The following is a 69,549-nucleotide window of genomic DNA, read 5'->3' as shown; positions in this document are numbered from 1 at the left end:
TCTTTCACCCCCTCCTCTCTCTCTATCTCCCACCCTCTTTCCTCCCCTCTCCCCCCCCTCCCTCTCAGTCCCTCTCTCTTCTTCTCTCAACCCAGCCGGCCGAGGCAGACGGCCGCCCCCCATGAGTCCGGTTCCGTTTGAGTGCTTGCTCATGGTGGGAATTGTTGGGTCTCTGTAAAAAGCCCTATACGAAAACCTCTGTTAATCTTTGGCCTTGTATAATTAAAAAATCACTCTCATTCCATTTCATTTTCTTGTCTTTTTTTTTTTTGTTTAAGTTTAAAAAGGAGCCGCGTACAGTATGTATTATCAAGATGTTATTTGCAGTTGAGCACATCCTCTTCAGTTCAGTTTTGAGAGTAGATAGATATCTATGATTATGTTGTAAATTTCAGTCATAATCAGTGAATTTAATGCCAGTCGGTGAAGTATGATAGTAATCATCATGCTCAAATCATTAATTCATTCAACTTTATTTACCTACCTTCTCAGCAAAATGGGTGAATTCATTTCCACCTGACAACAAACCAGCAAACCCGAGTGATTCTTCAAGTAGCTCATGAGAGCCTCAGAACAGTTGTAAGATTAAATTTTAATAACCACGCGGAGAAACTGAGTCTTTTTCAGATTCATAGCAGAAATTGGACACAGCCACAACAAAACACAACTGAATGCTTGATATAGACATGGACGTAGAAATAAAGTATATGAGAAGCTGCATCAGCTCACCAGAGAGGTGCTGTGTGCTGTTCAATTGGAAATTTCATTTAGTCTTCATCCTCTGCCTCGCTGCTGCCCCGAGGGTGTGCAGCTGAGCCAGCTGTGTCACCAGTTCAGTCATCCCGCCTGCATCCCAAGTCTTGGGGCTGGAAAGAAAAGTGCACTGACCACGAATAATTGGTCGAGCATGTTGTGCGCTACATTGTGTTGAAACACTTGGGCCTCAAGAGGAACACACTCTCTGCCCTCTCTTCTCTTGCCCACTGCCTCTTTATTGTCAGATCAACAGTTGTTTATGAGCTTTAGCAGGTATACGGGTTATAGGACTGCACTGGTTCCACTACTACACCTTGAATGGTGTCAGGTGTTGCTAGCATCCTTTTCCTGTTGACATTAAGTGTCCAGTGGCAGGATAATACCACAGTAGTACCATGAAGTAGAGACAAAAACAGCTCCAGGCTGCACTTTGAAAATGAAAAAACAAAGTGAAGGCCGCATGAACTGTATATTTCAGCTAAAAAGGGATCAAAAGAGATTTAACCATTTTTAGCACAAATGGTTATACTGAATAATATGGCGCGAGTACTAGGTACTCTTGGGGATGCTCCCCAAATGAATCCAAGCAGCATGTAACAGACTCTGCTGGGACTCCAGTAAACTTTCTTTGGGGTATACAGAGGATGCACAATGCAAGAGATGTCACAATTATTATTAGCAACAGTGCTATGAATGATCAGCAGGGAGAAGCCGCGAGCTGTTGGATCATTTGGTCCAAGTAACAAACTAACTTGTTTGAATACAACTTGCAATCGAATGAGCTGCCAGACTGATTTTTATTAATATAGCTAGTTTAGGTAATCACAGGGGAAGACTGTGGTATGGTTTAATGCAGAAAAACGTCACTGTGACCTCAAAACCATAATGTGGTCTCGCCCCATATACTTCCACAAACATCGGGTTGTGGTCTCCTTATTCAACGTTCACTGTTGGAGAAAATTAGAAGTCTACCCTGCATGTTGTAAAATGCTGCTAAAGGGGTTACCAGTGCGTTAAAAAGAGATGACTATACCAAAAAAGAAAAAACCCTCTGCCTTTGTCTTACCCCCTTCCAACATAATCATTTTTTCACAATCCCTAACTGACTTATAGCAGACCTGTAGTACCTGAGGAGTGCAGTATTTAGCAACCTCATAATTAGAAAAGGGGCTGGATCTCTGCCTTTATGTCCAGAGATTGCATGGTGATTCAGACGATGGATGAATGTTTAGTTACGGATCTGAGAATGTGTTAATCTCTTTGTATTTGTGTTTTACTTTGGTACTTGGTACAACTTCATCACAGGAACATAAACGTATAAATAGTGAATTGAATTTGTCGGCTGAATTGGATTTTAATTCTATTTTGAGTAAGTATTATTTTATCATTTTTACTGAAAGAATCTTGTCTTGTCTATTAAAGGTGGTCAGTCTAAATTATTGGTCTGATGTGAAGCCGTTTCAGAGAAAATAAATATGTAGATCATCAAAAGCTTTAATCTCTAATACTTTAAGTATTTAAAAGCGACCGTTGTTCTGCTGTGTAGCTATTGTTAGATTAAGAAAGCATCTTGTTGAGAAAAACAAGTGAAAATTAAATACATGTAACCCTGTGTATAATTTTTACTTTGTTTTTTAGCTTTTCCTCATCATTACTATATAATGAAACACATCATAAATGATCAATTAAAAGGTTACATTTGTTCTTGTTTGGAATAATCCTCAACAACTTGACAATGGTGAAATTGCTGAGCTGCTGTTAACATACTAATACTGAACATGGATAATGATCATCCAGTCCACAAGATATAATGCTCTGGAAAAAAAAGGGCTGGTTTTCAAATAGAACAATGTATGGGAACTCTGCAATTAGACAACCTCAACCAATTAAATCTGCTCCCTGGATCAAGCCGCTATAAGCTTTAATCTGCCGCAGGGCTCTATCCAGCAGCTGTCTGACATATGAAGACCGTGAGAAGTTATATTTAATTGTTAGTATTGTTCTCAGTTATCTATCTGCTGGGTGGGAGTTGGGCTTGGTAACTGAGGCGGTGACTCTCCTCCCCTAACTGCTCGTTGAGATAAGAGCTGAAAAACCACAAATGTGACAGAAAACACCCCAGTTCATCCTCAGCTTCAAGGACTCGCACTTATTTACGATGACTGATTCAAACTCTTTGTAAGTACACTGGTCCTCTCTGTCCTCACTACAATTGACTGGATATCTGAATATCTAGATTGAACACAGGAATTATCGGTGCATGAATATGTCTTTTAGTGATAAGACGCTGACAGAGGATGGTGGTGGCAGTCTAAAAAAGAGCAAAAAGAAGCAAAAGAAGGAAGATGCCTGGAGACCAGAGGGACCCAAAGACCCATTTGCCATGGTTAGTGTCTGTGCGAGTGTGAGTGTTAATATTCAGTGATGTAGTCATTTTGATTTGTGTGTCCACACTCAGAAACTACTACTTAGTTGGATGTTCTTTATGGCAATGATGCGTGAAAAAAGTGTCCATGTCTTTTTTAACTGTCGGCATCTGTATTCAAATGTCAGTTGTCATCCTGTCCTTTCCCTGTGCTGTTCTGTCCTAGCTGGACTCTCTGCCAGAAAAGAAGCAGCAGGAGATCCAGAGAGCCCTCCACCTCTTCTCCTTGGGCCCAAGTCTGCCCAAGAACCTGCAGGAGGCCAAGAGACATACCTACCGCTTCTGGGAGACACAGCCTGTTCCCAGACTGGGTGAGCAGTAATTCCTACTCCAGAAATACTAAGAGAAGTTTGACATTTTGGATTAGTCTTACTTTGACTATGACATGGCAAGTTTAGAGGAGCTAGCAGGTCAGAGCCATGCTAGCAGTTTGCTAGCAGTCTTTATGCTAAGCTAAGCTAACCGGCTGCTGGCAGAGGCCTTATATCTAACAGACAGAGATGACAGTGGTATCAACCTTAACTCTCTGCCAGATTATGAACAGGCATATTTCCCCCAAATGTGAACTTCTCCTTGAACTATTGAATGTGCTTTTCACTTTGAAGAAATATTGAAAGTCAAAACTTTTGCAAACCTGTCTTGTGTATATTTTGAAACGTATTTTTACAACCACTTAGGGGCTACTCCTGCCATCTTATTGGCACATTCCCCCCTTCACCACCACATTACCACCAACAGCATAAATCGATATCATATCACCCTGTGTTGGTAATAATTGTCTACAAGCTTTTATGTTCAATTTCCATGTAAGTTATGCTTTTTATATAAAATGGTAAGGAAGCCCTGAAATGCTCTGTTAGCACTGTCATATGGAAAAGTGTACATTTGAAAAAGTCATTACTCAGAGTACATACATCATTCACTATGATTAAAATGTTGAGAATCAATTTATCTGTATTGCTTTTTGATATATAAAAATCTCTTTTTCTTTATACTTTCATCCTCAGATGACAATATTACAACTCATGGCCCAATAGTAGAGGATGAGATCAGTGCCCGTAAGGAGCCCTACTCTCTGCCTGAAGGTTTTTCCTGGGATAGTCTGGACCTGAGCAGCTGTACAGTGGTAAATTAATAACTCATGTTGCAAACTTTTCTCTGCATGGAGTTCAGGAAAAATCGACTCAAATTTACTGTCAGATTCAAAGCTTTTCCATCTGTCATTTCAGCTGAAAGAACTATGCACTCTACTGAATGAGAACTACATGGAAGACGATGACAACACCATCAGATTTAACTTCACTGTGGAGTATCTGCAATGGTAAGAACACAGGTGCATTTAGTCCCGTTTGATCTCTAGATTTTTGGTATTTGTATCTTTTTTTAACCTTTTATTAACCATTTTATTCATCTAGTGGAGACTGAGCCACTGTTAAAGCGATGAGTGTCTTTAAAGTAGAATATAATTTTCCCACTTTAGTTTCCAGTCTGACCCTCCAACATATTTTATCAGTACAAGCTTTCAACTCTAATCTCTTTGCTGCTGCATTTTTTCTCTGTGATCTGCATAAACTGTATCTCCACCTTTAGGGAACACTTACATAAAAACATAATAACATTTACTTTGAAACTAATAATTAACATTCCTGGAACTGGCACAAGTTCCTAGCCCCAGGGTTAACAGAACCTGCTCTATTCATTCAGCTTAGTCGACTCATGCTAAAATTCTTTTATTGGAATTGTGATTAATCAGAGTTTATTGAGCTACTCTTACGTTTACATTCTTTTCCTCTTTAGGGCTTTACAGCCTCCTAACTGGCTGGCCCAGTGGCACTGTGCTGTACGAGTAGACACCAATAAGAAGTTAGTTGGCTTCATTGCTGCTGTTCCTGCTGATGTGCGTGTGTATGAGACGTGAGTATAGCTCATAAATATATGCAATGTCTTTATGTGAACCCCGATGAGTAATCTTAGTATTCAGAGCACTCAACAAATCTGTAGCAATTTTCCTGCAAATGTCTCAAAGCAAATGCTCAAAACGTGTTCTGCAGGCAGAAGCGGATGGTACAGGTCAAATTCCTGTGTGTTCATAAGAAGCTGCGCCTCAAGCGAATGACTCCAGTTCTGATCCGGGAGCTCACCAGACGGGTCAACCAGCAGGGCCTCCGCCAGGCTGTCTACACAGCTGGCATAGTGCTGCCCACTCCTCTCAGCTCCTGCAGGTAGTCGCTGCTGCACAGGGTTGATTCACATTTGATTTAAAGGGGAACTTAAATTTATTTCTTACTTATTCATGACTATTCAAAGCTATTAAAAAAAGTATTTCGTTTAAACCAAGTTTTCAGGGGCTTTAACACAATGAGGAATTAAATGAAGACAAGCTTCAAACAAATATTTAACAATGGAGGCTACAAATTCTCTTCAGATAGATATAGCTGTATATATTTAAATTGTTGTCTTTTGAAGCAATGTCTACCTTCGCTGCTCCTGTCAAATAAACAGACTTATTATTTTAGATTCTGGCATCGCCCTCTGAATCCCCGAAAGCTGATGGAGGTCAGCTACCCGGGTCTCAGACAAAACATGAACCTGCAGAGAGCTGTCAAGTTCAACCGCCTGCCTGAGGTTAGTTTGTGCTGCCACCTAAAGGCAGAAACCTATTAGTGCCAGTACAGTCTGACTTACAGATTTTAACCATCAGGAATTCTTATCGCTTATCTTTTTTCATCTGTCCTGCTATTTCTTTCCTCCAAGGTGACAATGACCAAAGGTTTGCGCCCTATGACCAAAAAAGATGTTGTGGGGATACACTCACTACTCCAGACAAACAGCAGCAAGTTTCACCTCAGCCCCGTCTTGACTCTACAGGAAGTAGAGCACTGGCTGTTGCCACGGGAGAAAGTGATTGACACATATGTGGTTGAGGTCTGACTTTACACGTTTGCAAGTTACAGTGTTGATATCACCACCACCATTTTCTGAAGAAAAAAACACCACATATTACGCAACAGTCGCTACAATAAGAATTCACTCACCTCTGCTCTTCGCGCACAGGGTGATGACGGCACACTCACAGATGTGGTGAGCTTCTATAGCGTCTCCTGCAAGGTGCTAAATCACCCGGTGCACACTGACCTGAGAGCAGCTCATCTCCTTTACATCGCGGCCTCTGCCACAGACCTGGCTGAACTAATGGAGGACACAGTGGTCCTCGCTAAATCTGTGAGTTATCTGTTTATTTTGGATTTATCTTCGTCCATGATTTGGCCTACTGACATAACGATTTTTCTTAGATAAGAAACTTTGGTTTTGTGTGCGTGTGGTGACAAAATAAATGCTCTTTTCTCTCACTGACAGAAAGCTTCCGACATCTTCTTCGCTCTGGATGTGATGGATAACAAGGATTTCCTGGAGAAGCTAAAGTTCAGCAACAGTGACAAGAGCCTTCATTACTATCTGTACAACTGGGCGTGTCCTAATATGAGCCCAGACAAGGTACTGATTCCTGCAACGTCACTATCTGTCAAGTCACAGTCATGCTATATATTCACAGCACAATGTCCTGCCAGATGTGATGCCTTTTGCCAAATAACTATGAATTCAACCTTTAAAGTGGAATGAAATTCTTGGATTCAAAAAGGATGATAGAAGACTGTAATCCTGTTTGGAAAACTAACATGCATATTAAATCATTGGTTATTTAAACACTTTTTTGAAATATATATCTTAAAATACCTTACTTACCTAACACACCTAGAAAAAAAAAACATGCTTGAAAATGCTTCGAGATAGATTTTATTATGTGCCAAATTCAGAAAGGATGGGGATACATGAAGAAAAGCTTCTAAAATGCACCGATTTATAATGCTTTCTGTTATTTCCACACAATAAGGCTGGTGGAAGTGATCTCATTACAGCTGAAAAATCACTGACACCCGCAGCAAATTGTGACCTTTACTGAAACTGTAAACACAGACAACACAGCTGGACTACAAAGTGCAGCAGCAACATATAAACATTCGTGGAGTACAAGTTTTCAACCCTCATAAATTTTGCACTCAGTGACGATGATTATTGCGTTTGATAGCTGTCAGTCATCAGTGATTCTTCCTGACGGGTGTGTGTTTTACAGGTGGGCTTAGTGTTTCCCAACTGACCTGCTGTTGAGAGACCGAGGACAGTGGGGAAGATGAAGGAAGATGAAAGGACCACGGTGATTGGCAGGGCAGTGGACATCAAACTGCATCAACAGCATGAATTAGGGTTCAAAACCAGCAAAAAACACACTCACAAATCTATGAAAGAAATAAAGAAATAAAGATAAAATTCAATTTTTCAATACATTCATCATGTGGCTGTCAGTTACTCACTGGGTTAAGCACTTCTGCAAAAGGAAACATCATTTCTGACATGATGAAAAATTGAGTAAACAAATTCATGCAGTTCAGAAAATGCCCCATGTGTATGCGAACCCCAGTTTGTGTGTGTGTGTGAGACAGAGAGAGAGAGAGAGAGAGCGAGAGAGCACTAGTCTCTGGGTATTTCAACATGCAATTCACATAACAATGAGTGACATGACACGTAATATTAGTGGGACCAATACACAAATTTGATTCGTGGACACAATCATTAATCATTCTCACACACACAGTAATGTGAGAACACACTCACACACACATGCCCATACAATCCAATTTGAGTGTGCACGCAGCAGATACATAATGTCAGGTGCAAATGCAATCAAATTAAATCTCATCTAGACATGAAATTGATTCAAGATGTTTATGAGAGATCTGTTCCCACAGGTTTAACAAAGATAAAGCATGAACCAATGAAAATACTTTATTGTAATTTATGCAAACTCCATGTCTCACGCTGTCAGAAAACATGAAAAAGAAAGAAAAAAAGTTGTTCACAGCCATTTGTTTATCATTGACTTAACCCACTTTCTTGTGTTTTAGAGAAAGCAGGCATTTTATTCTGTTTTTTTTTCCCTTTGGTTTTGACCATGCAACAGCCACTGATTACTACTACCAGGCATACATGTACTATACTGGAAAGACAGCATTCAACGAAACCATGAGGTACATACATTGTCAAGATATGAACAGCAGGAGGCGCTGCAACATTAGCATGAACCTTTTCAAGCATCAACTACAGAGGCACGGAAGGTGCAGTCATCACCTGCTTTAGTGTGGAAACACTGGCATGCTGCACAAATTAAGTTAATTTGGGGGATTTGGGGATTATTTCGAATGGAATTCTTTTTGCTCTAAATATGAACTGACTGAAAAAGCAGCGTAATAATGAGTACTAATAATGAGTACTAAAGTGTTGCCCTTTGAATTGTGGTGCATTAGGAATAAACAGGAATGGAAAGTAACTAAATATATTTATGCAACTAATGTACTACTTTACTTAAGTATTTCCATTTCCGTGTTAGTTCATAGGCAAATATTGTACATTTTCTTTCACTATTTGTATTTGATAACTTCAGTTACTAGTTACGCAGATTCAGATTAATAATTCAGACAATAATCAATGAACAAATTATGCTTTACTTTAATAGGTGAAGGCAAGATTAAGGTTAAGACTTGATCCCAGGGGAAATTCAGTTACAAGTTACCCAGCAGTATATACTGCCAATACAAATTATTATTTTGAGTACTGATACAAGTGTCAACACAATCCAGACCACAGAAAAAAAGAAATAATAATAATAAAACAACATCCTGGACACATGAACACTCTTTTTAAATGCTGCAATATCTTCAGCTCTGCTGCTGGTGTGTGCCTGTGCACAGTGATGACCTCTTTAGTCCAGAGAATTCACAGAATGAACATTTGTAATTTACCATTCAAGACTGTCTCCTGTTTAAACATGCATGTGATTTCGTAATTAACAGAGAATAGAAATGCCTCATGTTTGGCCTATTAATAATGCATTCACCTCATAAATCATGACATTTCTCCCCCTTACATGATAGTACATTAACTGCCTTTAACATTAAAATAACATTGTTATTGGTATATTGATATTGGTATTGATATTGACAACCCTGGTCCTGGTATTACTTGGTATTGGACTGAAACCAAATTCAAATTCAAATTCAAATTCACCAAAATCACCCATCCAATTTAGATTAGCTCCATCTTTCTCAGCTGCAACATTAAAAAAAATAATCATCAATGCAAATTTTTTCTAACTTTTCTAAGACAGAAACCGTGTTGTTGTTGGTCTGGTTGTTTCTGTTTGTGTGGGGTGAGCTTGGGTAGTAATTTTTGGAAATTGGCAGTACCTTTTTTCTAATGCTCTGATGTTATTTTTCAAAATAAAAAAGATATCTGAGTGAGTAACTTGTTTCTTGAGGTAAAGTAATACGTTTTTGTACACAGTCTACAGCAACAACAAAAAAACAAGACTCCACAATCAAAGGGGGCGTTTACTAGAAGCACGTGAACGCAGCACCGCCGTGAGTTTTGGCCAATAAGAAGCGACGGAGCATTTTAAGTTTGAAGTTTCTCCAGAGCTGCAGCAACAGAAGCAGTTCGTCTCACCCCCGCTTCTGCACCCTGCCTGGGCAGGACGGAGTCCTGTCTCCCCTTAATTTCGGTGGAGGATGCGTAAAGAAAGCCTAACTGTTTTCTAAAGAGGACAAGAGTCGATTTATTTACATTTCTCTTTCATTCTCGTCGACGACTCGCTCTAACCGGCGAAACTTGAAGTGCCGAGTTACTGCGACGTGCTCAGGTTAACGTTAGCATTTTCACGGACTTTCCAAAACACAGCTAATGTGCGGTTAAAGTTTACTCCGGTTTCGTCGTATAACAGCTGTTTTACAAGGGACTCATAATAATATCTCAGTGGATTCCTCACGAGCAGACCTCCATAAACGATTGCAGGTATGTTATCTTACATTATGCTGTGTGTTTGTAGCGACTACGTTGTTACAGCTGATCTCCTGTTGATTAGCACAAACGGAAAGCTACCTGTGAACCATTTTCAGTATTTGATAGGTTTACAAGGAAGTGCTCATCTGTCACAGACTTATTGTTTGGTAACAAATTGTTACATACAAGGATGTGATACGTAGTTTTGTGTTGAAACACGCCTCACACTCACACGTTCTCACACACACTCATACATACTCACTTATTGTCGTTACATTAGTCAGCGTGGTTTCCTTCCTTAACCATTAGTCTAGGTCTCACAGTTGGCATACAGTAGACACTGGAAGTAGTTTTTATTTAACACTACTTAAGCCTTATGCTGTTTACTCTTGCACTTGAAAACCTCTACTTGATATTTGTGCCTTTTTGTTAAGGCTATGCCATGCATAACTGCACCCTGTGAAGATAACATTCAAAACTATTACATTTTTCTTTTCTTCTTTTTTTTGTTAAAGCCAGCTGTCTTTTTCCTTTCACCCACTGTGTCACTTTGGCAGACTGGTAAACAGAGAGTTGAGTGGCTTCCCTGCCTTCTTTCCACAGCCAAGATCTAACCCTGACCAGTCCCTTTGCAAACAGCTGTCAAGAGGAGTGAGCATTTAGGGCTGTGTTGTGCAAAACCACTTGTGAAAACAAAGTGATAAAATGGTTTGAAAATGCTGAAATACGCTTCAGGCTCTACTATCACTATGTACATGTACTTTTCCATCTCTGCTGTTGTGAGAAAAGATTACACAAATGTCACTGCAGACTAGATTATGAAAGTTGGCACAAAATAGTTTGGAATCAAAGTCGCGTTTATCTGTGTCAAACTAACATCGCTATGCAAATACTTGCACACTGCCTGAGTACTGTGTACACTGAGGTGGATGAGACTTGTTTGATTTCTTTTTGAAATATGGTGACTGTACTCTTTGTGAGGTGTAGCCTGTGTTTATACAGTGTGCATTTCTTTCAACAGTCATTTTCCTATGTTTTTCACTGGGCATGGCTCTCACCACCTGCCACCAGCCTGTGAATTCCAGTGTTTCTGTACAAAATACTGAGAAATGATGTAATCTTTAGTTCATTATACAGCATATTTAAAATGTGCTGTTTAAAAATGTGTTCCACACACTACTTTCTCCCAAAAAGTACTACAGTTAATTTTGATTTTATGCTATCAATCATTTTAAGAACAGTTGTTGCTTTTTTACCTCAGATGTTGAATAGAATGAGACTCATTGAAGCTTCATATTTGAGGCCTATGCTTTTTTAGGCTTGCCAAATTGTAATTTTCCTACTGTAGTGGCCTGTGTCACAAAAGGCTTGCCAAGACCTTCCTCGGCCAGCTGGTGTTGAGCAAGACAATAAAAATGTATTGTATGCCTTGTTGTATGCCTTGATGAAACATGCTTAGTGTCTATTTGTCAGGAGAGCACATGTTTGTGTTACTCTGCAGCTCATTAATAACGGAGCATGCTGCTTTGTGTCACTGTTATGGAGTTGGGGAAATAACAGAAAGTTGATGGACAAAGTGCAGTCGCCACTGAGCATGTTTCCAGCCTGTGCAGAGCAGCTGGAGCAGAAGCAGGGAGTGGCTCTTGTCATGCTTCCTTTTCTCTCCCACCTACATAATTCTGCTGCTCTTTACCTGCCTTTTCTTTGGACCGTGTAAAGACCCAAAACAAAGACACAGACACTCCATTGTTGTTGAGCAGAAGTGAGAGTTGTATGGTTGTGGTAAGTGTTATCATCCACCTGAACACCTCGTGTCAGTCAGTCTGGGGGTGGTGCTGCGTTGCCCTAAGCAGGGCTCTTGTTACTCAACGCTGGTGCGAGGGCTTTTGTTGAGTGGAGGAACGTGCTGTAGATGAGGGCTCCTGCTGCAGGGACTTGTCTTTTTCTGTACTGGAACGTCAACTTTTTTGTTTCTCTTTTTTTATTTTGCCTTCACAGCAAGTTCTCAAGAATGCAACGGTGGATCAAGTTTCAAGTCTTGGATCACTAACATAACAAGAAAACAATAGAAAGGAGTGCTAAGGTCTGAACCACAGCTTTAAACCCCTCCTGGCCTTTTTCTCTAGAATGATCCTGCATTTCAGAGCAGTTGTAGCTCAAGAAGTAGTAGCTTAATTGGGAAGGTGATCCCATAGAAAGAGTTTTATCTCAGTTGAGCAAGCATCAGTATGACTCACTGTACCCTCAAAAACTGTGGGACCAAAGCCCTCTCTTGTTGCTTGGTGCATTACAGCTCATTATTGGGAGCCGTCAAAGGACTTTCTCTCCTCTTTAAGCTTCAGAGCAGTTGATGGTCTCTCATTAGGCCTTTATTTTGTGTATTGTGCTGCTGCTTGCCAGTATGCTGCCAAAAAGGTGAAAGATGTTTGGTGCAATGAGTGAATGTACCTCCCACAGGGTGTTGCTAAGCTGAAAAGTAATTGAAGGGATGTAAAAAAAAAACAAAAAAACACTCTTGTTAAATTAGGATTGTAACTTAGATTTATATGGGTGATTAAGGTTTTTAACAAGGCTCTAAAAGAGAGAGGCCCAAAATAAGTACACTTGTGCACCTGGATTGTCTCAGTTTATTCTGAAAGTAGCAGCTAACTACTTTTATGACTGTTTTTGGGTGGCTGAAAGATACCTAGACACACCTTTGTAGTGAATTGTCTTTATTAAAGCTTCTGGTATTATGCATTTCTGCACCTGGTGAGATTAAGCAAAATATCCACGGAGGCCTGTAAGGGTTATTTTTTCATGCTTGTGTTTGTGACCACATTGTATTCATAATATGAAGAAGGCTTAAGAACCACTTGAAAGTGTATCCCACTTGCTCTTGTGTAAAGGTTCTCCACAATGAAGTGCTATGAAGATGCTTATGTACAAAGTAAGACAGCTTTTATGAAATAGAAGAAATGGTTTTACACATGGTCAGTGAGATATAAGTATTATGAGCAGTTCTCAGTCTGAAGCTGTACAGTACCTGCCTGTGTTACTTAACAGTTAAGTAACATGCTGCAGCTGAACCGCAAAACTTGGCTGCAAAAATGACAGGCGCAAGATCCACCCTCTCATCACATCTCCCTCTTTAGGTTTGACCCATCCTCTCTCCTCAGCTCTCACTTGGGTTTAATGTTGGCTGCACAGCAGAGAAGTCCTACAGTACAAATATTTATATAAAGCAGAAGGGATGTGACAATATGAGCAATCGGAAGTCCACAGGGAGGAGTGCTCGGGGTTACCCTCAGGCTAATCTCCGCTAAGACATATTTATAAACTTAGCTAGCAGTTAGCATGGACCGCTTCCAGCTTCAACACCAGGATACTAACTGTATTTGGTCAGTAACTGCACAGCCGAGGCCCACGTTAGTGATGTCTTTAACCAGTGTAATATTTGAATGGCACATAAACATATGGTTATACTTCAGACATTCATTTAATTTGTGCACGCATAATAGTTTCCATGCGTAGAGGCAGCACAAGGCCTCTCTCCATACTACATTTCACTTTGCTTTAGCTCTGTGCCAGAGCCGAATTTCTTCTGACACCATCGTCAACTCAAAACAAAGCCTCTGGATAAAATATCAGAGGGTGTTTTGAATCTGTGTTCAAATGAATGGGTTTATGGGAAACCCTTTCTGTGCATGTCAACCAGGGTTTTATTATCTTTGTGTCCATGTGAGTGACAGATGTTGCCATGAAACAACCATTAATAAAACATGCAAAACAAATGTATCTCTGGTAAACCATATGCAGGGATTGTGTTTGAAATGTTAATGGAAATTGAAGGGGGGTTTTAAGGGTTGCCTTGAATTTATATTAATGGGACAAGTTTACAGCACAAATGCAAATGATGCTTCCCTTTTTCATCTTATCCTCTGTTTTATTACCATTAGATTACAGTCTATATCCTAAACAGTAGCTCCTGTTTCAATCAGGTTTGTGCCATAAAAATGTCACATTGTCAGAATTTGAAGAACCAGTTTTATTTTAGGGTTGTGTCCATGTGAATATTAGTTCAGGAGAGAGGTTTGTTGATTTTTCACAAAGGGGAGTTCTCATAAGCCACCTGCAACATCAGCCACAAAATAGTCACCCGTCATCATTCTCCGCACACTTCACACAATGAACATTTAAACTAATCATAAGGCAATTGACATTTTGAAATGTATGCTTATTCGCTTTATTGCTGAGAGTTAGACAAAAGGATTGATGCCACTCAAATGTTTGTATGGTAAATATGAAGCTACCGCTAGCGGTCAGTTAACTTAGCTTAGCTTAAAGGCTTAAAAGCTAGCATGGCTCTGTCAAAAGGTAAGAACATTTGCCTGCCACACCTCTAAAGCTCTCACACACAAACCCTGTGCCTACGCATATTAGTAGTTCTCGTAATATTATATGAAGGGGCAGTACACACTGTTTCTGCGCACCTAAGCAAACAACAGGTTAGATTTATCGTTTAATCATCATTTTATACATTTTCATGTAGACGCTATACAAGATACAGAAAGGACAACAACCCCAGTGGCCTCAGTATTGCTATCTGTTCATGTGTTTTGTTTTGTTTTTTTTCACTTAAAACAGTTTAGTTCATCTGGCTTAGTGGTAAGTACCACTACTGTTAATACTCCATCTCTCCGCCATAACCCATCCCCCCAAGGATAGGAGACCCCCTTAACCCCTCCACCCCCTGCTCAGTAGCATTCCAGCTGGCCAGATGGTGTCTGCTCCGCGCAGTGGACACCAGAGAGCTGCGAGGGAGAAACCCTGCGAGCAGGATTCTCTGGATGAGACATTCCACCCCACTGATCCCACCCCTCCTCCTCCTCCTCATGTCGCCTTCTTTCTCTGTTCAGTCTTGTCTGTATGAAGACGGTGATGAGGACCATGTTGATAAGTTGTTGACAAGCAGAAAAATCGCATTAGAGGGTTGGAGGGTTGGAGACTGCTCTGTAGTTACTCTGTGGTAAACTGTGAGTAAGAATGACAGAACACATCACTAACCTCTGCGTTTAGCTCAGAATATTTGTAGAGAAAGTTGGGGTTGCATGCTTTTGATGTTTAACATGCATGTGTAGTTACATTGCCATGAGTGAAATAGTGTAAATATGTATTTACTTTGAAAATAGTGTGAGGCCATGTATATTTATATAATTTTATGGCAATTGAAGTGTATGTTTTTAATATACTGTATCTAAAGTCATGTCATTTGTCTGTTACTTTCATCCTTGCTGGCAACTTATAAATTTAACTTTATGGTATGCAAGTTACATGCATATGCAAATTTGATAGAAAGCGGCTTCAAGAACTTGTATAATAAATCCTGGAAGTACACATGGAAGAGGACGAATAAATTAAACAAAACATCAGTGATATTCAAAATGACTGGCCTCGTTCAACTTTAAAAATAGTTGGCACACTTTCCATGGAGTTTACTGATAAATACACATTTCTCATTCTTTTCGTCAAAAGTCTGCAAATTTAACACACTTGAAGTGTTGCTGCAGCAAGGCAATGCTTTCCGTATGTTAGTGTACAACAAAGGGTAGTGATTGGTGTGAGGGTAGGTGCTTTAACTGTAGCTACTACAGTATATCTGTCCCATAAAAATACCTGCGTGTGTTTGTTTCTGGCCCACATTAACGCTTTGGAAAGAATCCAATTCAGCACATTGTGAGAGTAGATGCATATTATACCCCACCCTTCCTACTCACCACTGCTGCTTCCATGATTGTAGCCCTGTTGGAGAGTCAGTGTGTGTATTCCTGTTGCCCTGTTTTCACAATTCTTCAGTTGTGTGTCAGTTTGCACTGCAGTGTGTGTTTTTGTGTGAGTTTGCTTGTTTGCTTTCCCATACGTCACATTTAATGGGTCCTTTGAATAGGGCGAACAGAAAGCCGGAAGCCTGGGACAAAGAGCTAGCCTGTAAACGATAAAAAAAGAGGAAAATACAGCATGCTCTTCTGTCTTTAACCTCATAGCTTTGTTGAGATTGAATGATGATCCATCCCCCTTGTCAGAGATTTCAAGGAGGGAAAGCAGCACTCTTTCTTTGCCTGGTGGCAATCGTAGCTCTGCCTCAAGCAGGTCAGTACAGTTTTTACAGTGTCAGTTACTAAGGCAAAGCAGAGTGCAGGCATGAGTACCCAGGGGGGTGTTATGTCAACTGCCTTTCGGGTGACTGGTTACAGTCAGCAGGACTTCTGGTAAAAGGGATTTGAGGGACTTTGTGTCTATGTGAGAACGAGAGGGGAGACAGAGAGGGAGGGAGAGGGAGAGATGGATTAGTCTCCAGTCCTGTTTTTGCCCCATCCTCCTCCTCCTCCTCTGCAGCAGCAGCAGATCTTGTCCTCCCTCCGCCCCCATACCACCAGACTGGGGCCCCTTGGCACCGTGGAGACACATGCCCCACAAAGCCATCACATCCACCCCCACAAAAGCCCATTCTCTCCAGACTCCTTTCCATCTCCTTTCCTCTTTCCCACTTGCTCTGACCTCTGCAGCTCTCTCAATTCTCTTGTTGTACCCACTCTTCTTTGCCTCTGGACTCTTTTCATCCACCCTTCATACTCCTTTTCCTCTTTCCTCTGCTTTTCCTTCCTCTGTCACTCCACAACCCCCGCACCCCCCATTTTCCTCCTTTCTTTGCAGCTGAAAGCCAGGGAAGATTTGAGTCATATGAAAGAAGGGCATTTGCCATGTTAGACAAACACACCCCTCCTGTCGGAATCACCCTTTGAAGTTCTCTGGAAGTGGGGGCCCGTTTCAACAGGATGAAGTGTTGTGAGCGTCTACAAATGCAATTAAAACTTAATGCTGCCGTCTTAAATGCTGAAAGATTGCTTTTTAATGAGAGACACATTGACCACTCAGTATGTGGTTGATTGTTGTGTGAGGGTGGCTTAAAAAAGTGTGACACACCCTGGACCCGCCCCCCACCCCACCCCACCCCTCTCCAGCTGTTTTCTGATGCATTTGTTTGGTTGAATAGATCGGCTGGAAGCTGATGCTTAATGTCCAGTTTGTGGAAGATAGAGTTATTGGATTAGGCACTGGTGAACCATACTTAGGCCTATCTGATTTCAATGGTTGATCACATGACCTAGTCGTTGTCACACACACTCATGCAGACAAACATGCAACACGCTGTTTTCTGTACAAATCAAAGGACACAAGCTATCCTGACAATATTTTGATTATTAGTCAACAGTAGCCTGGTATGTCACTTTTACTGGGTGCTTATTGTACAGAATAAAGGTAAGATTACATCTTCCTTTAACCATAAATAAGATTTTTATTGTGGCTGTCTGAGCACAGAGATTTGGGATAGTCATTATGTGACCGAACCTCAAAGCAAGGAAGTCACTCAGATACTCTATGCAGTGAAACCGCCACTTGCCTCTTCACTCAAGAGTACTTGATACTTCCATCTTTTGTTTTGCTCCTTTATGGTTCCTGAACGTGGCTGAAAATTTCTCAGAACACCAGCCGAAGAACCGGCAGTCGGTTTTTACACTGGCACCTGGTTTTCTCAGTGGAGCAAAGTTTCCACTCTCCACCTTCTTCCCTCAGGAAGAATGTGTGTCAGGAGTTGGCTATATCTTTAACTGCCTCCTCTGTTTTTTTGTGCAGCAAAGGAAAATGGATGTCTTAAAGACTCTCTGATCCTTGTGGTTTCTTTATGTGGATTCCTGAAGGTTTCCAGTGGCAAAATGTTGTCATAATTGTTGTAGCCGAACAGATACCTCGTGTAGTGTCCTTTTCAAGTGTGACTACAACTTTACTGAGGTGTCCATTGTAAACCTAAGAATTGTCAAAATGCTAGAAGGTTAAGGTGTGAAGCTATGTGGTGGTAACTAGAGTTTCAAGGTAAGATTAAAAAAAATGATATAGATGATGCAGAACAATGGAATTCCAGTAAAGTAAATGCAGAAAAATTGCTGACACGTTTGTACAGTAATTTGTTAGTTGCAAGCTCTATATCTTCCATTAGTGCTGTGACCCCTGTCATTAAATTGATGACTTACAGAGAGCTGTGGGTTCGGTGGTTGAACCAAATGGCAGACGGTCTGTCCTTTTTAAATGTTTGCTAAACAGTGCTTGAATGAACATTGCTTGGTCCTGGGCCAATGAAGTGACTGAGGTATCACTTTGCCTCTTCAAGCTTCAGTTTGTCTCACTTTATGAAAAAGCCCCTGATTTCATGTTTTTATACAGTCAAGATCCCTTACCTTTCCCATGCAAATCCACTGTTTATGAGTAGGGTGTAGCCTGCATTCCTGCTCTGTCCGCTTGTGTGGACACGTGATTTCTGAAAAAATACACACTGGTGGGCTACAGGTCAACCTTTGCCTCTGAGGCAGCTTTCTGGCTGGCCCTTGTCTTGGAATGAATCAGTGAGTTAATGTGTGTGTCCTCCCTATGGATCTGTGTGACAGGTATTCTTTTTCCATAAGCAGCCTGCTTCCCATTGTTTCCTGTTGTAATAACATCAGTGGGCTATGAGTAAGAATGAAATCATTAAATTTGAATGGATTTTTTTTTTCAGGTGCTTTACTTGATTCACATTTCATAATGTTAAAACGAACTTTGCGCAATTCAATTTTCCCTGTTCTAACCTTTTTTGCATATCTCCTCATAGTGTTACTTGCCTCAACAATTCCTATTGAGCAACAATACATTTTTTCTGTGCTTTGAGAGCTGCTGTGTTCCTGGTGTACACAAGGATGTTGATAGAACTTTGTGTTGGCATAACAAGACTTATCAGATAGTGTATTTTGAGAGCTTTCTTATTCTACTGAACCTCCTGTGTCTGAAGGTTAGTCAGTTTCAAGTTCTCACCTCTGTGTTAAATCAGAACACCAACACATTCAGAGTATAAGGACACCATAGATGCTGTTAAACTACAGTCTGTAATTCCCAACCAGGGGTGCTTGTCACCCAGAGGGTACTTTGTGTATGTGGAAACCAGGTAACAAGCAAGAAGAGAGGTCTGAAATGCTAAAAGTAATGCATAAGCATACATGGTAGAAATAGTTTACTAAAAGTATTGGATAAATAAGTAAATGTATTGGATAAGTGGTTGAAATAGTTTGGTTTAATGAATTAAACAGCAATTAGTTACCTAAAAGTAATAGATGAATGGTTTAAATGTCTGGTAAATGGGAGTAATACAAATGCAACCAACCTAAAACATCAACAGTTCACATTGTTTATATAATGAATAGTGTGAAATAACATCCAGTGTAAAACCAATTCAAATGAACATATTTGGAATATAAAGCGTGGTGTTGATGGTGGCGTGCTTGAGTTTATCTGACAAAGCTGTGGGGAGACAAATGACCAAAAAGGTTGGAAGCCATTGAACTGCTGGATTGGTGGACATAGATAAACTCAACAACTCCCCTCACACATTTTAAATCATCTTTGAACCGCCTCACGTGTTGAAACTTCTGCATTTGTGGTTTATTGCAGTTGTTAGTAGGCCTAAAACAGATATTATATAATCTAAAGTAACTGCTTATAATGACTGGTGCTCTTTGCAGAGAAGTAAATATTTGAAATATGACCACCACAGAGCACTTTGCCTTATAAGAGGAAATTATGATAGTAAATCTGATACTGAGTGCAAAGGGGATGTCTGGCTTTTGAACCCATTCAAAGTTTTCTCACTGCCCTTACCCATCCTGTCTCAAGAGAGAAATGGACATTTGCCAGGTTTATGAGTAACATTTCCTGATTAATGGGGTTTTATGAAGAAGGATATGGGGCACGGCCAGGAAGTGACACATTTGGCCTCTGTTTAGACAGATCTTCCTCTTGTAGCCAGTACGAACTCCCAACGGGCAACAAAAGGTCAGATAACACTCCAGTGATTGGAAACGACGGACTCAGTTTGTTTACATGCCCTAGAGGAGCAGAAATAATATTGCCCGCATGAATTGGCAAGTCGGACTGGTATAACTGCATACTGAGCAAGACAGATGCACTGTCGTCAGTGAAACAAAAGCCAGGTGTGTGCTCAGATATGTTTCCCACATTCTGCCCATCAACAAACTTCTCAGTTGTGTTAAATGTCACATTGAGTGCAGTCAGACCAAACAAGCTTGCTTCTCCACTTCAGTCTGATACTAATGGAAGCAAATATGTTTCTGCCCTCCAAAACTACCTTTATCATCATGTACTTAATCCGCACTTGCACAATTGATCTTATTCAGAGCCCTCTTGTTGTGTTTTGGTCCTGCAGGTTTCTGCCTGCCTGCACTTGTCTGTATTTCTGAAGAAATAACCATAAATAGGTAATGGCACCTCTGGCTATTGTGGCTGTGCAAATCTCCTACCAAAACAAATATTCTTGGGTGAGTTCACATTTGCTGATAGGCATGATGATTTTTAAAGTATGACTCACAACTGTGTTTTCAGTCCCCCTTGTTAAAATAACAGAGGCAGCTTCCAAACAAAGCAGCCCTGATGTTCTGGGTCTCTATGGACCAGCTTTAGCATACTGTTTAGCACTCCTTTTATAGGTAATGACCTAGGTGAATTATGTAAGCTTGTGCATAGTCCTGAAATCAACATCCAAACTCTGGATCGTTTTGCCTTCATAAGGTAATTCACAGGCATTGGAGTGACATTCAGTTGAAACCCAAAAGTTTTTGCATTCATTTTTGATGAGGAAAATGGCTCTTTGCCTAAGATAGGTCAGGGAGCATCACAATTTACTGTTGCCTCAATCTGAGTTTTTTACCATTATTATTTGATGGACTTCACAACCAAAACAAACCTTTTTGAAATGCTAACTTTTTTAACCCTAGAGCAAAAATGTAACATATCTCCTGTGACATCCTTTTCTTATCAAGCTGTGGAGCTCCTGAAGGCTTGAAGCTGGGTAGCAATGGATTTACCACTACCAATTGATTAGGCTTGCCTTTTTAATTGGCCATTTGGTTTTCCTGTTGTCAACTCCATTTAAAAAGCTTTAGCCTCATCTGATCCTGGTTACCTTCCTAGAATTGGTTCTAGTTTCTGTTCTGGCTGTTTGATTGGCTATGGATACTTGCTCGCTGGACTAACAGGAATGGAAATGAACTGTACTGATTTGTTCATTTAACAAACAGATGGTGATTTTTTTCTACATAGGTTAGAGCATATATTTCCCACAGGTGATGGACAACATGTAATAGTCTAGCAGTTTATGGTTTAACTGCATTTAAATTTACACAAGGGAGGCACTGTGGTCCCTTATTGTTTAGTCAAGAACCGTTATGTTAGGTGGAGGAGGGATAGGAGAGGTCAAGGTGAAGACTGAAACACACACAACCACTTAAACACACACACACACACACACGCAGACACACAGACACACACACACACATCCCCTGACACACACTGATTTCCTGTCTAATTTTTCAAAGCCATAAATTTGAAATGGACCGAGAGTCCTAATTCTGAGCTGGTTTTTATAGCCCAGCAGGTGGTCAAGGGTCTGAGGGATGCAGTTGAGATTTGTTCAGTCTTGTCATCATTACAGAAAAGGCTCTTACGACCAGGGCAGTCTCACATCTCCTGTCCCTCTTGACTTGACCCATTCTTCACTTTCCCTCATTGTTCCTGACTCTTTAATTACTAACACTTTACAGACAAAGCACCATCTTGTATATTTTTCCCCTGTTCCCTGGCTATAAATGTGAGAACCAGGGTGCTGAATTAACTTATGCCCTGCCATTTAATGGAAAACAGGGGGCTACATTAACCCCCCCCCCAACCTCTCTAACATAAATATACCTCCTTTTTATTCATCTCCTTCTCTTCTGTTTGGCTTTCTTCAGACAGAAGCCCCAAAGCATCGTAAGCATACTTGTGATGTGAAAAACGTCTTGGTGTGGAGCAGTGAAAACCTGCACACACACAGTTTTCATTGCTGCTGTCAGCTGGTGATGCATTTACATAAGTGCAATTTTCAAATCTCTGCATCTCAGCCATGTGTGGTTTTCTACTCTGTGAATACTTAATGGAACAAAATGAGCTCAACTCAGCTTCCTAATTTTTACCTCCTAAATTTAACGCTTGGTATTGAAAAGTGAAAAGTTATTAAATAGAAAATGTTTTATTGTGCAAGAGGTGGAAAGATGCTTAACAGATTTTCCTTCTCAGGTACACAAGAGCCTGGAAGGCTATACCAGAGTCTCTGCACACACTGGAGTAGGCGCACAAATATAGACTAAACACATTCACACTCACACTTAAGGGCAATCTAGACTTTCTCATGTACTGTGTTTGTAGTAAATACAGAGTCATTATGGGGTGGGATAATGTTCAAGAGGTGATTAGCCCAGGCACAAAGCCTCAACTAAGTGAGGAATAAAATGGGATGAAGATATTATTTGATGTGTGTTTCTCACTTTCTCTTACTTCCTCCTCCCTCTTTCCAGCCGGCTCCATGTGAGTCAATGGAACAGAGGTTATATGAGAGTCTCGCTGTGGTGGTCGGCTGTCTTTGAGCAGAGCTGGGGTGTGTGTGTCTCTGCGGTGGGGGGGGGTTAGCTGGGGCAGGGCAGAGCTTGGCTTGGAGCTCTACATTTAAGGCAGTTTCCTATGAAAGCTGGAGAGGTAAATGTCTCGGTACATCTGATTTTACACAGTTTTAGAGAGCCTGTCTTCTTACATTGAACTCTACAATCATAACGCACTAATGATCTCTTCCTTTCTTGTTTGCAGCTCTGGGGTGATTTTGATGGAGTGAGACATTGCTATCGAGGAAGATCTACAAGAAACTTGGACACCATACCAGTTGAAGAAGCAAATTTGAATCTTATCATTTAAACAGTGTTGAACTGCATAATGGATGGAATAGACACCTTGCAGAGCTCAGCCCCAGAGACCAAGGCTGAGCGAATTGCCCGCTACAAAGCAGAGAGGAGGAGGGAGCTTGCTGAGCGCTATGGCAACACAGAAGAATTCACCTCCAAATATGTCCGCAGGGACAGGAAAATTGCTGACACATCCGAAACTGTGTCTTCAGTAACCAAGGAGAAGGAAAAATATGAGGATAATGGAGCAGAGCCAACATATAGCAGGAGGGGCCTCAGGAATAAAGTAGTAGAACCTGTGGAGCAAACTAATGATGAAAAAGAGGCTACCACTCACCTCAAAACAGATGCAATTTTATCCTCCAAATCAGAAGCTGTCTCCTCCATAAAGATGACCTCTCATTTCAGGTTAGTTTATTAACATTTCACAAGTTTAAACAAAAGCACACTCCTTTTTACTCATTGTTTGTGCAAGACCAGTGACACTGTTGTTCTCAATGTGACATAAACTTGGCCGTAGACATTAAACACTAAGCTGACCTGGCATAGAGACTCAGAATGCGAGTGCAAGTGGCCCAGGCTAACATCTCAGGAATAGACTTCAATAAAATCAGCATTTATTATTTAGATTTTCTTGTATGTATCTCAGTTTTGACTAGGGTAAGAGTACGGATAGGGCAAGGCATTGTTCAGAAATATTCGAAAATCGTTACTGATGCAGACACCTTCACTTTGATACCAATTCTTAACTATACTTTTTTCTGTTCCAATTTTATCAAATCCATTTTAACAAAAAGAAAATTACGATGCAAATTGTGGTCCAAATTTTAGTTTTACTTTCGTTTTATTTCAAAGCTTGGTCTCTTTACATACTCTAACATGCTTGTGTAAATAAACAGCCAATCATCAGCATTATTGGATTTTGGTCTTAGCATGCTACATGCTTATTGGCTCACTGACGCTGATGAGATTTAGTAATTTACATACATATTCATATTACATCCATAAAAGAATGAAACTCCGATCCGTGGCCGTAAGTGTGGACAGAGTAATGAATAGCTATACAGTCTATACACACATGACGTACAAATAAATCTGCTGAAACTTGGAGCATAATGATCAGATCCACGCAAAAATTGCCATTGAACAGTAGCTCTGTCTGAGGTATTCCTTGATTTAGAGAACATTTGCAGCTTGTAAAGACGTCTATTAGGTTATTGTAAAATGGCTTACTGGCTTCTAATGAGTGAAGAGGAGGCAACAAGTCTGCACATTTGGAGGCCACTTAGTGCTATCTTCTGTTTGAAGTAAACATGGCTGCTAACATTTCCAAAATTGGCCATGCGTGCAAGGCAGAGAACTGCCACATTTATTTTGCCATGGTATGCTTTGCAGTGATGATATGCACGCTGCTTGTTTTGGTTCACTTTAGAGTCATCTGGGGGTTCTCACATGTTTAGCACATTTGGGAATAACAAACCGGTCTTGTCAGGATGACTTGGAAGACTTTGGAGTTTTCATATATGCTGCCAGGAATGCTTTTCTTAGAATTGTGCATAGAGTAAGACATGTCCAGTCGTGGGTCTGGGGATGTTTCAGCTGTAATCAAGCAGGGGATCCTGCTGTTTGCACATAGCCAGACTTGTCTGCTCTTGTCTGCTTTTTGAAAAACAGCCTGAGGGAATGACAATAGAGAGCGAAGAACTGAGGTGGACAGGGCTTTAAGATCATTTCAGAGTTTGGGGCTTGCGGGGGGAGGGAAATTGAGCTTTGCCAAGTTTTCATGCCCTGTGCTTAATGAAGCAAGATATCTAGATCGATTTGATTGATGGCTTGTTAGAACCGTTTACTTCATAAGACTGGGAAAGACATGTCTTGTGTTCTAATAAACCTTGAAAATAAATGCAGTACACGCAGAACAAAGTTTCATCAGATCTTATCTGATAATCTTTCAAGGCAAAACTGTATTAGTTTAATAATGAAATGTATTTTTTTTGTTTGTTTTGGATATCGTCCTGTTTATATCAGAATGTGTTTCATTTTTTCAGTGCAAAATTTAGTGTTGAAATGGATACAGATCATAAATCTTTTCAAGCATAAGGTTTGTGCTTATTTTTGGATATAGAGGAAGTTTAAATAAAATTGTGTTTTGCAGCAATGTGCGGTGGGAAAGAAGCTGTTTTCTTCCAGCATCGGTTAACCACAGCAGAATGAATATTTGGCAAAATACAGAGTAAAGTCACACACAAAGATATGGATGACATTTTTAATTACAGAGAGCACGAAGACGGGTTGACATGTTGATGTGTTTGTCTCACATGCCTGTCATGTTATCTACTAATCTTGTCAGTTTTGTTATGAGGTTTGCTGCATGTCAAATTCCAGCTGTGCAGTCCTGTGTACAGGCACACTTGTGGCACTCGGTGACACTCACACAAACTCATCGGCTGACCCCCCCCCCCCACCATATATAAGAGGTTTATTTGTATATTATGCTTTCACCATCAGTTCCAGGGGGTGATTGGAGATATTTGTGTTCTTTCAAAGTATCCTTACAGCTCATTCTGAATTTCATATCAGTTCAGTATATCCCTGATTCCTGGCTGACTTGCATGTACTTTATGATTAGAGCTTCGCAAATATTCACTGAGCCTTGTTAGGCAGTGTGTTTGTGTGCGTCTGTTACAGAAATAGCATGAAGGAAACTGGAACTGAGCTGTCCCAGTGATAATGAAAACTGTCTGTCAACAGGTTTATCTGAGGCAGACAGGAATCCTCCCCGCGTAAAGTCACACTTGAATGGTGACATTCCCAAACACTTCACTTTGACATTTACAAATGTCACTTGAAATTCATCCTTTAATATTAAATATTTACAAAAATTTAGTACATATGATTTTTTTCAACAGCGGGGGCTGTAAGTGTTTTCCCTCAATGATGGAAGCAAGCAAAATTATTTAATTGACTTGAATACCAAAAGTACACTTTTTGTATTTTTTTCTGTCTGCATTTATTTGATAATTGTTATTTTGACAGTTATCACAATGTTGATACTGAACAAATACTGAAGGCTGTTTTTCAAAAATGTAGTCAAAAAGCTTAAATTACTGATATGATATGAAAGAAAGTTCAGTTGGGAGAATGCCACCCTGACAGTGATATGACGGGAAAGAAGACATCTCACTCTGTATGAACTAAAGAAAACACTCACAGGTAATTTGTGGTTGTACAGCAGTGTTACAGAGTGGAGCTTCTTCCCTCACAATTTATCTCTGACAAGTGCTAAGAGCAGCATGTAGCGAGCACACAAACAGACAACAGCCAAGTTTAATTTAGGCCTGACATCATGTTACTGACAGAATTAACATTAATTAGTAACGTTTGTCATTTTAACCACTGAAAGTGGCGCTCGGAGGGTGAGTAGCTGAGTAGCTGAATGATTTCTACACTGCTTTGCTAATGATTATTAGCATCGTGGCTTTATGAACCTGTATTTTTCTAATCTCAGTGTCTGATCTGAGTCTGTCACCGCTGCATCAAATGAATATTTCACTGTATTATGCAGGGGGATAGTATGGAAAGCCGAACCAAGCAGGTCGTCTGGCCAGTTTTGAGCTAAACCAGCAGGCCACAGCAAGACTGCACCTCTGCGGAGTCGTGTAATGACATGACATTTCAAAATATTCTGAAGCAGTGGCGGCAGCCGTCGCAAAATGTATGTAGCAGGGACTGTATGTACCAGGGTACTGTACTTGTGCAAACTTATCATGCTTCTATACACATAGTAGTGTAAATAAGTAAAAAGAATGATATACAAAAGTAAGGTAATGGGAGTTGGATTCATAGTTAACTGTACACAATACTGTACATGGAAAAGTTTTTACATCTATTCCTGTTACCTATCACAATATACAGAATGTAGTTGATTTGTAGATTTTATCCATTTATGGGAAATTCATATGTGTTGTACTGTGTAGTAAATACCAGCAGCTGTGCTACTGGCACAATGGTGCTGGTCAAAAGCCTTAGATTAGAAACAAGATTGGATGACATTTGGCCTAATCTTTGTTTACATGGCTCAACTATTGCAGATTTATTGTACCATTTATATGAGGGGGGCAAGATTTCCAACAGTTAAATACACAAATTAGAGGAAACAAGAACTAAATCTTTTAACCATGTCAGAGTTATGATTATATCCATACTATACTCTTATTTCACCCCCCTCTCTATTTCACAGTGTCACTTAATGCTTTGTGTGCATGCCATAATGTAATGGAGCAAGAATGAGAATGTTTACCGTAAATCCTGAATACTAAAAGCCATTTACTTTTAACTCCAACTTCCCCCATTACTGTATTGCTGTTTTTCTTCTCGCCCAATCTCTGCACTCCACTCTTCTTATCTGGTCTTATGGGAGCATAGCAACAACATGTGTGGCCCCTCTCCGTCAGCCAGCAGTCAAAGTGTGGGTGGGGTTGATGAAGTGTTGCTGAGCCCTGCAGTTGCAGAGTAAATTATTTAGTCACCAAGGTCTACAAACAGACTTTCCAGTAGCTTTAAATGGGTGAAGTTATGTAAATTATGTGACACTGTAATAAGTTAATTTTAAAGTTCATGTGTATATTACACACCCACAGACTGGTGTGTATGACATCACTGATATTGGTAACTCCAACAATTTGTTTTCCATCGCATTTCCCATCTCCAACTACACCATATTCACACACCATAAGTACCTTGGTCTGGCATATTTTGACTTCCCACAGTATGACAAGGCTCTGCTGAGGCAGTCCATCCGAAAACTGACACAACTTTCTGCGGTAGCCAAACCCAATCCTAAAATTACTGTAAAAATTACTTTTCAACAGTGTTTTGGGACTCAAACAAGGACAAGTTAGACGACACTGAGTTGGATTCAATATTTTGTTATATTTTTGTTTTTCCCTCATAACATAGTCCACACTACAGTATTCTTACTTTTATATTGTTAAAGCGTTTATTTGATGTGTTTGACAGCTGAATAACTCTGCATTAAGATATGTATTCTACATCATAGGTGTTTGATATAATATTTTATAGAATGTCCTGTAGTTTTTATTTAATCATTCATCTTCAAAATGTCACTAAAATAGACACAAAGTGACTCAAAACAACTCAGTTGCCACTGCTCATTGACACGTTGTCATGTGGTCAGTTGAAACTGTTGCTGCTGTATTTTAATGGAGCACAATGTTTTGTACTTGAAGGAAACACAGCATTTTAAATGGACCTGGCTTTATTTAGACAATGGTCCCGATCTCGATTGGGCAGATGAGCTTGGGGCTATCTCCCCTTCTTCAATAACCTTTGACCCCTTCCAGATGTCCACCACGATTCTCTATTGTGTTTAAAGCAGCCCCCAACCCCCTGCCCTCCCTCTCCTGTTACATCAGCACTGCTGCCCCACAGGCAGCTGCTGTCCCCATCCATATTTAACGCCCATTACTTAGAGATGAATGGCCATCTTCAGATGCTACACAGGCATTGCTGTTCTGTCTTTGCTAACAAGGGACTGGAAGAGCAGTTTTCGTAAATGTTGTGGGGTGCATAACGTACAAGGGAGTGTAAGTTTCTTTCTTCATCCCTGTTCGTTTGGTTTATGTTGCATCTTTTTTAAATGTGGCTTAAGTGTACATTTTTGGATTATAGCTGTGTGATTTAGACTTCATATACTAATTTTTATGTCAAGCTTGTAAGCATCAGTTGTAACAGCTGCGTAATCCTGTCATCACCTCAGTATGTTAGAGTGACCTCATTTGTCTCTCTGTGTCTCTCTCTCTCTCTCTCTGTCACTCTCTCTCTGTCTCTCACTCTCACTCTCTCTCTCTCACTCTCTCTCCTAGGCTGCTGGAAACTGATGACACCAAGGAGCCACAGGGTAAGACGAACCCTCCACTTACACCACACTCACATCCTATATTGTTCCACGGACTGCTTTATCCCTTAACTCATTCAAGCTATCGCTATTACTCAGTGTTAAAGGAACACTGAGCTCATTGCTGATGTCAGATCACCTACCTGGTTTATAGACCTTTTCTTTGTAATACTCTGCCACTGAGGAGGAGTGAAAGAAAACAGATCTATTGATGTGCTTGGACGTGTTTTATTGTCTAATTTAAAGTTTATGTCGAGCCTCAGGCAATGGTTTTCTTTCTCAAAAATAAGGGAGATAATGTTTGGCACGTGTTTGCAGAGTTTTTGTTCAAAGATCGGGTCGTAGGAGGTGCGCGCATACACTCGTGTTTTTCTGTGCAAATGTTTGACCGTATGCAATTACACTGGAAGCTTGTTTCAGCCAGCTAGCATTATGAGCTAATTTTGGAGCCTGCTACTATTGAGAGAAGAAAATGGTTAAGTTTACACATGGGCTACTGGCTGCTTTTCTGACTCAGTCAGCCACCTGAGCCCACAGCCTGAGAGTCTGTCTGTCTGTCGCCTGTCTGTCTGTCGCCTGTCTGTCGGTCTGTCTGTCGGTCTGTCTGTCGGTCTGTTTGTCTGTCTGTGTGTTACTGCCTGATTGTACAAGAAAAAAAAGATAGCGACAAAGGGGTGATAGGAAGGTACCTTTAGCAAACAGCAGGTATGTCAGTATTTCAGGACGCGTGTTGCAGTGTTGTGTAACATTTTTTACTTCAATCAGGAAGTCAGGTTGAACAAGTCTAAATCATTTTCAAACCTAATCAAAACAAAAGAAGCAAAGAACTAAAACTTGAGTCATAAGACTATAAAATATCAAAGACATTATGTTGAGGTTACAGTATAAGCTAGTTCTCTAATCTAAGACCTTTTATGTTGAAAGGTTTTTCATTGTAATCACTGATTGAGATAATGCATTGTTCCTATATTTTCTAAATGTAAAAAGTGCAGAACACACATAAGTAGTAAATGACAGAGCTGGTGTATCCAAATATTATTGGATTATTGTATTTTACTGAGCTGCTAACTCATCCACTGCCATTAGTGGAGCTTTTTTGTTGCAGCAACATAGGCTGTATATGGGCTATACCATCATCTCAGTAAACTGGGTCTAATCTATGATGAGAAATTGTAGAATTTAATTCCACAACGTGAAGACAAAAATGAACAATAATAAAATGCTACATACATTTTTGGAATCTTGGAATTTTCTGGTCTGTTAATACAAACATGACTTTAAGTTTGTCAGTCTTTAAGAAAAAATCCAGTATGTTCGGAAATATTTAATATATTTATTTCATTTGAGTAAAATTTAGCCTGTTAAACCAAATCATTGATTTAGACCAAAAATATGAAGACAAAATAATACTGAATACTGGGGATTTCCTTTGCTCTGATGATTATCTGTCAAACATGGTTTGTAAAATAACTGACTAAAAGAGACCAAAAATAACAGTGTATTTTTCTGGTTGGAAGAGAAACAGATACAGAAAGAGAAAGAAAGGACAGTCAGTGTTCATCTTTAATAGAGATACAGTATGTGCGTGACAGAGCCACAGAGTATGAGAGCACTGGCAGTGCATACACAGAGCTGATGGAACTTCCTGTCCAAGCTGGCAGAGGAGTCAGTGCTCAGAGCCAGAACGCCTCTCATGGTCGCATCGAGGGTTTCCCTGACCCTCCAGCTTTCAGCTATCTTAACTGTTTCATACTCAGGCCTTCAGTTAGATGTGTTTCCACTGTGCAAGTGCAGTTTGTCATTAGTGCATTCAGAATGATTTCAGCTCACCATGACTTTGCTGGAAAGGTGCTACATCTAAACATATTTAGAACCCTTTTCTCCTCCATAATCATTGTAAACAATAGGTGGCCATATACATTGCAGGTGCAGTGTCTTCATTCAAAGCAAATACTACTAGATTTTCCCTCTGGAGGGAGAGAGTCGGTGCTGCTGTAAAACATATTGTGCAGATTATATGAACTCTACTTTGTTTCATCATGTACTCTGATATGTCCAGACTCTATTGGCCATTAAAAGGTCAAACGCCCATCCAGAAAGTTCTCAGCAGCTAAAGCTTAGCAGTCTTGTGAGATGGATGAAAACACTTATTGAAGAGTCAGTGAACTTAAGTGGAGGTTTTTCCGTCTCTTGAGTTTTTCTTCTCTCTCTCTCTCTCTCTCTCTCTCTCTCTCTCTCTCTCTCTCTCTCTCTTTCTCTCGCTTTCGCTCTCCCTCTCTTTCACTTGGATGTTGGATGGATGATGATGTAAAAAGATTGGACCGGAGTTGAAAACTAAAGGAGTACAGTCTGAGTGGAATCAGCAGTCTGCAATGCTTAATGTTTCATCATCTGAACTAAATCATGCTAAGTTCTGGACAGCAGGGGAGCATGGAAACATAAATCATAACGAGAGTATTAGGCCTAAACTGAGCAGTTTTTTCCAGTGCAGAACGGGGGTTTTTCAGAGACATGCCATTATTTGGATTTGTTTGTTCCTCTGTTTTCTTTAGAGAGGGGGGCCACCTTGGCTTGAAATGTTAAATTGTCAAGGCAATAAAAACAGATTTAGAGCTGGAGAATGGGATTGAGTGTGCTGACTTAAGAAATTTGTGTTGTTTTGGAATATCATTAAATTTAATTGTTTCCTTTTGTCCGGATTAGAAGATTATTATATTCTCAGGGCTGGTTTTGATTAGACAGCTCACATGAGAAATTATTTTCTTTCTCTCGCACACATAAGCACAAACACAAAGTAAATGTATTCCTCCCACATATCCCACAGTCGCATATCTTACTATCACTCTTTTATGTCAGAGTGACTCTCTGAATCCACTGGTGCCTGGTAACTTCTCAGACTCAACCTGAGGTCAGTGCACACATCGTGTGTGTGTGTGTGTGTGTGTGTGTGTGTGTGTGTGTGTGTGTGTATGTGTGCGTGTGTGCGTGTGTGTGTGTCTTGTGCCGAGTTCTGCGTTTACATGCGATTGTGTTCAATGTTTACAAAAAGTTAGTGCGAGACCAGACAGTGCATCATGTTGTGGAGGCCAAACACATACCATCCATCTTAAACCATCATTCTAACGTGACACTTTGCCCGATCATGTGCGGATCCAATTCTCTGCATACATGGTCAACCTTGTCTGTGTGTGTTCTTTTCAGTTAATGAGACACCTGTGGACTCATCCAAGACGTCTGCTACATCCAAAATGTCTCTTTCTAAGGTACGGTATTTTTGAAACACTTTGTTGTTTGTCAAGGTTTTCATGGTTCAAAATATGGCATAGTATGTACCAACTAAACCTTGATTAATTACTTGTTTTTAATGTAGAATATGTTTAAATGATCACAGGTCCAAAGTACATTTACAATGCCCAAATTATCATAGAAGCATGTTTGCCTGATTCACACGTGTCTCAGCCACTTTCCAGCCTCCCCCTTTTTTAATTTAAATTTCATTCCTCCTAAAACTGCCAAGATGACAGCACACAGATTACCAAATCCAAACTTAAAATCATCAATGTCTAATCTTTTGAGTGATGTCACAGATGCTATATCCATATTTTATCACCAGTCTATGGTTAATTCTTTTTATATCCCTTGCTGCTTTAGTCAAAGCCCTTTCCAGTGCAGCTGGTGTATGCTTCAACCTCCCTCTGGAAGTTTGCTCCATTAATAACAAATTGAGCTGTTCCATACAGCTCTGAGCTGTCCTGCACCTGGATACAGGCTTGGCCAAAGTCATGACTTCCGCACACACAGTCCATGGAGGTCTTAAAGCATCGGTGGGAAGAAAAGTCTAGAGAGCCAGAAGATGCACTCGGAAACAAAAACTGGATAATGTCCCCAATCCTTAGGGAAAGCTACATGTGTGCTTAAAAATGAGCTGGGTATCGGCTTTTCCCAGGCTGGTTAGGTTTCAGAAGTGGTTGGGTTTCATGATAGTGGATGTAAATAGCTGTTCAAACTTGGCCTTCACAGACCAGGAGCAGTGCCAAGGTTGGCCAAGTGAACGCAGATGGCAGCAAGACGCTCCAACCAAAAAAGTGCTGGGAAAACAGGCTCCCACAAAGAGGCTATCTCACAATCAAACTTTTTCTTTATCTTTTTTTGTCTTCTCTCTCTGTCAGTTGTTCTGCCCTACATCTCTGTTATTATAAGGTCTCTCACTTGAAGGTCATCAGCAGTGACAGATGCTCATTTGCTGTCTTCACTTTGCCCTTATCACTCATTTCTCCTCCACAGTCACTGATGAAAGCCAGTGAATCAGTGTCTCCAGCAGGAGAGACCAAGTAGGAGTGAGGTTATAGTGTGTCTGCTTTCCAACACGGATGGAGGCAATAAAATGTGTGCATGCAGAATTCAGGAGAAAGATACAGCTCATTTATATTATGAATTTTATGACTGAATTTCCAGACTAGTATATAAAAACTTGTTTTGCAGAAGGGGATATATTCCTGCTGGGTGGAAAATAAGATCTTTCTTTAAAATCTGTGAGGATCAGTTGGTTTCTAAGAGGTCTCTAATTGTGTAAGCTTCCGTATGTAATTTTGTGAAAAAACAGCATTTGATTTACATAGCTTTCCTCACAGCAGGAGATCCACTTATCTTCACCAGGTCACCCCAGGGCACCAGCAAAGTGTTTACTGACAAAGCTCTCACACAGCTGCACGGGTTCACACTGTATCCAGGTTTTAAAAAGTCTCTGACTACAAGTAGACCTAAAACAAGATGCGCAGAGATAAAGTGAGACTTAAATTATGTCTTTTTTTAATGGATCAAACTGATTGAGATTTTGTGATTAGATAAGGTCCCTCTTTTTCTATTCATCTTTCATTTAGCTGGTATCAAACAGGACTATCCATTTCAGGTTGATAGTGTATCTCCAAGTCTTGAAAAAAAAAAACCTAGAACGCATTAAAAAGGTCTTAAATATTTAATTTTCCCTGTTATAAAATGTTTTGTATCTGATTGTGGGCTGTTAGAGCTAAAAACTGTCTTTATACACTTTTATAATTTTAGTGTACGACAGAGCATTGATAACTAGTATTTTACAAATTACAGTTTTTTGCTTGATGAATGTGAGTGAGTGAGTGAGTGTGAATGGTTGTCTGTCTCGATGTGTTTGCCCTGCGATGGACTGGCGACCTGTCCAGGGCGTACCCCGCCTCTCGCCCGAAAAGATGCTGGGATAGGCTCCAGCCCCCCCGCGACCCTACTAGAGGATAAGCGGTAGAAAATGAATGAATGAATGAATGAATGTGAGTGATACCACTGAAGTGTGACAAATAACCAAATGGGTTTTATGTCTAAAAGAAAATGAAAAAAGACGATGGGGATGGTGGGTAAGTTATGTAATCAGTGTGTGCCTAAACACTGTGTAACACTGATAACACTGACTACTGCAGCAACCCATCCATTTTATGTTGCGTACTACACCCAGGTCACATTAATTCATTATATCATTAGGAATTATTGTTATATACTGCTAGGAAGTACTGAAAAATGTCATACAATAATAAATGTTTATAGGCCTTGTCATCTTTCATCATACTCTCAAAAAGGCATTAAATTGCATCCTATGTGGTATTAAAAAGATCATAAAATGTCTTAAAACTTGGTTTCTGCAGAAAATGAATAACTATTTTGTTTGATTTGCATGTATCACTCACTGTTTTAATTGTAAAGGGCCTATGAGAGAGTAATAACCCTACATCGTCAACTGTATCTTACCCTCTGATCTTAATATGGACAGTGAGTCAGACAGTGGACCCAGTGAAGCAATGTTTAACCTTTACAGAAGGTAAAAAAATAAATAAAAACAAACCAAAATGGTTCCCTCAAGGAGACTTTGCTTTAATGTGGAAAATGCAGCACTGGCAGTGCTCATCTGTCTCCATTTTAGTTTGTACTGTATGTACTCAAGGTGCGTAGATTTCTCATACTTGCTCCAATCCAGTAAAACCCTCCTTCTCAGTCACTCATAAACCACAGCCCTGACCTCTGAACAAGTGGAGGGGTGGAGCCTTATTCATTCACTCACTTCCTTATCAAGATTTGTTTCTTACAGCTGGTGTAAGGCTTCAGCAGTACGTCTCAAAAATCCAACCCCTAACCTTCACCCCTCTCTCTGCCTGTAGGACCTGGATGGGACAGAGGATGGAAGCAGCGACAGACATGCTGGTGACGGAGTAAAGCGTAAGCTAATGAGCAGTGACGAAGAGGAAGCCTCTACCAGGTAAGCAGGTTCAAACTGCTTTTCATGCCAGCGTGGTCAGATCTTTTTATTAGACCGTCTACATTAACACTTTTGAATGGAGCTATGGGTTTTTTTTTTTTACCAGTCAAGTGATATTTGGTGAACTGTGATATATTACATATACTACAACACAAGCAGATAGAACACCCTTGAAACCGACTGACACTCTTACACACAGACTGAGCAGACTGAAAGGAGCACAGAGGTAATTACAGAGCAATTGAAAGGTTGTCCATTGATGTAAACAGCTGCAGAGATAAACCAGATAAACCTGCAGGGCTTGCCTTTAATAACACACTCTCTCTTACACACACACACACACACACACACACACACACACACACACGCACACACACACACACACACACACACACATTATGTGGTAGCCATGGTGATGCAAACCAGATTGAAGTTGAAGCAGTGATAGCCAAACTGTACTTAGCACTGTAACCACTGGAGTAAGAAGTCTAGTGTGTGTGTGTGTGTGTGTGTGTGTGAATAATTAATGATGGTTATAATAGATGGTTATAATACTAATAGTAATAGTAACTTTTAAGAGTGTTTCTTAAAAAATAAATGTAATAATTGTTTCCACCTTCTTTCTCTGTATTTTACTGATATTTCAGGCTTCCTAAATCTGATGTAGGCAACGCAATGGAAGAGAGAGAGGCCACAGATGAACCTTCATGGAAGGAGCAGCATGAATATGCTGCCACTGCAGAGCAAAAGAAGGTTAGTTTTTGAAAAACATCACATGGTTCCCATAAGTCTCAAATATAAAAACAAGTCATCTCTGTGGATTTTGTTGGGAAGGTCATATTTTTGACCAATACTGCTGCACCACTGCATGTAAGCCAATTCCAGAGCTCTTACTCACCTTAAATTTGGCTGTTCTCATCAGATCTGTTTTAGTTTAGCTTTTTGTTTTTCAAACATGATATGTAGATTGTAATCTGTCACTTATGTACAGTTGCAACACAAACACACACGTTCTTTGCTTCATCTTGACAAAATGCGATTACGTCACCCAGATCTTAAACTGATCCTCACAAGTCATGAAAGTATGTACACATACTCTTTACCACACACTATGCACATTGTGTTTTTCATTTAAGCACACCACCTGGTTAGCATTGCACTTTAACACCAAGCCGCCCTCAGTGTATTCATATTCATTCATCTCCTCTTAAATCAGCACTCCCTCATGACCTTTGACCTGTCTGTGGGACGTCTGCTGTTGTTCCAGCTGCTGTTGTGCCATCTAAGCAATAGCGTATTGAACACACACTAAAGGATTTGTTTTTATGCTTTTTCATTGAAGCAATTTACTGTATTTTGAAGCATGTATTAGAACAGTTAATTTATGATAGCTTGTACTACAAAAGGCTTTGTGTCTCACAATTGCAACATTACTTGGCATATGTTTTCTATTATTGTGTTTTTTTTTTTTTTGAAAAGCACAACAAAGCACATGCAATCTCCCAAACAATGGACAAATCCCTCACTTTCTTGACACACTGTTTGTTTCTGTTTGATTCTTAATCCCTAAATCTTCCATATTCATTTGCTTATCCCCACGTTTATGTCCTTTCTAACATCCTTTCCTGCTCCTCAGACCTACTAACCCTCAGCCTCTTGATAACAGTAGTAGGTCACTGTAAGCACCGACAGTAGTAGTTGGAACAGGAGTATGTGTTTGTATACATGGTTGCATATAACAGTCCATGAGACTTTTAGACAAGCAATAAGAAGGTTTTTACCATTTATGAGGAAACTACCAAAGAGTTGCTATTGGGAAATGTTGGTCCGGTCAGTGAAAGTTACATCCTATAATCAAGCAGCGTCGAATACACTTATTCAAGTGGTGCTGCAACTTTAATAGTTTGTTCCAGATATTATAAATATAATTCCTGGCAGTAAAAAGAACTTTGTCCTTTTTTCTCCCGCTCTACATCAGCCTTCCAGTCTCCTCTCTGACAGCAAGAACAGAGACGCCTCTCCTCCTCCCTCTCCTCCCTGCCAGCCTCCCTCGCTGCAGCGCCAAGACTCAGGGCCTCGAGGCATCAAGGGAATCCTTAAGAAAAGCCGCTCTACCAGTGTGGAGTCCGACCACAGCGAGGGCTCTACGCCTGAGTGCCCGCCAGCCCGACAAAGCAGCGTCACCCTCAGCCACCCTGAGAGTGAGGAAGAGACAGAGGAGGCATATGAGGAGGAGCAGGAACAGGAAGAGGAGGAGGAGGAAATAGAGGAAGAGGTCAGTGAGGAAAATGAGGATGAGCCATTAACTGATGATGTCACAGACGGAGGGAGCTTCAGCATCGACAGACAAGAGAGTGGAGGAAGCAGCGGTAGCAGTAGAGGGAGCTTTGAGGAGATGCGAAGTTCCTCGCCTGATGAGAGCCTGGAGAAGACCTCCACAGTGTCAGAGGATGTTGAGGAGCTGGAGAGCAGTTTGGATGGAAGTCTGGGCTCGTCACGCAAACAGAGGTCATTGGATGAACAAAAAGACTGCGTGCATTATGTTACAGTCGGCGTAATTTGTGTGTCCAAAGAAAAGCGAACAAAAAATATAAAATATCTCAATAAATCTCAAATATTACACAAAAGTGTGAAAGTGAGTGACAGGCCTTTTACACATAATAATAATAATAATTAATTAATTAATTAGTAGCAGTTGTATGGATTCTAGCTAAAGCTGACAAATAAAGATAAACTCTATGCTTATGATAAATACTGAAACATGAGTATATCCTTTTAATATATTTAAGTGTAATTTTGATTCATTTTCATTTGAGGCATGTGACCAAAGCTGCCAAAAATTGAATATGCTGAGCGTCATTACGTGCAAAAACAGTAAGTTTAAAAGTCTGAGTTTTCCTAAATATTAAGTACAGTACTTAGTACATTAACTTATGACTGGGTAACATTCAAAAATAAAAGCCAGGGAACTCAACCTTTCTACATCTGTAATACTCAGACTGGCATAGTAAAGGTAAACCAGTCAGTATGTTTTAATACCGCCTTAAGAAATTAAGGAAAATAACTTATGTGTGTTTTTCCCTTTTCAGTTTGGCAGAGTTGACTGGGAGAGACAATGAGAAGAGGGATACACCGAAGAAGGCCAAGCCATCTGAACTGATCCAGACATCACTGGCTGATCGCTTCAGTCAGCTCCAAGATTCTGAAAATGCCTGGAGGAAAAAGGTGAGTGAGTTTTTACTGAACCTTTCCTTTGTGTAGTGGGGTTAAGTTGTTGGTCAGTTGGGATGAATAACAGGTCTACAAGACTTCTTAAAAGTAAAATCCATTTTTGCTGCAACATCATTACTGCAACATCAACTATGTAATGAGCAAATCCTGCCATATGTCGAGGCTTCCCCTCAGCTTTGTGTGCCGGGAAAGAAAGATTTGGCCGCGAACACATTTCTTCCCCTGCTGAATCAGCTTATTTCCCCGGGTGGCTGCCAAGAGGGTGTCAGGTTAGGAGGGCTTTCGGGGTGGGGGTGCAGCACATTTGGGAGTGGTGATGCCAAAGCCAAAGATCCAGGGCTTAGCTAGCCTCCCAGAGAGAAAGAAAGACACACCCCCTTCCCCTTGTAAAAATAAAATCCTACACCATGACAAACACCTGCAAACCGTCCGAGCTAATGCCTGCTTCCTTTGCTGGGTTTTGCACCCCTGTCCCTTCTCTCCTCAAGGTTACAAAAATAATTCCCTCCATAAATAAGCGTTCTTCATAAACTTTCTTGTTTCACAAATGTATATAAACATCCAGGTCAGACAGTTTTACAAAGCTCAGCTCAGGGTTTTAATAAACAAACGCTGAGACAATTGACATTTTGAAGTGGTGTTGGAAGTGCGTGCAGGTTTCATGCTCTTCTCCTACACAAACAAGGCCACCCTCTCTGAGTGTTCAAGTGGAAAAAGAACATTGCACTACATAATAACGACCTTACACATAGTGCAAGAAAAGAATGATGCTAACAGCAGAGGAAAAACCCTGTGTGCCACATGCACAACAGCAAAACAGTCAATTTGACAGTAAGGTTGAAGTGATGTCATGTTTATTTGTATGAAGCATCTCTTGGCTTGATGTTTGTAAAGACCAGTGATCCTCTTGGGGGATTTCTGGTTTGGGCTCATCCTTCATCCAAAGATGACCTAACCTTAGAATAAATTCACTCTTAGTCTGGAAAAAGCCTTTTTATGAGTAAGTACAGACAGCCAAAAATGTGGACGAATCCCCAGTCAACTAAATACTTTAAAGTGATGTCATTTTACATTTGGTCTGTCTTCATTGTGATAAATCAACAAGAAGTCCGTAAAATTTATTGTAATCCCATTAATGGCACAAAAACTGCATCCTCAACACTCCTGGACAAACGAGGACCAAACTGGTGTCCAAAAAGTCTGTGGATTTCTCCCTTTAACTGGATCTGAGGTTATTGCTTGTGAATTGGTCAGGAACCTGCTGTGAACTGTGGCTGCTACTGTAGAGCTCTAGGAAACTGACTCACATCAGAGATGTAGATAATGCATGCTTTGGCTAAATTATTGGCAATGATGCCATGTGTGCATTAGCTATGGGGCATTTACTTGCATGTGACTATTCTTGTTACATTTACGTTTCCCTCTTGAGGGAAAGGCCGTTGGTTTAGGCATGTCAATTTATCTCAGACACTGCCAAACTGGAGCAGATGCTGTTGCTCTTTGGTTGATATGTGGGAGACCAGGGAATGTAACATGCATGGTACACACCATGGTCATCTCCAAACAGCTCCAGATGTTTCCTGTTAAGCTTGCTAAGCTGTTCTGTTCGCCATACTTATGTTGTAAAATGAGGCCTTGTTGTAAATTTAATTTAAAGAGGGTCTGTCATGTCCTGGATATTGATCGTTAATCATAAGTTACATTGACTCTTTGCAGCTTGTTACCAGTTAATGATTAAGAGTATACAACTTTTTCAATATGAATTCAGTTTGAAGTTGCAAATGTTAAAGTGTCCTTTACAAAATCCATACAGGCATTGAAAGAATATTTGAAAACCTACAGTTTTCTTTCAAATCCTCCAGGATTTACTTAATGCCTAAGTTTTGTTTTCCAGCGATGAGTCACTGAAGACCAGTCTGACATCTCTCCACAAGTCAAAACACTGACACTGAGGCTACCCCCACAGAAACTTAACTCCATTAAGACTCGGTTGGAAATGTTGTCCCTTGAGTGTTGATTCCCAGAAAACGGATTAGAGATAATCAACTAAAGATGAGCTGATTATCTCAAATACATTGAGTGTGTTGAAATAGGTTCTCTAAATAGGCATGATCCATGCAAAGTTAATGCACTGATGGGAACAAACTTTTGCCATTAATTCCACCTATGGGGTGAGACATTTTCACTTGAGCCCAACTAAATCATGAAGCTGGTCCCATACCGTCATAAACCGGAATGATTCACATCATCTCAGTTTATGGTGTTTGATTTCTCCTCATGCATTGTTATAAACAGTCAGTTTCCCTTTCCCTTTCGCTCTTCTATTCTCCCAAGCTTTATGCCAGGCTTTAAATGACCCATATCTGTTCTTCAGTCTCCTGTGCTGAAACCTGTTCACTCCAGCTGCTGCGGTCCAATGTCGCCCTGCCATGCTTTTTCTTCTCCGTTCTCCTCTGATAATTTTCCTTTCCTCTTCTCTTCCTACTATTCTTCCTCCCTTTTACCCTCCTTTCCAGTTTCCTCTGTCCTCACCTGTGGAATCTACCCCTTTTTTTGACTTTGACACCTGCCTGTCAGCCTTTCCCTGTCCCTTCAGGTGAGTATTTGTACATAAATATGTACCATAAGCGCCACTTTGCATGGACTCGATCGCTTAATATTTTGCCCCTCTTTCTCTACCTGTGCTCTGGACAAACTCCACCCGTCTGAAGATTACCACTGAGAAATCAGAGCTGTCGACACACTTGCCGTTGCTACATGAATGTGGTTTGCTGACCCTCAGTTGCTCGATATCTGTGTCAGTGGTTTGGCTGAGGTGCTGTCTACACCATACAGTAAGGCAGGGCTGAGAAAAATAGTTTCCTGTGGGGGTTTGAGGCCCAGGCTCTTTCCTCTCCTCCCCTCTCTCTGGGGTCCTGTCAGGCCAAGGTATTTCCCTTCTCTGATTGACTCCAGAGATGGGCTGCTCGCTGGAGGGGCTGTGTCAATATGTGAGAATGCTTCAGGACTGTGTTAGATGACAGATATTGTGGTTTGTGTTGGAGCATGACTATGAGTATTATTGTACTAGGAGCTTGTTGTGTACAAGCATTTTGAAGTGGTGTTTTTGAATGTTAATAGTTTAAAGGTACAAGAAACAGGATTTCCTCAATCTTGTAGTACAAATAAAATGAAAAACTCACATACGCCCTCATGCTACATTCAGGACGTGTATGTGGAGAAACATCTCTGTACGTCAGATGTGTCGCATTCTCTCATGTTATGAAATCAGCAAGAGCTCACTTTGATGTTTAGCCCCAGTGTGTTGTCTCTGTGTGCATGCCAGTGTGATTAAATGTATTTCTTTGAACTTTTCTCTCATGGCAGGCTAATATAGATGTGTATAAGAGACAGTCTCTGTACGTCAGATGTGTCGCATTCTCTCATGTTATGAAATCAGCAAGAGCTCACTTTGATGTTTAGCCCCAGTGTGTTGTCTCTGTGTGCATGCCAGTGTGATTAAATGTATTTCTTTGAACTTTTCTCTCATGGCAGGCTAATATAGATGTGTATAAGAGACAGTCTCTGTACGTCAGATGTGTCGCATTCTCTCATGTTATGAAATCAGCAAGAGCTCACTTTGATGTTTAGCCCCAGTGTGTTGTCTCTGTGTGCATGCCAGTGTGATTAAATGTATTTCTTTGAACTTTTCTCTCATGGCAGGCTAATATAGATGTGTATAAGAGACAGTCTCTGTACGTCAGATGTGTCGCATTCTCTCATGTTATGAAATCAGCAAGAGCTCACTTTGATGTTTAGCCCCAGTGTGTTGTCTCTGTGTGCATGCCAGTGTGATTAAATGTATTTCTTTGAACTTTTCTCTCATGGCAGGCTAATATAGATGTGTATAAGAGACAGTCTCTGTACGTCAGATGTGTCGCATTCTCTCATGTTATGAAATCAGCAAGAGCTCACTTTGATGTTTAGCCCCAGTGTGTTGTCTCTGTGTGCATGCCAGTGTGATTAAATGTATTTCTTTGAACTTTTCTCTCATGGCAGGCTAATATAGATGTGTATAAGAGACAGTCTTTGGGTGTTGGTCAGATAAAACAAGCTGTTTGGAAACGTCACCTTCAGCTCTGGGAAATTACAATGAGAAATTTTTGCTATTTTCTGTCAGGTCAAAAAGATTTATGGGGAAAAAAGATACAGCCATTAATCATTAGTTGTAGTTCTATAGCATGGTTTGTTCAAGGTTTGTATGAGTTACTGTCACAGTATCCAGGCATCTGCTGGGTAAGAGGCAGAGCACACCCTGCGCAGGCCCCCTTTTCGGGCTCTACTCATGATATTGCTCATTAGAAATTCACATCAACAGATTTGGAAATGTTGTGACCTAATGCTACTTCACAAAACATTGAAGTTACAGTATGACATATTATTAGCTTTTTCCTGCTGTCGCAGGGCTGAACAATTAATTTTGAAGCTGTGATACCAAAGTACTACTTTAACAAGCTGTAGTATTTTTAATAAAAGTACGGCACCAATCATTTATTTGCTCACTCTAAAAGCAACTGCAGCCAAAAAACCTAGTCATCTGTAGCTGATTAAGGCTAATTCTGTGAGTTGGAAAAACTAAGATATTAAGACTCCTACCTGTTGTCTGGTTAATATGGTCTTTCCATGCCAGTGTCTGTACTATTAAAACTCAGTAAGGAAGAACCCTGCAGGTATCTTGTTTATTACCACAGAGACAACCAGGAAAGGCCTGGAGATAATCTATAAAAATCACAATATTGGTTAAAAAAAAATAAATAAAAAAATCAGTTAGAGGATAGACTACTTATTTTGCAAGGAGAGTCTTCCTGTTCTAATGCCACGCTGACATCAGTCTGACTGCAGTTCACCACTTTAGCCCAACATCTTTTTCTCTTTAAAGCTGCTGACATCTGTGAATGTTTAAGTTGACTCTTCAGAGCATACAGCAAAGATGATGTTATAAGTTATAGTATGACAGTCAGCAGATCACACACAGGCCATCTTTCATCCACAAAGCACATTCCTCTATGACTGTAACAAGCTATTTGGTTTTCGGGAATCCCAATCATTTGTTTGCCATTTACTTTAATTTCATGCAGCACAAACTGTCCTGCTGTTGCCCTCATATGACTAAATGCTGGATGTTACACAGCACATAGAGCACTAGTACAAGAATTGTTTTGGCTCCTGCCTGCAGCTGTTCAACAATTGTCCTCTGCATAATACTGTTTGTCTGCTTGGAATTTATTTTCTGTGTTTCTCCTGTGTAGTCATTCTGCAGAGATGGGTTTTCCTTTGCGAGACTAAGCTGCCTGTAACCCACTGCAGAAAGGAAGTCACCACTCATGCTACATTACACATAGTGAATTGCTCATTATAAGTGAAGGAATAAGGGGTGGCAGCCAGTAAAAACCCAGGCAGGGCCATAAAACGCTTCAAATATTTAGGAGTGGAATATCATTAATTACTGTAACACTGCTCCTGGGGTCCAGTGGGACCAAGAGGCCCAGTAAACCTCTGCTAATTCATTTTTAATGATGGAGTTCAGGTGCAAAAATGGCAGCAGAAGTAAATCACGATAAGGAAAGCTCTACTGAGCGGTAGGTGATGGATGGCCTTGTTATATAAACAGGGGTTTTGGTGTTTTACTGTAAGGACTCAACAGCCTTCATGTTTTTTGTTTTAAAAATAAAGTTTGAATGACACAGTAAAAAACCTCTGCGGAAGTAGTTGTTTTTGGAAGAAGCCACCCTCCTCCAGAAATAATTAAAAGTCATGGGATCGTTCATAGTTCACTGTTAGATTAATCTCTGCCTATGTGGTTGCTTCACTGTCGTCTTTCACCATCACCAGTAGTCTCTTTTATCCTCATGCAACCTCCCTCACTCATGGTTACATCACTGTGTCCTCATAACTGTCTGTTCCCATGTGAAATAAATGGACAGTAGGATAAAAGACTTTTACTCTTCAAAAAATAGTCCTAATGCTATGTCTGGAATTGAATTATTTTTCCAACAGAAGTCCAACCTAGACGTGGAGCCCAAGATGTCGCTGGTAGAGAGGATGAAGATCCTCAAGCAGAAGGAGGAGCAGTGGAAGAGCAGAGGCAAAGGAGCAGCTAACGACTCCGTCCAGTTCACTGTGGCTGGACGAATGGCCAAGAGAGGTGAGTTTACTCTGAGTGGCCTTCAGCTGGTATGAGCATGTTCATTGTTCTGCTGTGATAGGCAAACTCTCCATTCAGCTGCATGACTCCTTCAAGTGTCTCTCAGTGTCTTTTATTTGCCTTTTTATACACACACACACACACACACACACACACACACACACACACACACATACATACACACGCACACACACACACACACACACACATACATATATATTTATATATATATACATATCATTAGTCATCGATTCTCCCCTTGTTTTTCACCAGGTCTTGTGTCAGACACAGGAAAGGAGGAGTCACCACTTATCTCTCTCAAGAAGTCTAATGCCACACCCGTGAAGCCGCATGAAGGTATGTGAGTCTGTGAATCAGATAATCAATCAGCAGATGTTATGAATATTTCAGATATATTGATACCTTGAACTAGACTCTTGCTCTCATGTGAGTCACTAGGTACCACTAATTCCAGATGACAGAGACTTTTATTGAATTTTGAAAACTTGACATTAATGCTATAAATGAATCTTGTTCTGAAACACTGAGTGTACTGAGCCACAGTTTATCAGACCTCTGTTTGTGCTGGACAGAAATCTCCAGTAGAACTGATGTCAAAGTGGAAGGAGATAAAAGACTGGACAAGCTTGAGTCCTTCCTAGACAAGCTCCACAATAAAGGTACAACCCCCCTGTTTGTTATTGTTTTCCACATAAGATTATATTCAATTATATATTGTGTGATTAAGCATTGTATATGTTTCTTTTACTGCCACATAGCCATAGTGTACATTACATTACAGATCTCAATCATTACAGAACTTGTTCTTTCACTATTCACTCAAAGCACAACTCGGCAAAAAAAAAAAAGCATCATTGGCAAAAGCCCTAGTTTAACACTTCCTGTTCCTTCCCCTCTGTTTCCTCATGGTGGTGGGGTCAGGCGTGAGCAAAAGCAGGACATCCACGATTGAGGTGACGGCAGAGACGGAGAAAGAAGTGATGACCCTGGATGATGAGGAGACCTTTGGCAGCTTTTACAAATCTGTCTCACCCACGACTCTGCAGGACTCCAGTGTGGTTCTTACTGAGGAGGACCTCAGCCAGATTCAGGCTGATACACCAAAGTTAGTTTATGATAATCATAAATTAGTTAGTGGCATCTTTACCCCTCCTCTGAAGATGTTTACACGATCATTCGCCCCCGATTATGTCTTAACTATTTTCCTTAACAATATTAATACATTTTAACTTACATTTAACTTATTTCTTGAACTTGAATGTTTGTCAATTTCAGGTCTTACATTGCCTGTCTTTATAATTTTCTCTGTTTTGTGTATGAATGTCTAAAGGCTCACCTCAGCCGTAGCAGAACACAAGCGTGCAGTGCGACCAGCCCGGAGAAATCAAGGCTCCAGGAACCCTCTGCGGGCTCTGGCTGCCCGCAACGACCTCCGGCAGGTGTACACTGAACAGAGGCTTAATGTAGCCACAGTGGAGACCAAGAGGATCCAAGTGGAGAGGAGTAAGACTGCTCTAACTTACCTACTGTGCCACTGCTAAGGTTCTTAACCTAGCTAAAGTTAAGAGTCTTAGAGGGCTCAGCAGCTTGAAAGGATCAACAAAAGTTAATCCCATAAAAACATCGATAGAAAAACTAGCAAAAGAATGAGATTATACCCAATAAATATAGTGTCCTTTTAGTATTTTAAATTCAGTCTCATGATAGCAAATTTCCCATCAGTTCATGCAGGAAATTGGACAATGACTTTACATGTACTGTAGTAACTTAGGAAAAGTCTTTGGTAAAGTCTTAGGACCAGTAGAAATTTAGCTGGGGCAATTTCTCAAGCGCCCAACCTGATTTTAGGTACAATTCTCTATATTCAGTTCCCCTCTATAGACTGGGCTGACCTCAGTGACCTTTTCTCATTTATGCAAGAGGAAGCAAGACAGTTATATATTTGCTGTCAAGCGCAGCTCACATAAAAGAAGAAATAAGAGAACACATCCTGTCTTTTATAATCTATGCTAAAGCTTTGTTTGTGTTTGTTTTGTTGATGGCAGATTCAATCACGACACTGCATTAGTTCAACCTTTAACCTGTAGTAGTTGATAATTGTGTCATTTTTGCTCTCCCACCCAGTGGCAAAACACTCCAACCTGGCCGATGTGGCCTTGGCAGGCCTCGCCAGCAAGGAGAACTTCCGCAAGGTCAGCCTGCGCAGTGTCAAGTCCACCGATGTCGTGACCAACAACAGTACACTGCCTTTCAACAAGCTCATGCTTATTCGCATCAAAGGTCAGAAACACAAGAGAATGTGCTGTGTGTTTGTTTTATTTAAATATTTGTTGAATGCTGCTGTGATGTGTGTTGATTAATCACCCAGAACCATTTATTATAAAGAATGACATAAGACGTTAAGTTAAAAACCAAAAAGGAAAATACAAATTTTAACTACAGATGAGATAAACGCTATTATGTCTGGTTGCAAAGAAGTAAAAGCTACTTTGTCGCTGTCTGTAGGTCGGAGGCATGTCCAGGTGCGCTTGGTGGAGCCCACAGCCAACTCTCTAAACAGTGGCGACTGCTTCCTTCTTATAACGCCAAAGCAGTGCTTCATGTGGAGTGGAGAGTTTGCCAACGTCATTGAAAAAGCTAAGGTAGTGAATCTCACACATACTTGGATGCTACAGAGCTAGCACTGTCATGTTTAGACAGGTACTGCTACATCTTGATAATGTTGAAATAGAAAAAAAATGCTGCAGAAGGAATATTTCTGCCCCAGGTAAATCCATATTTGCGTTTTGATCAACATGCCCTGACTAAATACAGACTTCTTACTTCTCTCCTTGCTGTGCTTGCTGAGATAAATGTTCCACCTCTGTACAGTTGTAACATGTACGTTATTCTTTGTGTGACCAGGCATCAGAGATGGCCTCGTTCGTTCAGGCCAAGAGGGACCTCGGCTGCAAGGCCCCCCAGGTGACGGTGCTGGAGGAGGGCATCAACACCGAGAGCCGATGGGCCAAAGAGTTCTGGAGCCTGCTGGGGGGAAAGACCAAATACAGAGGTATATAACACACACATTTACTATGTACACTGAAGGATGAATGCCAGCAAACAAGGTGATCTCAGCTGATCACACACAGGCTTATACACACACTGAACAGTTCACATGCTCATGATCCTCATTTGCTTTCTCTCTGTCTGTACCTCTGCTGGGTAACAGTCAAACTTTTATTTTGGTATTGTAGTGAGAGTGAGTGAGAACTGCAGTTCTTGTTTATACTTTATGTTATAATATAACACTGTTTAATAGAGCTTGTAGGTATCTACTGTTTTTCTTAAGAGTATGTCAGCTGTGTTGATGCTTTCTGACTCAAAGGCTTGAAGCTTGGTTTACCGTGTGAAGGTAAACCACTGCTGTCATACACGTAGGCTTACGTTGGTGTGTGTGTGTGTTTTTAGGGGCAGGGGAGCCAGAGGAGGATGAACTGTATGAGAGCGGGGTGCTAGACTCTAATGGGGTGTACAGACTCCAGGGAGACAAACTGTTGCCACATGAAGATGCCTGGGCCTCCATCCCGAGCGTCTCCTTGCTCAACTCTAAGGAGGTAACGACACCTTAGAGTTGTGACCTCATAAAAGATGACTAGGATGAAAGGCTAATGTGAAAGTTAGAGATGTTAATAAGACATCCCTAATACTTATTGTACACATTTATGATTATGCTTCTGTTGTGTTGCATGTTGTAATAACTGCGATAACACCAAAACATTTCTCTGTTTTCTCTCCACCTTCCTGCTGCTGGTAATACCCCACACCAGGTCTTAGTGTTTGACTTTGGCAGTGAAGTGTACGTATGGCATGGGAAAGATGTGCCCTTAGGTGATAGAAAAGTGGCCGTCAAACTGGGAAAACAGCTTTACAGCGGCAGCTACGACTACAGCAACTGCAGAGTCAACCCTTTAGATGCCTCCTGCACAAATAAGGATGTGCCTCAGTGAGTATGACCGACAAATCCCACTCAACTATAAAACAGATTTTGTTAGATTATTTGTTGTGTTATTGTAGCCTCTAGTGGTTTGATTTTGCCAGCACATCTGCACAAAGAAGCCTTTTTTTTTTTTTTTTTTTCAATTTTTCAATGATAACTTACGTGTGTGTGTGTGATTGTGTAATTGTGTGTGTGATTTCCAGGCAGGGGGAGGGTCGTCCGAGCTGGGCTCTGTTTGGCCGGCTGTCAGAGCACAATGAGACATCGTTGTTCAGAGAGAAGTTCCTGGACTGGGCTGAGAGGAAGAAAGAGGAAGCAGCTCAAGCTGAGGAAATCAAGGTAGAGATTAGACTCACTGTAAACAACATATTAGCAGTGACTGTGGATATCTGACGATCTGTTTTAAAGGAATTAAGTTGAAACACTGCTCTGCTCCAGCTCTTTAATTAATGAATATACTGAGTGAAGTAACAAATTTAAAACTGACTTAAAAACATTGTTTGTGTGCTCAGAGTCCAGTCCACTCCACTGTCCGCTCCCCACTCGAATTGGAACTGCAGCCATTCGATGCCAGCGCCCTGCTGGACAATGAGCCTGAGCCAGTGAAAGCTGTTCTGGAGGGAGTTGACGTGCAGCGGGGCCACGGCCTGGTGAGGACCGAGGATGGTAGGCAGGCAGAGTTGGCTACAGTAGTTGTAGACGCCTGGCACATCAAAGAGCACAGTGAGGAGGAGCTGCCTAAAGAGAGTGTGGGCCAGCTACACGAGGGCGATGCCTACATCATCCGTTGGAAGTACTCTGTCACCACATTAGGTGAGTCATGCTTGTAATCCAGCATTAGCCTGAAGAATAAGAATTAGACTTGTGAAATAGGAGGTTTGAATATGATGAAATATTAGTAAAACATGGGAGAAAATTAATGGCAAGAGGAATTAGTATCTGTCTGACTTACTCAAAATACTTAAATCCAATCTATTTGGAAAGCACATGTATGAGTGGGAACCATCATTTCACTGAAAAGTCGAGAAAATAATCACATTTAACTGTGGATGACAAGGTTTGAAAGAAAAGAGGCTTTAGTGTTGCATTGAAGGCCTGTAACTGTCCGGACATGGAAGCAGAAGTCCTGATTTCAAGCCCTGGGTTCACTCTGGTTCTGTTCTCTCAGTGGGGAAGCGGCAGAAACCCGGGGAGCTGAGCGCCGGAGCTCCTGGAAGAGAGAGGACCGCTTGTTTTTTCTGGCAGGGCCGGCATTCCAGCATCAGCGAGAAAGGAACCTCAGCTCTAATGACAGTGGAGCTGGGAAGCCACCGGGGGTCACAAGTGAGCATCAGTTCATTACAGTCGCACACAATCAAAATGTTATTATTATTCTCCGTTATTGTTATTGGAGGCATGGTTCCTGTTTAGCAATGGAAAAAAAAAAAAAAGATTTGTGTGGATACAGGTGTTGGTGAGTCAAGGGAAAGAGCCGCCGTGCTTCCTCCAGCTCTTCCAGGGAGGTTTGATCATCCACAAGGGCAGCAGAGAAGACAGTGCCAACAACACAGGTGAAAAACAAAAGAAGATGTTTGTTGTTTTCAGTGATGCTCTGTTATACTGCTGATTGAAGGCTTTAATTCACTGTAAAATATTGTATCAAACTCATCAATACCACATGGTGAGTTCAGACTTCTTGACCACTTGTGTTAACGATGGACTCAGATTTGTCTTACATTTTTTTATGTCACAGTAACAAATAGAATTTTTAAAGTCATATTCTCTCGTCCGTGTTCAGATGGCTGGAGGTTGTTCTGTGTCCGTGGTGAGGCAGATGTGGAGGCCTCACTGGTGGAAGTGGACTGCCAGCGTGCCAGTCTGCGGTCACGCGCCAGCTTAGTGCTTCTTAATGCTCAGAAAGCTCAACTCTACTTGTGGCATGGCTGTAAATCACACGCCAGTGCCAGGCAGGTGGCCAAAAGAGCTGCGGACAAATTAACCCAGAGGTGTCCCTCAGAGTTAGGTCTGAGCAGCACCAGCAGCGTGGAAGTTGAGGAGGTGGAGGAAGGAGCTGAACCCTCAGAGTTCGTGAAAGCTCTGGGCTCGCAGGACAAGAAAGCCTACGACTGTATGCTGCAAGGTGTGTCCGCACAATCACACGCTACTTAAACCTACTGAGCAACAAATTATCAGCTAGAAAGATCAACAATGATTTGTGTGTGTGTCATCTCTAGATCCAGGGAAGTACAACTACACACCCCGGCTGTACCGGCTGAGTGCCAGCTCTGGGCTGTTTGAAGGGGAGGAGCAGCTGTATCCTGCCCGGGTGATAGAGGGAGTCATGGCGATGCCTTTCCTGCAGGAGAACCTCTACGCCACACAACAGCCAGGTACCACACACCTGCAGCAATGTTACAGCTCAGTGAATTATATGTTTATTATTTGCCTAATACTTTCTATTAAACTAAACATCCCACTTTGTTTCTGGAATATAAATCAATGTAAAACTGTGTCTGATATGTGTGATATGTTTAGAGTAAGATGAAAGAGCCAGTGGGAGTCAATACTAGAACAGAAATATATCTACATAATATTTGACCCTTAGTTGAGGAAGAAGACATACAAAATTACATTTGTGAACCAGCACCAGGACAGTATTTACATAATAAAAATGACTCCTCTTGTTAGGTGATATGTCAGTGGCTGTACTGTAAATCCAAATTCAAAATAATTTGTACATTTTAGAGATTCATCCCTGATCTGAATCAGAGAGATTTTGCAGAAACAAAGAGTTTGTCTTGGCAGGTTTCTCATCCAGGACACAAAGAAGCAGCAGACAGAAATTACAAAGATGTTCAGTTTCACATTGTTCTCAGTTTGAACCTTGGACTGATGAAAATTTAACAATAAGGTGCTGGTGTTTAAAAGACTCTTTCACATGCTTCTCTGTTGATCAATATGTTTTATTGTTAGGACTTCATGTGCAACCTTCTAGCCTTCACAACGCCTTCAGTAGAACATATTACCCCATTGTGCCATTGGGTGTAAAGTGCTCTACCTTCCTATCTCATTCTCATGCCATGACTTCTCCAGCTCTGTTCCTGCTGGATAACCGTATGGAGGTTTACCTGTGGCAGGGCTGGCAGCCTGAAGACACGCAGTGCACCGGCTCTGCAAAGATGCGCTGGGACAGCGAGAGGAAATGTGCCATGGAGACTGTGCTGCAGTACTGCAAAGGTCTGAGTTCACAGACAGAAATTTTGGCTAAAAGCCCAGAAGTGCTGAAATGTTTATGTACTGTAATCAGACAGGTGCTCTCATATATTTCCTCTCCAAAGTGATCATCTGTGGTGCACATAGAACACAATCATTTATTAAATTAATTATTCAAATCTGAAATAAACTCTGTGATCCTGTTGCTTATCTTGCTGCTAAATAATGATTGGTATGCTTTTGTGTTTTAAATATTGATTTATTTTATTTTCAACTACTTATAGTAACTGACACTAAGTACTTAATTCTACCAAAAACACAGCTAGTAATTTTATACTTCCTCCATCCAGTAGCATCACCACCTTTGCATTTTAGTCATTTTCATCTCTTCTCCAATTCTGCTTTTTTGTATGATTTACAGAGAAGAACCCTCGGCGACCCCCCTTGGCTTATCTGGTCCTAGCAGGCTGCGAGCCCCTCACCTTCACCAACATCTTCCCATACTGGGAGAAAGATACCAGCATCACTTCAAAGGTAGGAGCCATGTAGTTGACTCCAGAAAGAATCTAAATCATTTTACTCAGCTGTTCAGATAAAGTGCCATCACACAGATGCGTCTATTAAAAGATGGCATGCAGAATCACATTTAGTGTGAAGTGAAGAGTTGTTGGGGAAAAAACAGACTTCAGTGCAACAGAGGTTTGATCTAATGAAATTAAGAATTTATGTGAATTTTAAATGCTCCTTTAGACTGAAACCAGTGACCTTTCAGTTTCCAAACAGCCTCATTAAACTCATGAACACTGCAATATATTGCCTGGTGGTATGAATTTATTTGCACATATTTACATATTATCTATTTAAATCTGTTGTGTATAATTTAAATCTTAAATATAGAAATGGAAACTACAGTAGTTAAATTTGACATTTGTTTATTCTACTGTAATTCATATGTGCATGCAGCTTGAGAGCTCCAAGAATAAGGTGATCTTGGTGAAGGAGGCCCTGTCCAAGCTCAGTAAGCAGCAGTACTCCATCGAGGAGCTGACCCGCAAACCGCTGCCGGAGGGAGTGGACCCTCTGCGCCTGGAGGATTACCTGTCTGACGAGGACTTCAAGGTAGGACACACCTGGTGACTCCTGAAGGATCACACAGCTAAACACTTAGTGTTAGAAGACAAGAGGAACATTTAACAGCAATATTCAAACGCAACTGATCAGCACCGATAAGAAATGCAAAGTATGAAACTTAAAGGTTTAAAACAACAAAAATCATTTTTGCTTCCATCCAGTAGAAGCTTCCTGGCAGGTAAATCAGTTGTGTGTTTGCTTTTGCTGATGAGACAATCGTACATAGTTATTTAGTGCATACCTGACAATATGTTAGAGCTGATTAACATGTATACAGATTTGAAATATTCCATAGAAAGAGATCCAGTCTATAACTAATGACTGTCAAAGACCTCTGTGCTTTATGTTTTACATTATAATGTTATTACAGTGCCAAAATATTGTCACTATCTGTTGTGTGACATTTTTCCTCTTACTTTTGCAGACATTTCTTGAAATGAATCGAGTTGAGTTCAACGCCATGCCAAACTGGAAGCAAAAGAACCTGAAGAAAAGCAAGGGTCTGTTTTAAAACTAATCTTTTGTACACAGGCTTTTCTTTTCTTTATGTTTTCTCAGCAGCTTTTCTTACATTTTTTTTTTTTATTCCAAGAAAAAAAAGAAATAATGTCCTTCTTTTGTAAAGGATAGGAAAAAAAAAGCAAATGTACAATTTTGTTCAAATGTTGATCTATTTTTAATAACAGTGCCATTTTTAATGTTTCTCTGTGTCATTGAAATATTTAGCCAACAATCATGTGCAATTGTTAATCTTTTTGATAGTATGTTTTCTTTGTATGGTAAGAATAGTTACCCCTGCATTATAAATATGTAATATACTATAAATGAATGTGTTTTTATGTTTAGTCCAGACATGTCGAGTTTTGGGTGAGAATGCGTTTGTATGAAAGTAGCCAGTGGTTTAAAACTGGGAGATATTCATCGATTTTTACATTTCATGGAAAAAGTCAGCCCTGTGTAGCGCATCAATGTCTCCACTCTGAGGGTGCCAGAGACAAGCAAAACAAATGAAAGTTCAGAGAGCAATCCCTATAATATGTGGTTGTTTCAAAGAAATTTGATGGTTTCAAACAAAGACTGTATGCCAGACATCTTGTGCTTTAATTGTAATGGAAAAAATATAAGTTTTTATCTTTTTAGTTTTTATCTATTTTGACCAAAAAAGATCACCATATTCATTTGTGTGATGAGGTATTTTTGTCGCATCAGATTGTGACCTTGTGAAGAGCAGAAATTGGTCCAAATTAAAACATGGAACTGAAACTCTGACTTTCAACCATTACACTGATACTGTAGTCAGTGTCATTGAAACTGGCCCATAATGTTTGGTACTGAATATTTCCTCGCTTATGAATAACTTCCTGCCAGTGGTGGCAGCCCTCTGATAAACTGGTTGTTTGGGACCAATTCAAATGTTTTTGTCTTGTCATAAGTGTTTTGTGAATCTGTGTGTGTGTGTGTGTGTGTGTGTGTGTGTGTGTGTGTGTGTACATGTACAACTAAAAGTATTAAGTGTGTGTATGAAAGAGAGACAGTGAGAGAAACTGTGCAGTAGAAACTGCGTGTTGTAGCAACAGCTGTGCTCCTTATAACAGTATGTTTATGTATAGAACATACTTTGATAAGTGACTTAAGAAAATCTCTGCATGATCACGAACATGTTTTGCTTAACAATCCTATATGAATTTGTTGCAATATGCATCTTTTGTTGTGATATCTAAGATCTGCATTATATGTGGAGATGGCAACCAGGCCAGCTTTTATTTCTTGGCACATAAAAATGAACATTGGTGGTTGGGAAATGAGATGCTCATTCCCTTTTTAAATAAAATATTTAAAAAATGTTTGCCTCTGATCTTTTCAGCAGCACCGGCGTGAATGCCATAATAACATCACCCTCACGAACAAGATCCATCAGAGATCACATCAGACAGAAACATGATGAAAATGAACAATGGCTCACTGGGACAGTTTGAGTAGAACAGAGGCATTGTTGATGTTATTAGTGCTCAACCTACTATGGGGAGTCATAATGTCTGCTGTGAAAAGGCCTGTTGGGATCAATATTCCAACAGTTACTGCATTGCAAACACAACAGTTTATTTCTTTGGAATAGCTAATCACAGTCATTTATTTTATTGCTGTGTTTTTTTTTTTTCTTCAGTTTTTAAAAGTAAAATGATGCGTTCTTTGCTGTTGGCCTGAGAAGTTTACTTTTTCCAACCTGCGTTCCTTGTACTGCTTTAAAGCCAAGAATCTATTGTGGCAACACAAGCTTTTACAGTAGTTGGACATGATGCCAGCTAAAGAATCTCAACACCAAAATCCTGCCCAGGCTGTGAACTCTTGTAGTGGAGCAGTAAAACATTACAGAGCAACTATTTTTCAAAACATCTTCATAGCCCTTTTTTTTTTTTTTTTCACAGCAGGGATTTAAACTTGTCATATCAGGAGAAGCACAGGTTGAACTAATCACATTTACCTCGCCTCCATTTCATTTAGGGGTGTCGGAAAGCTCTGCGAGTGAGCCAGCAAGCACAATGCCAGAGCTGGAACTGCTCCACCTAAATTGAATAAAGCCCAGTATTAATGTTATTAGTAACACGTGTGTTGGACAAGTCAAAAATATCCACAGTCTGGTCCGTGAGAAAGGTCTCTACAGCTTTGTTAGATTAGATGCTTTAAAATCTATAAAGCCATTAGACCACAAATGGCCATTTCATTAAAATATCTCAAGGAACCACATCTGGCAAGAATGATGTTGTTAGTTTTGGCTCATTTAGAACTACGGTGAATAAAATAGCTGGGACATCACACTCAGATATTCAGTAAGCTCATTGTTGTCATCATATTGTGCACAGGCTGGGAGCCAATGATTATTTGGCCACTTGGAGGCCGAGAAAACGAGCTGTAAACACACTGAAAAAATGTTGCTTTTACATTGATAATGGCAACGTGCACATTTACGCATTGAGCACACGGTAGAGCGACACTAGAATTCATCTGGAGCTGTGTTCGTCCACTTCATTGATGTAAATCCAATATTCACTCTCCTTTTTATCTCAAATCCTATGAAAAATCTCCTGGGCAGGCAGCATCAGAGTATGGTGGCTGAGAGAGATCAATGCACTTTAAGAAAATGTATGCAAATTAAGAAAACATCCTCATCAATTTGTCAACACGTGTGTGCTGCAAATACATGCGACCAAACCACATACAGAACGCACATCAAGTACCACAGACAACAACTCAAGTGCTTCCAGGGGACACAAAAACGTGGCCTCTGCGGCGTCCAGTGACAATTCGCTGTGGGTTCAGCCTGATGATTGACCTTTTTCATATACAAGCATTCATTGATCTACATAATGGAAATATTGATTATACAACACCCCGGTGTCCTCAGTATCTACATCCGTGACTGCGTTACTATGTAGTTCTCTACTTCCAATTTTTCTGAGGACATCCTGAAGTCTGCTTATGTTTGCACCTTTGCAAACTGCTGCATTAGGTAAAAGGTAATCATGACAGTCATTCTTATATTCAACCACCAGGGGGTGTTGTCTGTCCGACCTTTACCTTCTGTGAAGCATTTTGCTGTAAATCTGTGCAGCCTTTTGGGTTGTGCATTATCAAAAAGGGATGAGAAGAAAATTAGACATTTAAAACTAACCAAAACAAACTTGTGAGGCAGAATGAAAATTTCTGTTTGTGGGTGGAGGTTAGACTGAGGAGGTACATCTCGAACATTGTGTCATAAACATTCATAAGTATCCATTAAGTTCTGCCTGACTCATGCATTTCACTAGCCATTTTAAACAGCACCTGCATGGCTGGGGTGCAGTGCAGCTGTGCATAACACACCCAGGGTCACTGACATAGCCTACAATATAAACACTCAGAGATAGGCATGTATTACATAAAGGAAACATTTATTCAAACATAAACAAGCTCTGCATCTCTTCCCTGCAGAGCCACATATCACACTGATGCAAACAAACGGCCCTAAAGTTACTTCCACAACAGATGGCAGGAGGTATCCGCTGCTTCCTCAGCAACTGGGCGGCTGGTTTGTTTATTTATTATCAACTCTGTCCTGCGAACATTAATCACCTGCATCGCTCTGCCTTCTGGCTCAGGTGCCACAGCAGCCCACAATGTGGCTGACAGGGAGGCAGACACTGAAGCTGCTGATACAAGGTAGATTAGCTTGAGTAATAACGCGCTGGATGTGAGCTGATGGAGCTGGACGAGGAGCTTCGTTGGGCAAAACAGTCTAGAGCTTTGACCAGGCCCCAGATTTTGACTGAGCATGAGCCCAAAGAGTTCCTGAATTCAGTCTGAACCTGTCACTTCATGAAGTAAAACACAATTCAAAAACAAAAATGTCCCTTCTCGATATGTGTGTAGGTGTGCTTATAACTTCATAACTGCAACCCTCCAATCCTGTTTGTTTTCCTTGACTATACTGATGAATGTTAATTATAGACTGAACTTTCAAAATAAAGCATTCTGGGTTCTGTCAAGTTTTACCAAGGTGACAATACTTTTAGCGTCAACACACTAGTTAGGGGAATAGTTTTAGGACATTATGGAGATGAGACGACCAACATAACTCTCGTGTGTACGGTGAATATGTAACTAAAGCAGCATTCACTTAGCTTAGCTTAGCATAAAGACTGGAAACGAGAGAAATGGCTATAGCCTGGTAACAGGTAACAGGTAATGAAATCCTCTAAAGTTTATCACAGTATATTTTAAAAGTTTTAAATCAAAGGGAAGAAATTAGACAGTACAGTGTTGTGAAGGTTATGTGCCCCTAATGTTTCTTGGCTGGGAGCAGAAACTTCCTGGAGTATCTGATGTTTTCCTGGCAGACTTCAGAAAGTCACAGCTCCCAGCCAAGAAATAGCATAAAACCATAAGTTGCCATTTTTACACTTTTTTTAAAAAATGACAAACTAAATATATTGTGTCAATTAGCTAAACCAAGCAAACAGACCACTTCCTGTAGTTTTATTTTAACAGAACTTGAATGAGAATCTTCTCCACAAGAAAGTGGAGACGTGTATTTCCAAAAACCATTTCTTTAAGTTCTTTGTAAAAATGGTGGAACGGGGAGAGACTTCTGGAAATGTTGCTAACATACTGGAGGCAACCATAACAACATGAAACATTCAGTGTGTTTTCCACAGTTCATTCCAGGCAACATTAGGCTTAGACTCTCTTGCATTTTACCCCAGAACTTCCTGCAGTTTGTTAAAACTGTCCTTGCCAACCTCTATTCACTGGTGATTCAGAGCACTGTATGTGCGGATTTCAAAACTTAAAATAAAAAGATAAAAGTAGTATCAGAGTTATTTGATTTGTGTATGTGTGTGTGCGTTTGGCGTTTAATAGACGCCAACTTCAAATTTTCCCAAGGCAAGTGATTTCACTCAGAAAGAGCCAAACAATGCTAATCTGCAAAATACTGTACATGTCCCCTCGCTTTTCTTTGAGGTCTTCTTTCATTATAAGATAAGATGTGTATTAGCTGGAGCAGCGGAGATGAACTCTGGATGGAGAAAACCAAATGAGTCCTTTGGATTCTCATAACTCACAAAGCAATAGTGCTGGGCTCTGCTGGAAGGAAAAACAAAGTAAAACGCTTGTTTTTTTATATGGGAAATCAAAGACCTTGAAATATTAATTGTTCGCTCCAACCGCAGGAGCCAGTGTTGAACAGAGGAGAACCTGCAATAACCTTGGATGTCTGTAAATGTGTGTCTGTGTGTGTGTGTGTGTGTGTGTGTGTGTGTGTGTGTGTGTGCGTGTGTGTGTGTGTGCGCGCCCTGAGGAGAATCAGTGGAAATAAAGGTGATAATGTTGATAATCAATGTTCCTCTCTGGCTTCCCTCCCAGCAGCTCTGGAGCTGGATCAGCTCGCCAAGTTCTCACAGACTGCTTAATAGCTACAGTGGGATTAACTCTCTGTTTTCTATTTCTGTTATTTAAAGTACAAGTACAATTTTCTTTACTTGTGTTTTGAATGCAGGACTTTTACCTGTAACAGACTGCATTTACACTGTGGTATTAAAGCATCTTAATAGTTCTGATAGTTCCTTGACAATAATTCCCTTTTGTGTGTCAAAGTAATTGCAACTCAAAGGCTCACATACTAGATTTGTCAGGGTTTTCAGTGGTAGCTAATGGCCTTTTATAAGCAGACAGAGCTGGCTCAAGAATCCTTGTGTCAGGACCTAAATGTGGAATGTCTGTGTCATGATGACGAATAACTTAATTCATTGACACAGACTGTGAAAAGCATGTGAAAGCTCTGATAAATGGACTTTGGACTTGGGGTTATTGTGTAGCATGTTCTGTTCTCAAGGTCAAGAATCAACTTCTTTTTTCTTTGACAGAACAACTGAGAGCAGCTTTATCTGTGGATAGCTGAGCTCTCCTGGTCCTTGTTGACCTGTTTTTTATTCAGTAGGCTACAGATGTATATCCTTCAGGCTGCAGCTGCACCTCATCCCCAAATGAGATGACGCGCTGAGGATTTATCAAAACTAATGATGCATCCAGGCAATCTTCAACAAATTGAAATTTTTTGTTGGCTTTGACATCAATAAATCTTGTAAAAACATGGACTCCATTACAGGATGGATTGCCAGTAGAAGCCACTGATTGAGTCTTCAGATTGTCCTTTGGAGTCGGGCAAACCTTTTTATTTTATTGACAGATATGGATGCCTCTTTTAGCACTTTGGTTTATTTAATTTGCTCTTAAATTCATCAGGTAACAACTTAAAAAATTTCTTGCACAAAAATCTTTAACATGTAATGATTCACATTTTGTGACTAATTAAAGTGCCGTATTTCTGGTTTCTGCTCAATTTACTCTCTGACCAATTCCATCTTTAAATCAGAACTGACACACTCATTATTTTGAGTTTATCCACTTTTGTTCCTCCTAAATTAGCCAGTTAGGGAATACTGGAAGCCAACATGGCTCCGTTCTGTTCAAGTGTCCTGGTAAGCCATGGCAGTGTGACAGTGAGCCAGCATGCACAATACAGAGACCTTGAAACTGAAGCAGCCAAATGGAATTAAACCATTTATTTACACTCATGCTTTTGCTTCTGTGACTTGCCAAAATGTCAACCGTGAAAAGGACCTATTAAGTAAATAACTTCTAAAGTGCCCCCAGTAGAGTTTTGAGAGTCTTTTAAGAGGTAATCTCCTTGTAAGGGAATGTAAATGAAGAATGAAATAAAATCAAACAAGCAAACACTTGCATAGCACACATGTTAAGCATTAGGAGAGCTGTTCACACTGAGCCAACAGCTGAAGTGAGCATTTATATAGTCTGATGTGTGATGTCAGTGGGTATTTCCAGGCAGCAGATGGTGACAGTTTGCCTACTTAACTTCACCACACTCCCTCTCTCTCCCTCACACACACACATACTCACACACCTTAACTATACAAGCTTCCATCACACGGAGAGAAAACAAACAAATTCATATCCTATACCATCCTCTGACAAAAACAGGTGCTCTACACCACTTGCATGCATAAATGCCTCCTTCACACACACAAACACGAACACACACACACACACACACACACACACATCTCCCAGTGACGAAAGCCTGCCTGTATCGACCATGACATCAGTCCTGTTTCCCGCGGATGAGAGGAGAACTGCGGATGACAGATTGATTGAAAGATCTTCCTCCCCCTCTCATCCATCATTTCAGTCTGTTCAATCCATTGGCCACAAAGAGAGAGAAAACCATTTAGGCCAGCCCTGACCATCAAGTCACCCAGAGGGGTTTTAGGCAACACACAGCTGGGGCTCCGCTCTTACAGAAAACATGGAGATCACAGTTTGTTTGGCTTGGATTAATACAAAGTGCCATTTACTTGACCTTGCCTTTCTGAATGTAAAGGTAGCAGACCTACTCCTCCTGATGGTGATGTAGACTGAATGTTATTAGCCCTGTGGCGGTTGAGCTGCTTCATAATCTAATGCCAAAAGTTCTTTACCTGAGTGAGGTTGGGAGAAGCCCAAAATTTAATCTCGAGACATGAGGGGTCTGTGTGTGTGTGTGTGTGTGTGATTTGTCTAAGCTGCTCTAAGATATGTCTCAGCTGATGCTGTGTGAAAGTTGGATTTTGACTCTATTCATCTTACCAATATGTTTTGCAATTACACTCATGAGATAAATGGTGAAATAAACCTGAAAAGTAGGTACAACAACAACAACAACATATGTGTGTGAGGCAAACCTATTTTAGGTTTAGATGTAAAACTCACTCACATTAATATCTTGGTGTATTTGTTTCTTTTATTATATCTATCAATATGTTGCATTGTGCACCAACCAAGACAGCCTCATAAACAATTTTACAGATGGGCTTTTCTGAGATTGATAGATATTAAACACCCACACAGGTTCCGTGTGGGCAAACAAACTGACTCAGCAGCTAAACATTTAAAGCTAAATGCAGTAGTTAGTTAGTTCAAGAGTTTGTATTGGGAACAGTGCATCCTATAGCACAGTGGTTCCCAACGGGGTAATTTACTTCCTACTTTTGGCAGCAGCAGAGTATTGTCTCTGAAAGCTAACTGGACTCTCAGCCGTTTCGTGTCTGTCTTTTTTTTTGTGGGTGTGTCCCGTTGATAAGACCTGTAGCTTGTCAAGTGGAGAGGATAGCGGGTTTTTGGCGGTCTTGCGCATGCGCATTAAGGAGAATCCTTAGCTCCTTGAAGGGTGATTAGCTATAACCAAAGTGTGCTTGTCAAGCTATCCTTGACTCAGCTTCTACTGTCCTGAGATCGGTTATGATATCGCATTATAGGCATGAGCAGACGTGTGTGGAAACTAAAGGCGGTAAGAGTCAGCAGTAGCATGTAAACGATCAAATTACACCGGTTTATCATGAAGTTTAAGAAGTTTGAGAAAGAATATTGTTACACAAGTAGTGCAAGTTAGCTAGTTAGTTAGCAGTAAGCAGTGTAGCTCTGAACAAACAAGTGCAAGTTCCCGCGTCTCCCCTGTGCTTCCCAACTAAAGTCCAGACTAGGAGCCAGGAAAGGTGAGGCAGGTAAAGGCAGGATACTGCATTGTTACTGGAGTGTGTCACTGTCAGTAAATTGTAAATATTTTTAATGGAAGTGATTTTTAGATATTTTTCCTGCATACTCTACATTTCAATAATCAGACATCAGAGGAATAGTAATCTTATATTTCTTCAGCCAGGAAGATGAAACGTGAAGATGTCCAGAGCAGCAAGATGCAGGAGAGAGCTTTTCAGCACAGGAAAGACAGGTGGCACATGTGAGACAGGACAGGCCCTGAATTAAAGAGAGATTTGCTACTAATACTATCATGTAAAGGTAAGTGTTGGCAGCCACTGTGACAACACATACAGCCACACATACCTTGTCATTGTCCCATACCGATTAATATTGTTTTATAAACCTTTATTTTAAATACAAAACAAACAGAGTAACCCACATGCAATACATTCAACCGTCAAAAATAGGTTTGAAAGCACAACGTGTTGAGAGCCCACAAGCCTTGGATGTCTGCAGTGAGATGAGCATTTTAATGACTTATAAGGTACTTATCCGGAGAAACAAGCAATGAACACAACAGTACAATAAACCAAGACTTCTAGGTCAGACACCCATTAGAAAGGAATATCAGCGTCAAAGCTGTAGAGCACCCTGCCAACAGATGCAAACACTCCTGTATCCTCGACACAGACATGAAAAAGCCATGGTAAAAAGAGCTCGGTAAGAGCTTAGAGCAAAATAAAATATGTTTTTAGACATCACAGTGGGGTGGTTGGTAACAAATCTGTGTCGGTGTATAATGTGGAAGAGAATATCACTAGGGAAATATGGCTGTAACAAAGTGTTGTCGTCTTTTTGAAAAAAAGAAATGGGACTCATTTCTAAAGGAAGACATTTTCAAAAAACAACAGGATCAAAGGTTTCACTTATTCAGTGAAACATCTGTTTGATAAATTGGCACAAGATTTTGTACAGACATTCTTGATTTTCTCCTCTTGTGCCACTATTAGGCTGATAGTTTTGGTTGTTAGTGAAATGCATTGATAATTGGATGCACTGCCATGAAATTTGCTACAGACTTTGATCCCCTGATTTTTCATCTAGTGATGTCATTAGGTCACATTTTGTGGTTTTGAATTGTGGCTTCAATAAAAATAATCATAAAATCGTAAATCACTATAACCAGAATCAAGAGACCCAGTCAATGTACTGTAGGTTTGCTGTGTATCTTTAGCAACAGCATAGTCGTAGTTGGTGTGCTTTGCGCTTTGCTAATCTCTAAACGCAGACTGAAACTTTGCTATAAGAAAGGTCTTTCATAGGCCAATTTGTGTCTTTGGGATTTTAGCAGGAGGAGACGGCTTTGTAATTGAACCATAATTTCTGTATGATGATGGGACTCAGCTTCCCTGTACTGCCTGCACTTATTACATCCAGTGAGCTTTTTTGTTCTTATCATCTAATCCTCGCTAAACCCATCGGGGTCTTTGGCAAAGCTAAATGGGGTTGTCCACTGTCTGATATGGAGTGACCCTCTATGTGGCAGAGGAAACTGAATTAGTTCTGCCAGGTTGCGGTCTCTGTCCTGCCACCACTTTTGTTCTCTCTTCCGTCTCACCTTCAGTCCCCATATAATACTTCCAGACCTACTTTTTTTTTTTTTGTTTGTTTTTTTTGTTTACAGCATATGAATTGATTTGCTCCAAAATGACACTTTCACCATTGTGAAAATAGGGGCACCCCTTCTTTTACTTCCTGATGAATGAATCTGAGCAAACTGTGAAGAGAGCACTAAATGTCTAAAGGTGCCAAAATGGTCACACTTTTATAAAGCTTTAACTATAACTTTGCAATCACATCTGTATTTTAGTGCTTTTTACCAGAATTCATTCCCACTCCCTCCTACTGCCTATTTGGTCTTTTATGTCCATTTCATCCTCATTCCACCTCTTCTTCTCAGTCCATCTTTAGCTGTAAATTTCTCCCTTTTCACTGTTGAGGTAATGGATTATGTTCCACATTTCTTGCACTTTCTTACATTATTGTTGCATATTGTTGTCGGGTTGTCTGTCCAATTCTCATGGACACGATATCTCAGTACTTCACAGAACTTCTTAAAATTAGGTATAAACATTCACCAGGACTCAAGGATGAACTGCTTAGATTTTGGTGGTCAAAGGTCAAAGTCACAGTGACCTCTCAATACACTTGTGCCACATGTTGTGTGTTAAGTGGCCACTCTCACTGTGCTCCATAACACCTTGCTGAATGAGTGTGGGGGGGGGGGCAGAGATGCTGGTGGTCTAGTGGCAGTGATGATTGCTTACAGAACCTTTAAATTCACTATTGTTTACTATTAAAAATGTGAAGCACATCTCATTTGAACTGAAACCCTTCAAATGCAATTCCTTTGAACCTCTGAGTGCTTACTAGTGATTGGCCACCACACTCTATATTGGATCTGTAATTGGACAGCAGCTAAGGGTTTGGTGCAGGGTTTGATACTGTACCTAGATTTCATCAAGGACACTGTAAGGTCGATTCATCCATGACACACAGTCTAACATTGAGTGAGGAGAGAGGATGTTAAGAGGCGTGCGTGATAAAGCTGTCACTGTGTGTGTATGTGTGTTTGTTAGAATCAGGCAGGGGGTTTGGGCTTCAGTCATCTGTTTTGTGCTGCAAAGCTTTGATATGTTTCCCCAGATTAGATGTTTCTGATGTTTTTACTGGAACAACAGTCTTGAAAATAATTTATTCCTACAGTATACGCGTCTCCTGTGGTTTTATACAAACTCATTCTCCTACACAGATGGTGTGAAATTGCATTCATATTTGTGTTTACCTTTGCCTGTAATGCATACTGCATGCATGCATACACAGTCGGAAACACATACACACCCATACATGCACATACATGTTGCATGAGTACTCACACATATTACCTCAGAATATTCAAAATTGATATCAGTTTATATTTATATATTCTCAGCTGGGTTTCAGTTTCACTGCAGGTGTTTATCAGAGCAGCAGCGCGGTTATGCATTTCATTTTCTATATGTTTTCCTTTTTCTCACTCTCATTTTCCCTCCATCTCCATCCTCTCCCATCCATTTACTCCCTCATGTCTATCTTTTCTTTCATCCTCTCTCTCTTTCAATCTGTCAGCCTCCATTCCTTCTTTCCCATCCCCTCCATCCTGCTTCCCTTCTCCATCTCTGTTAAATTTCAACAATCAGTAGCAGTGGGAAAGCTTTTTTCCAGCTGTGTGCCATCACCAATATCTGCAATTTAGGGTCAGAGGTGCTGTTGTATACACCTCAAAGTGCCTTCAGGACAAAGGAAATGTGAGTAACATGGTCTGGATGGGTTTCCACGGTGACTAACAGGTTTCCCCTTAACGTCTTAGAGTGGAACTTTGTTTTATTTGCTTGAAAGAAGGGGCTGAGTTTTGTGGTTTATATAAGATCTTCCTTCTTGATCCCTCGAGATAGTGGTTTTTGTCAACGGGTGCATGCGTTCTTTGTTGTTGCCAAACTTGATTAATTTGGTTTGGAGTTGAAAACTGCTTTCTAATTATCCTCAAATGGTTTCCCTTTACAGGCTTTTCCCATTTGTAAAATGCATTTGCAGTGTCACAGGCTATAAACAGCTGAAAAATATCCCAGTTTAATTGCAGGCTTCTGTTGCAGTCCAGATGACAGGATTGCAGCGCTATTAAAAATGATGGCGACTATGTAATTGTGATGAACGTTGTGTGTCAACATGTAGCACTAATGGAAACACTAGCCTCTGAACTAGCTGACCAGCTAACCCTCCTCACTGCATGGGCCCTGAGGAAGTAATAGACTCAAGCAGCTAATTTAGTTCCCCTAGAATGTGTTGCGTGCACTGTCACAAAGGATTTCAATATTGTGCTGTACATACATGATGACACACCATTGCGCAGCCTGGCAACATGTATGCGCTCACACAGATTGCCCTGACAGACACACTCATGTTTTTACAGTAAAAATGATTACCCGTCATCTTCACATATCTACAGAGAGGAGAGAGAGTCAAGTGCTTTTTCAGCCACAGACAACATGAAGTTTAATTTCACAACTTCATAGAGCTGTCTTTTTCTCTCAGTCCCAAACCTTCTGTTTATTTCCTCCACTGAATTGCAATTTTCCCCAGAAGTGTTATTTGATTATGTCTTACTTTTCATGTCTGTGCTAATGTTGGTTGTAAAGCCAGTGTTTGTGCATTTAGGTAGAAAATGTAAAGGTGAAACCTGCAGAAGATGATTTAGAATTTTCATTCTTCCCTTTCTCCTCAATATCTACAAATGTTCAGGGAGATTTGTTTTGGCAGAAACCTCTGTTGTTTCATGTATCGGAGTGATGTAATAAATGTGACACAACATCAGCAATTTTCCACAAGAAACTCAATTTCCGCAGCAGCAGAGGGGATTCTCTGTGGTGCTCGCTATAGCTGCAATTTTTTCTTATTTTTTTCCACGTCTCACCTCAGTGCAGTCCATTACAAGCATTTGCTATCAAGGGAGTTTATTACTGGCAAAAAAACAAAAAAATCACCATGATCCCTCCATTTCTACTACCTAGCGCGTGTTTCCTATAATGACACACATACACTTTGACATGTTTGTAAAATAATCTGCGCTGTGACCCCTCCTCGAAAGGGGTTATGAACAAAGCCATTTCCTGCTGTTTCACATCCTCCCTGATGACTTCTAGCGCTGCTGGCAGGCTGCATTTTTTTGTGCGCCCTCGATCCGTCTCAGCATGACCCCTAGGTCCTCCTGTAATGCCACGCCAGCGTTTTCATGCGCTGAAAAGAGGCCTAATCTGTGTGTTTGTTGTCACTGGTTAGGGTTACTTTGATGGATGGGATACAGGGATTCAATAAACTGTAGAAGATAGAGTGGAAAAACCACATTTATGTAGTTTATCATTATCACGGATACTCACATGGATGAGCACACATGCATATGCATTCGAAGATAAATTCACCTACTATTTCTGCATAAGTGCAACCTTCAGTATTTCTTTTTAAAGAGATTAATGAGCTGAATTTATTGTCTATATTACAAATTGCTTACGGAATCATTCCTGTGGTTTCCTTTAGTCTTAAGGGCCCTTGTGATACATATTGCATCTGTCTCTGGTCCGTCTCTCATGCTGAACCTTGAAACTGTTCAACTGTAGAACCTTGATTAGTAAAACATCAGTTTTGAAAAACAATGTGGACATACAAAGAGGTGCTTTACAGAACTATGATAGTTCTTATAAGCGAATGCAGGCCATTCATACATACAAGTCCTTAAATGTTAAGTTAGGAGCACGCCCTTGTACACAAGCCATGTAACTTATACACATCTTTCTGACTGAGAAACCACATTATAGCCCTAGTGTAATCCCCATCATACATGATAATTAGTTGCCTTGTCATCAAAGGGATAGTTCAACATTTTGGATGCTACACTTCGCTTTCTTGCCAACAGTTAGATGAGAAGAAAACTTAAAGCATAAAAATAATGATAAGCTGTTTTATGGGGGTCATGTACTGAACTGTTACTCAGCCAGGATCAGTGATGTCTTTGAATCTTTGCTGGTTGCTGGCCATTGCATTTTACTGCCTTTTTTTTTGTGCTGTGGAACAGTAACTTCAACTTCAAGGACACTCTTACCTAAAGATTTCTTTGATGTAAGTTTAAGTTTCAAGTGGTACAAATACCCAACCTCTGTCTGCTTTTAAATTCTCTTCAAGCAGCAGATCAATTGTGCCTTACAGGGAGATTTAATTGATTTACACAATAACAGGGTCTGTTTCTTAAAAATATGTCATATTTTCTATCTGTGTAAACCAAGCCGATACATTAAATGTCACCTGCTCATGTGTAAAATGCGGTCATGCTGGATTTCACTCACAGCTCTCACGGACACCTCATCCCCTGTGGTTAGCCACTGATCTAGCCATTGGAGGTTGAGTCATCACACGTACACACACACTGAAATACACACTTCACTGAACACTTCACCTTCTGTGTGCTTCTCCACTGAGGCTTCTTCAATCCCCTCTATGCTGAGATGAACGAACACACACACACACACACACACACACACATACATACATACACATACGCACTCACTTAGGCAGGGGAAGACTTGCTGTACCTCCAGCATACACTGTTACACATACACTCCCATACAGCCACACTCACAAAACATACATACACAACACATGTGCTGTATGAGGTTTCAAATTTCACGCACGTCTGCTCTACGCTTCTTCGACTCAGTGCAGGTACACTACAGTAGCTCCATCAACTCAGTAGGCCGATAGTTGGAGCTTTAAAGAGTTTTCAAGTTTTCAATGGATTGGCACGTTTTGCCAGCTCGTTGAGAGACAGGACATACAAGTGTCCTCCTGGAGCTCACCTATATTTTTTAGTCATGCTACTGGCATGGCTCTAGGGATGGCACTGTTTGTGTGTCAACTGGTCATTGGCCATTAGTCTTATGCAGACTTAAATAGTTAACTGCTGTCAGAGGGATTGTCATGAAATTTGGTACAGATATTCATGCATTGCTGATGTTGGGGAGCCCCTGACTTTTCCTTAAGCACCAACACGATTTAAACATTTCTCATTGCACAATTTAAGACCAAAAATCTGCAAAATGAATGTCATTTTCCATCAGCCTCAGCTGTACGTTGTGTGCTGATTAGCAAATGTTAGCGGACATGCTAAACTATGTAGCATGCTATGCACGCCATGCACAGGGCTGCTGGCATGACTTGTTTTATTATATATATATATCTCAAGTGTTAGACTTTTTAAAATTAAATCCTTCGTTATCACACAGCTCCATATGGACCAACAGGTGGCTAATGCAAGCTTGTTAGTGCTCAGGTGACAGAGAGCTGCTGTGGTCCACACAACTGGCGTCAGTGAGACTGTTAAGCAGTTCAAAATGTCTTGCATTTCCTTATTTATTTTTTAATTTTTTAAATTTTTTAAATTTTTATAAATCTGCTTATTTACCATGCTCTTCTAGATTTTTTAGAATTGATCTTTTTTATGACATTGAGCAGCTTCCAAGGAGGCTATGAAATTGTCATTTTGTGTCTCTGACATAACTTGGTTAAGATTAGGTAACAACCACTGTAAATTACCTTAAGTGTGGTCCCATATGTTAAACTGTCTGCTGGGGCAACATGATTTACTCTAATCACTAAACAATCACACATTCTGTAAATGATAATCTTCCAGTATTACAAAATAATCTCAACTCAAAGTCAAGGTTACAGGCTTTTTTGAGCCACATGTCACGAACTTCCTCAGCTAAAATAACGAGCAGTTGGTGCTAGCTTCATATTTACCGCAGACACGAGATTGGTATCAACCCATCCAAGTCGCAGCAAGCAAATGATTATATTTCCCAAAATCTCAAACTATTCTTTCAACATTTTTTGTAATTGAAAGTGTTGAATCTGTTGATAAGAAGGAAGAGCTACTGAATTCACTTCATTCATTAGCAATCTTACACCTGGTGAGGTCTGAGGACATTCTCATAGATATGTTGTGTTTAATATACCTTGCTTTGGATATTCTAGAGATG

General features: G+C 40.5%; 3 protein-coding genes across 3 annotated transcripts in view; all 3 read left to right on the top strand.

Annotated features, from left to right (window-relative positions):
- Positions 1-178, top strand: part of LOC147819786 (eukaryotic translation initiation factor 4 gamma 1-like) — a 2,514-nt gene extending 2,336 nt beyond the window's left edge. The window contains exon 4 of the mRNA XM_087171288.1: positions 69-178. Within this exon, the coding sequence (XP_087027414.1) occupies positions 69-178 (110 nt within the window). The remainder of the gene's footprint in view (positions 1-68) is intronic.
- Positions 179-2,855: 2,677 nt separating this feature from the next.
- LOC111648848 (glycylpeptide N-tetradecanoyltransferase 2-like) lies at positions 2,856-7,524 on the top strand. Its single transcript, XM_023398578.2, has 12 exons — positions 2,856-2,934; positions 3,034-3,142; positions 3,348-3,492; positions 4,189-4,307; positions 4,411-4,502; positions 4,979-5,095; positions 5,233-5,403; positions 5,698-5,806; positions 5,936-6,106; positions 6,236-6,403; positions 6,539-6,676; positions 7,314-7,524. Exons 1-12 carry the CDS (start codon positions 2,915-2,917, stop codon positions 7,335-7,337), a joined length of 1,383 nt encoding a protein of 460 aa, XP_023254346.1. The 5' UTR covers positions 2,856-2,914; the 3' UTR covers positions 7,338-7,524.
- A 2,186-nt stretch (positions 7,525-9,710) lies between these two features.
- Positions 9,711-55,054, top strand: svild (supervillin d). Its single transcript, XM_023398583.2, has 28 exons — positions 9,711-10,084; positions 22,832-23,331; positions 28,809-28,843; positions 32,042-32,103; positions 35,020-35,117; positions 35,765-35,870; positions 37,096-37,625; positions 38,207-38,342; positions 44,385-44,532; positions 44,806-44,889; positions 45,126-45,212; positions 45,475-45,658; positions 45,884-46,056; positions 46,678-46,833; positions 47,059-47,195; positions 47,458-47,605; positions 48,004-48,149; positions 48,363-48,538; positions 48,736-48,871; positions 49,045-49,345; positions 49,701-49,855; positions 49,980-50,082; positions 50,310-50,651; positions 50,746-50,901; positions 51,605-51,748; positions 52,146-52,258; positions 52,688-52,843; positions 53,280-55,054. The coding sequence occupies exons 2-28, from the start codon at positions 22,955-22,957 to the stop codon at positions 53,364-53,366; spliced, it is 4,476 nt and encodes a 1,491-aa protein (XP_023254351.1). The 5' UTR covers positions 9,711-10,084; positions 22,832-22,954; the 3' UTR covers positions 53,367-55,054.
- Positions 55,055-69,549: the final 14,495 nt, after the last annotated feature.

This window comes from Seriola lalandi, unplaced genomic scaffold, assembly GCF_002814215.2.
Source record: "Seriola lalandi dorsalis isolate HSWRI2012SDOR001 ecotype SW California unplaced genomic scaffold, Sedor1 jcf7180002049661, whole genome shotgun sequence".
NCBI classification, from domain to species: Eukaryota; Metazoa; Chordata; class Actinopteri; order Carangiformes; family Carangidae; genus Seriola; species Seriola lalandi.
Note: the sequence above shows the minus strand (reverse complement) of the source record. Positions and strands in the feature narration are given on the sequence as shown.

What these genes read in the sequence shown, in the direction of transcription:
- LOC111648848 (XM_023398578.2), top strand. Translation starts at nt 2,915, where the DNA reads ATGACTGATTCAAACTCTTT. An exon ending in ATGACTGATTCAAACTCTTT is followed by an intron (nt 2,935 to 3,033) that starts GTAAGTACACTG and finishes TATGTCTTTTAG; the next exon opens with TGATAAGACGCTGACAGAGG. An exon ending in ACTGTGGAGTATCTGCAATG is followed by an intron (nt 4,503 to 4,978) that starts GTAAGAACACAG and finishes TTTCCTCTTTAG; the next exon opens with GGCTTTACAGCCTCCTAACT.
- svild (XM_023398583.2), top strand. Translation starts at nt 22,955, where the DNA reads ATGGATGGAATAGACACCTTGCAGAGCTCAGCCCCAGAGACCAAGGCT. An exon ending in TGGACGAATGGCCAAGAGAG is followed by an intron (nt 44,533 to 44,805) that starts GTGAGTTTACTC and finishes GTTTTTCACCAG; the next exon opens with GTCTTGTGTCAGACACAGGA. An exon ending in CTACGCCACACAACAGCCAG is followed by an intron (nt 50,902 to 51,604) that starts GTACCACACACC and finishes TGACTTCTCCAG; the next exon opens with CTCTGTTCCTGCTGGATAAC.